The 72089-nt window shown below is 43.6% G+C and overlaps 1 protein-coding gene across 1 annotated transcript; it reads right to left on the bottom strand.

The window, feature by feature from the left end:
• Nucleotides 1-41736: 41736 nt before the first annotated feature.
• Nucleotides 41737-53659, bottom strand: Dleu7 (deleted in lymphocytic leukemia 7). Its single transcript, XM_028884183.2, has 2 exons — nucleotides 52913-53659; nucleotides 41737-42613 (listed from the first exon to the last, which is right to left on the bottom strand). The coding sequence occupies exons 1-2, from the start codon at nucleotides 53333-53335 to the stop codon at nucleotides 42407-42409; spliced, it is 630 nt and encodes a 209-aa protein (XP_028740016.1). The 5' UTR covers nucleotides 53336-53659; the 3' UTR covers nucleotides 41737-42406.
• Between the last annotated feature and the right edge of the window lie 18430 nt (nucleotides 53660-72089).

The following is a 72089-nucleotide window of genomic DNA, read 5'->3' as shown; positions in this document are numbered from 1 at the left end:
GTGTAGACACAGACATTCCACCTTAGTCACTCTAGAGAACCCTATGGCACTATGCTTATGAAGACAAGTACATTCCCTCCGTGTTCTGACTTCCTCTTTCGGGTCTTCCTTGTTGATCTCACTTAGTGCATCCCATCTCCTGAGGAATCCTGACAAGTGTGAGTTTTTAGAAGTATGTGCACTAGTATCTGATGCCTAATCAGATTAGTTTGATATAAGTAGGGTCTTTATTGGAAGGCTTTTCAGAGCTTCTTAAATGTTGATAAGATGCTGATTCTACAATGAACTTTTTGGGCAATTATTCTCTGACCACAACATACCTCCAGCCATGCCTCTTAGAGCTAGTGTGCTCTTTCCAGCACAGTTGAGAAAAAAAAAGCCACATTAAACTGTTAATCTGTTAACTGTCAGCTACTAGTAGCAATTTTCTTCCTGCAAAGCACAAGGTTGTGACAAACCCTGAAGACAGCTGGCAGAGTATGTGGTCTGGATCCTCAAGACTGCAGAGTTCTGTGCATAGCTCTGGTGGAGACTCTAAGCAAATCTGGGCTACGCGGATGGCATGAGCTCACTGTGTTCCTCTGTCTGCCCCACTCATAGGCAGCGCTTTCTGCACACCACCTAGCACTGCTTCAAGCAGATTAACACAGTGGGCTCACAAAATGTACTTCGTCCAGGCCTTTTTTTACTCAAACTCAGACTTTATCAGCATTCCCAAATGTGAAGGGTCACTTTTTTCTACTGGTGACTCACTTGTTGAGAGCAAAAATCTATTTGCAGATTACTGAAAAAGAGCATTTACAAGTCATTTGCAGCACATTATTGTGTGGGAATCCAATTATAGCCAAGGATCCCCTCATAAAACAAGCCTGAATGTTTACTGAATCTCTGTACAAATATGTGCACTGTTTGCCTCTGTGAGATGTAGTCATAGACACACATGGGATGTGGGGGCTGGGAAGGAACGCTATTCCGAAGCTGTGTGGCTGCTGGGATGAAATAAAAATCAGCCCAGAAACGTAGAGTCAGCATTGGTCCTTACCCAGAAGGATTGCCTCAGAGATCAAACCCTAGGCAGAGCAAGAGGAGGAGGCAGTTGGCAATGTCATGAAGATGGAGCCTGTAGCCATGCAGAAAGAACTCTTCGAGGGTGGAGGTTGGTGAGGATGCAACCTTGCCATCTTCTTTATGCTCTGTGGTACCTTCTCTGGATGGAAGATCTCAACCGAGGTTGGAATTGTTGGCTAAATGTCCTATTCTGCCCATCCAAATATTCTCAAGCACTTCCCCATCTTGGTTTCTCCAGGCATAGTGAGATGGAGACCCTAGGCTCCTTTTCTTTCTTTTCCTCTTCCATTCCCCCTGCCTCTTGCTTTTACTCCCTGTTCTAGTTTGCTTTTTATAGCTATGGTAAGACACTCTAAATGAGGTAACTTAGGGGAGAAAAGGGTTTATTTGGCTTTTACTTCCAAGTCACAATCCATCATTAAGGGGAGCTAGAGCAGGACCTGAAGGCAGGAACCAGAGAGAAATTCTGCTTGCTGGTCCACTCTCTGACTTACTCAGACTAATGATCAACTAGCTTCCTTATGCAGTACAGAACCATATGCCCAGGAAACAGTATTGCCCTCAGTGGGCTAAGTCCTCCTAAATCAATTAACAACTAAGACACACACTGAACATGCCCACAGAGCAGCCTGATGAAGATAACCACTCAACTGAGACTCTTTCTGGATGATTCTAGGCTGTGTCAAGTTGATGGTTAATGCTAGCTAGGACATTTCTGGAGATTCCCTCCAAAATAATCATCTAGGCACAAATCATGACACTGAGAAAATTCTAACCTGCCTTTCTAGGATCACACACCTTCCTTTTACTATATGAATCAATGCCAAAGCCCAACCTGGAGGCCTGCACATAGAAGCTTGAATAGCTATTGGATTTGAAAGCCTAGGCCTCAGTTCCATTTCCTAGCAGCAACTTCAGACAAGCAATAGAACCTATTCTTGACCTAAATGGAAGTATTGCTGATCCCCAAACCGTCCCACTCCAGATCCAATCAGCAGGCATGTACATTCACATAGGAAGGGTGGAGGTCACGGTGTCAGGCATAGACAGGTGGGACTTCACTACACTGTGTGGCAGAAGCCAAGCATCTCTTTACAGGTATAACTGTTCAGAGGAGGAAGAACGCACAGTTGCCTTTTGAACAAAAGAAAGAGGGAAGTAGAGCTGATAGATTGGTGGCCGACACTGCCTGCCACGAAGAAGTAGGAAGAGGGTAAAAAAGAAGGAAAAGAGAGTGTTACTCAATTCAAGATGCTTGAAACAGATGTCCCACACTCATCAGCTCCATCACTAATCTCCATAGACCCTCCAAGGATGGTTATTCCCATGCCAAGGAGTCCATGAAGAGATGGCCCATCCAGGACTCAGCTGTGATTGCTCTTGCTACAGTAAGGATCCCAGATGTGCTGTTTTCTGTCTTGTTTGGCTTTGGTCTCTGTGTGTGCATGTTCGTGTATGCAAATGAAGGCATGGGCATGCCATGAAACATCTATGGAGATCAAAGGACAGTCTCCAATGTCAGTCTTCATATTCCACCTTTGTTGAAACTGAGTCTTTGGTGTTCATTGTTTGCTAGCTGGCTGGCTCGTTTCTCTCTACATGTGCCAGTCCAGCTGGCCCAAGAGCATCAGGAATTTTCCTGGCTCCATCTCCTGTGTCACTGTAGGAAATTGGTATTACATTAGTGTTTGGTTTTATGTGAGTTCTGGAGATCTGAACTCAGGTCCTTGTGCTTGTGTGGCAAGTACCTTACTCATGGAGCCAGCCCTAGCATTCCTTGTTTTGAAGAGCATACCAAACCTAGCTATAAAGTGTTCTTGCAAAACTTCAGTCCAGACACCCATTGTGGGTGGATTTCTGTGCCACCTGGATTCCAAGAATGTCCAAATGTGTTGTGGGCTGGGAGATGCTGGTCAAACACTCATCGGAGGTGCCCTGAGGGCCTCAGTGTTTGCTTTGTCATTTGCTTTAGCTTGGGCTAGAAGACGCATTGCCACTGCTATCGCGAATGCCTTTCAGGACATATTAAAGAAGGATTTTCTAGCTGCTTGCCTCAGAATATCAGTCTCTGGAGACCAGAGGCTTTTTTTACAGCTTCTTAGAGACCCATAAAGATGAATGGAAAAATGTAGCTGGCACCTAAGTGAAATCTAAGGCTACAGGAGTTGCATCTGCTATCCGCTGTGACTTCAACAGTTGTTGCTTTTCCTGGAGTGCTTGGTGACTGCTTGCCTTTAGCTTGAGGCTACCTTCAAGGAGAAGGAGTGAGGGAATCTACAGGAAATTAAGTAGTCCCATATTCTTTTATTTTTTTTGCTATATAATTTTTTTATTCAACCACTTTCCCCCTCTCATGCCTCCTCCCACTCCCCTTCACCTTCCCCCCACCAACCCACCTTTCATCCCCTCTCCAACAGGATAAGTTCTCCCATGGAGGGACAGCTAAGCCTGGTACATTCTGTTGAGGCAGGTTCAAGACCCTCCCTGCTGCATCAAAGCTGAGCAAGGCATTCGACCATAGGCAATGGTCTGCAGAAAGCCAGCTCATGCACCAGGGATAGATCCTGATCACACTGCCAGGGTTCCTCAAACAGACCCCAGCTACACAACTGTCTCCCATATGCAAGAGGTAGGTCTAGTCCAATCCCATGCAGGTTCTACAGCTGTTGGTCTAAAGTTGTGAGTTCCTATGAGCTTGATTCAGTTGTCTCTGTAGATTTCCCCATCATGATCTTGACCCCCCACACACACACATACACTTTACTCATATAATCCCTCTTCCTCTCTTCAACTGAACTCCCAGAGCTCAGCCTGGTGCTTGGTTGTGGATTTCTGCATCTGCTTCCAACAGTTACTGGATGAATTCTCTATGATGACAGTTGGAGTATTCACCAATCTTATTACCGGGGTAGGCCAGTTCAGACACCCTCTCCACTACTGCTAGTAGTCTAAGCTCGATCATCCTCATGGTTCCTGGACTTTCCCTAGCTCCAAGTTTCTCCCTTATACCATAATGTCTCAAGATATCTCTTTCATTGCTCTCCCACTCTGTCCCTCCCCAGCTCAAACCATCCCGTTCCCCATCCCCTCCCCTCTATTGCCCCCCCATCTTCAGTTTACTCATTGGGATCTCCTCTGTTTCCCCTTCCCAAGGTAGTCCATGCATCTCTCTTAGGGTCTTCCTTGTTTCCTAGCTTCTCTGGAGCTGTGGGTTGTAGTCTGGCTATCTTTGCTTTACATCTAGTATCCACTTATGAGTGAGTACATACTATGTCTGTTTTTCTGAGTCTGAGTTACCTCACTCAGGATGTATTTTCTAGTTCCATCTATTTGCCTGTAAATTTCTTTTTTTTGTGTGATATATATTTTTTATTTTACAATATCATTCAGTTCTACATATCAGCCATGGGTTCCCCTATTCTCCCCCCTCCTACGCCCTCCCTTATCCCCAGCCCACCCTCCATTCCCACCTCCTCCAGGACAAGTCCTCCCCCGAGGACTGTGATCAACTTGGTAGACTCAGTCCAGGGAGGTCCAGTCCCTTCCTCCAGACTAAGCCAAGTGTCCCTGCATAAGTTCCAGGTTTCAGACAGCCAACTCATGCAATGAGCACAGGACTTGGTCCCACTGCCTAGATGCCTCCAAACTGATCAAGGCAATCAACTGTCTCACCTATTCAGAGGCCTGATCCAGCTGGGAGCCCTCAGCCTTTGGTTCATAGTTCATGTGTTTCCATTCATTTGGCTATTTTTTTTTCAATAATTGAGTAAAACTGAAATTTATTATATGCCACAGTCGTCCTAGGACCTCCATGCTATATATTATAGCCTCTATGGTTCTATGGTTGTGGTCTGATTGTTCTTTATTTTATATCTAGAATCCACCAATGAGTGAGTACATACCATAACTGTCTTTCTGGGTTTGGTTACTCACTCAGGATGATTTTTTCTAGTTCCATCTATTTGCCTGCAAATTTCTTGATCACTGTTTTTTTACAGCTGAGTAATACTCAGCTGTATTGTGTATATGTACCACATTTTCTTTATCCATTCTTTGGTTGAGGAGCATCTAGTTTGTTTCCAGCTTGGCTATTATGAATAATGCTGCTATGAACATAGTTGATCTAGTGTCCTTGTGGTGTGATCAAGCATCCCTTGGGTATATGCCCAAGAATGGTATCATTGGGTCTTGAGGTAGATTGATTCTCAATTTTCTGAGAAACCTCCATATTGATTTCCAAAATGTCTTACAAGTTGGCACTCCCACCAACAGTGGAAGATGTTCCCCTTGCTCCACATCCTCTCCAACATAAGCTGTCATCTATGTTTTTTATCTTAGCCATTTTGACAGGTGTAAGATGGTATCTCAGAGTTGTTTTGATTTGCATTTCCCTGATGGTAGTCCCATATTCTTAACAGACATATCCTTACAGGAGTATGCCTCTTCAGGAGAAGAGCAGTGTTCAAGTGCATTTTACTGCATCTCAACAGAGGCCCAGCCTGACGGTCATTATAGAAAGCATCAATGGCATTGTTTTGAAATTAGGCCTTGTCCTTTACTCACTTTTTTTTTTTTTTTTTTTTTTTTTTTTTTACTAGCAGTAATCTTAGAAAAGCAACATGAACTCTCTGGACATTTTGGACATCTTTCCCTGATCTGCTGTAGGGTGGCCCACCTCCTTCCATGCATCTGCACTGCCAGTGAAGTTATGTTCTATGTTTGAACCTGTCCTGAGGCTCCAGGTCAGCCACTGTTCATTAGATCTGTCAGACACCAGGCTGAAGCCAGAATGCAGACAGAGAGTTAGCACCATAATGGAGGAGAGTCTGGGGACCACAGGCTGCTCTTTGGGCCAGTTTCAGGCAGAGAAGGAATGACCCTTAGTGGCATATGTTAGGCACTCTGGAAGCACCATACTCTTGTGTCACTAAGACACAACTGGCTCTCTGCAGCCATTTTGCAAGGGGTGATGTACAGTGTGCTTGGGCTAAGATTCTTCTTCCTGATGCCTCTGAAAAACCATCACTACCCACCCATTCATGATAGTGCATCCCTGGGAAGAGATCCAGACTCAGCTGGGTTGAGGCAGGTAACAACACTAGGAAGCAGGAGTTAGACCAGACACGGACATTTCAACTTTTCACCAATTTAGAGAATTTCAGCTTAAACTAAAAGAGGTCAGAGCTAAAAATAATAGTGTCTAGGAATAGAAAGAGGGCTCCGGGCTAAAGCACTGGCTGTGTAAACATGAGGATTGGAGTTCAGATTCCCAGAACCACATAAAAGTTCGTAGTCATGTGGCCTGTCTGTAGCCCAGCCCTCGGGAACAGAGATGGAGAATCTTCTGGGCCATTTTTCCAGCTGTACTAGCCACATCAGTGACCTCCAGGTTCAGTGAGAAACCCCACCTCGGTAAATAGTCAAAGAAGATGCCTGATGTCAACCTGGCCTACACACACACACACTGAACATGGGCACCACATACACATATGCTAAAATAAATTAAATTTAAAAAATAGCTTTGTCTATTATATTGTTCTCATTTCCAATGTCACATTTGGGCAGGAGGTCATAGCAAGGGTGAAAGCTCTGCCCTAGGTTTTGCTGTGTTAGAAATAAACACAGTCATTGCTCCTGTAGTCAACATTACCCACTGGAAACTGAAATCTGGAAATCGAGCTACTAGACATTCCTTCCAGCCCCAGCCCCAGCCTTAGAAGGGTCAGTGGCCAGCTGCCTTGTGATTTGAGGGCTACGGTATAAAACAATACACTAAGCACCCCACCCCTCCCTGTTCTGGTGGGCAGGCCTGGGTCAGCTCTTCTGCAGTCTTCCTTCCTTCCTCCCTGGCCTGCAGCAGAGTTTCCTGACTAGGAGTTGAAGTTGCCACCCATGGAATGGAGACAAACACCTCAGCGTGTGGTAGCAAGAAGCACATCTCCAAGAGCAGAGCGCTGAGCAGCACCTCCTGCTTGAGGCAGCCACAGTCGATCAGCCAGATTTTACGCTTTCATGATCTAAAGCAGAGACAGTGGAAGCATCAGAACATCCCGGCAACTGAAACAAACAGAGAAGGGATCCAGCCGTGAGAATTGTAACTACTTGGACAGATCCTATCAGGAAGAACCAGCGCTGCTAGTGAGTAGGGTGGGGAGACTGAGAGCAGGCATTCTCAAGCACGGAGTGGATTTGGCCAACGAAAGCCTTCATAGAGCACCGTTTTACCTGTCCAGCTTTACAAATAAGATTGGCATGGGCTCAAGATCTGGGGAAACAGCTGTTGGATTTAGCATCATCCTAAGCTCCACATCAAAGAGCTTAATTGTTAGAGCACCTGGCGCATCCAGCTACCTGTGGCAAATACACTTGGTCCTCCGTACAAAACAGACAACCATAATACACCAAATAAAGGACACAATGAATTATATGAAGGTATTTCTGGATCCCAGAAATATGAATGGGGGCTTATTTTAAAACTGACATTATGCAACATTAATACGGTTTACCAGTCAGACTAATTTAGAAGCTGCTACATCTCAATAGTTTTGTAAATAATTGTTAAATACATTGGATTCAAATAAAGGAAAATCCAGAAAAATCAAGAACAGAGAAAAGTATTTAATACATAATGTTGAATGGGTAAAGAGATTTATCTAGAACCAGATTCCTTGAGCTCAAATTCCCACTCTAGGACATGGGGGGGTCTCATAACTTTGGACAGGCCCATTAGTTTTCTCTGCCTCAATTGGCTCATTTGTAAAATTAGATGATAATTTACAAGATAAATTTGAGGAAAATGTAAAATCAATTATTTTAATTCATTAGGCAATGAAAGAGCTAGTCAGATGTTCTCACCCAGTCTTAGTTAGGGTTCCTGTTGCTGTGATAAAACATGTCAAAAGCAACCTGTGGAGGAAAGGATTTATTTCCTCTACACTTCCAGGTAACAGTCAATTATCAAAGGAAGTCAGAGCAGAAATTTAAGGCACAGGCCACGAAGGGATGTTGCTTTTTGGCTTGCTCCTCATGGCTTGCTCAACCCCTTTTCTTATACATCCTGGACACCTGTCCAGGATGGTACTATCCACAGTGAGCTGGGTGCTGCCCTGTCAAACAGCAATCAAGAAAATGCCCCTACAGAGCTGCTCATAGGCAGTCCAAGGGAGACATTTCTCAGTTGAGAGTTGCTCTTCCCAGATGACTGTAGCTTATAAGTTCATGAAACTAACCAGCACTGAATCCTCAAAAAAGAGCTTCGAAGTTAGGGAACATGTAGACATTTAAAAAAGAAATTATAGAAAAGATTGTTCTGTGAGATATAATTTTTTATAGTGTCCAACCAACTACAAACTTCTGGCTTATCTATTTTAATGAGGAGAAAATAGCTGTAAAATTTTAAATTTAAAAATGGGCTAAAGTACTCACACTAAGTCATGACTCCTCTAAGTCTGGGAACATTAGTCAACATTAAGCAATGAGGTGATCCAAAGAAATGTCTCAAGGAAGTCCTTGGGTGACCTCTGCTCCTAATGTCACTGCAAGAACAGGGGAGCACTTTTTGCTTTCATTCCAAGTTTTAGATACTTTTCTGCCAGCATCTTAGCTATTGTTAGGATTAAATGGATAATATGTATTGATGCGCTTAAAAGACTGCCTGCTCTTGGCTCAGGAAATGGCATTAAAGTTCTGACTTTTTCCAGGATAGTCAGGCACTTAATTACCCCACATGAGGATTCAGTGCAGATATCAGAAAACTGTTGTCTGTAACCCTAGCACTTGGAAGGGTAACCCTGGAGGGTTGCCACTTTGGCCCACATGCAGATTCTAGCCAGAGATAGACTATATCCTAGATGCCTCTCATCTCCTCTCAATATGTCATCTTGCCTCTCCTCTCCAGCGCTTTCTTTTTGTTCTCCTTTGTGGTGGTTTGAATAAAAGTAGCCCATAGTCCATAGGAGTGGCACTATTAGAGGTGTGGCCATTTTGGAGTAGGTGTGCCTTGTTGGAGGAAACGAGGCTCACAATCTTCCTTCCTGCTGCCTGCCAGTCTGGATGTAAAACTCCCAGCTCCTTTGCAGCACCATGTCTGCCTGCACGCTGCCATGCTCCCTGCCATGGTACAATGAACCAAACTTTTGAAACTGTAAGCCAGCTCAAATTAAATGTTTTCCCTCATAAGAGTTGTCCATGGTCGTGGTGTCTTTTTACAGCAATAGAACACTGACTAAGATAGAGCCTAGACAAGTGTTTAGCAAACCTATGTCTGCTCTCAGAGTGTGAGGTAGAGGCTAGCCACATCCTCAACCTTCCCTGAGAATATGGGCGGAAATGTATGTAGTGATTCAAATGTATGTAGTGATTCAAAGATTCTGAGCTAGCCCATGACATGTTCCCGCCCCTCTCTCTTCCTCTCCTCTCCTCCCTGTGTGCGTGGTGGGGATGGGAGAGAAGTGGGGGCGAGAGAGAACATAAAAATAAATAAACAAAATCAAGGCTGGGGAAAACCTTGACATGAAAAGCAATTCCGTCATGAATAGAAGGAATCTCAGTGTTGGTGTATGTTCTAATAGACTCCATCTGCCGGCTTCCTGCCTCTTTTGCACCAGGACTCGCACTGCACCCACAGCGAACACGCTCTTCTGTTTCCTACAGTCGAAAGTAAAGTGAAACTCTAGCACTTCCCAAAGCTAAGAGATGCAATTATAATAGGGAAAGATGAAAGGGCTGGACCTGGGGGTTTCCGATGTGGAAGTGACGATGATAAATACTACTAGCTGAAGATTCTACTGGGGACTCCTGCAGGCAGTGTGACTTGTTCCAACTTTTTTATTGGGGGCTTGCTGAGAGTAAGGGGGGGGCAAAATCTCCAGGTTCTCCTGGGCACATTCCCCCTAGCGGCAGTCACTCCATCAACTGTGTCCTCTTTTCAACCATCAGCCAAGTACAGGACTCAGGGTAGTACGTGAGCTACTTCATAAGAAAGCAGAGCTACTGGAAGGCCACAGCGAAGTGAAGCTTGGCTTACCTTTCTCAGTAAATAAATGCTTCAGTTGCAGGAAAAAAAAATACATCTGGAGCATTGTCCTGCAGTTGAAAATGCAGAGTCTCATCACGATATGACAGCAGCATCCAACAGCTTGTCTGCTCACATGGATGTTCCCTAGGGGTGTCTGGTGTCCCCAGCATGACGCGTACTACATCAGTGTGCGTAGGCATCCAGGTTCTCAGGTTGGGACTGAGCCACTACAGGGACAAGCATCTAATCTAGTACTTAATCTTAAAAGTGATTAATCATGATGCCTTTGGGCTGGACTGAATAACAGTAAAATATCAACGAAACAAGACAGACCACTAACATGGACTCCTAGAATGTGAGAACCAAAATGGACCTCTGAATGATTTTATCCTAATTCCACACTGCAGCTAACTAAACTAAGCAAATTGCGCACTGTGAGTATTTTTAAATGGTGTTAAAGGACTCATAAAAAAAAAACGGAAACATCTCAGCACAGAATAACCAGTATTCCAAAAGTCTTGGTGTCCCAAAGACGTCTACTTCACATCCCTGTTTTTGTATCTATCACCATTAGTACTGCTTTTGTTTCAAAAAATAAAACAACAAGATCTGAAGGGGGAAGTCGGAGCTGCGTGGGAGAGAAGTTTGTTTTGCTCCTTTCAACCTCCTTAGGTTCTGGCTGTACCACTGTGGACTCTGAGGTGTCCTCTTACACCCACAGGGATCTCATGTGAATGTCAAGGATGTTCCCAGCTTCCCAGGCCCCTGATGCTTTTTCTTGTCATCTTTGAAGACTGGCCATGAGTCTGACTATCATCCATGTTCGGACAGCCCTGAGAAACCCATGGCGCCTCTCTCATACACTAGCAGAGAGGAAGCATGCTGGGAAAAATTCAAAACAACAGGGAGTGTGGACAGCCAAGATGTGGTGGCGAGGGCTGGGGGAGGAGGTGAAGTCTTGCTGGCTGTGAGAGGAAAAGAACTCTGTCCACTACTCAAGACAAACATTTCTACACTACATCAACCAGCTTTAGAGATGAAGCATCCAAGCCAGAGCATCTCCCAATGAAGACCAGCCATGGATGCTATTTCTATTGGTTTCTTACATTCCTAAGGAAACAGCCATAGAGTGCCATTGAACTCATTTGAAATACAGTATCTCCCCTTCAAGGTAGAAAAAAATTGCTTAGAAGGTTGTTCACCAATCTGAGTAAGCATACTTGAGCTATGCTCCCAGGAAAGCAGGAAGGTAGGAAGGGACAGGGCTACCTTGTTCCCACCGAAATGAGGGGACTCTGGACAGTAGAGGACGGAGTTGAGGCCAGAGGAAGACACAGAGGAAGAAGCAGAAAACCCTGGTTCTGGGATTTCAGTGCTCAAGTTTATAAGCCATGGACCCAACACGTGCTCACTCATGCAATCGACATACAAGTGCCACCAGGCTTCAGGCTGCACAGATGGGTATCCCTGGCTTGACTGGGCTCTGCTCTAAGCAATGTGCAAGGCCAGGTGGGTCTAGCACACCCAAGACTACTGCTACTTTCAGCTACACACTTGGCACCTAGAGATGCTCTTTGCCTAGCACAACACGGGTCAAGAGATACATGCTGAATGGATGTCATGTATGCACTCACCTTGTGGTAGGTTTGAACCTTTTAGGAAGTCCTGTAGAAAGGGTCCAGTTTAGCTGTAAATGCTTGACCCTAGTTGCAGTGGAGACTGCTTTACAAGTGAAGAAGCTGACAGAGCGGTTTGCCCAAAGCCATAGTCAAACTGGACCTAAGCTGGGCTTGGAGCCCAGGGCTCTGAGCAATGCTGCTAGGCCCCTTCCACTACGTCAGGTAACCAGATGGCCCTTGACATCTGCTGACAGTGGTATGCTCTTACAGTAAGCTAGTGGCCAACCTGTTACATATTCTTCATTGCAAAACATTAGAAGTGGGGTTTGTGTTCAAAACAGAAAGGCAGCCACTCCACATGCTCCCATACAGCTTCTCGGCATTGGTGTGGGCAGTGTTGAACAGTTCCATTTAACTGAAGCTCAGAACGGTTTATGGACAGTCAGAAGAACAATAAGGCTGATACGTAAATTTGGATCTGCCCTCAGTTGACTCTCTCCAACACAAGCATAGAATTAAAGATCTGCATCTGGAAGCTGACTGACTAGACTAAATACTAAGCATGCTAGTTTATAAGCAATGGTAAAATTACAAATAAACATGAATCTCTATAAAATTTTACATACTAAAACAATATCATTATCAGAGGATGGTTAGTTTGACATATGATTCCACTGAATTAAGAATTAAATATTCACCAAGTGAGGTTGGCTTCAAACACACAGGAGAGGTTGAGGATGCATGGCCCCATGGTATAAAGTCTTTGCTTGTTTGGGAGTTGACATCACTAAGAGAATGCTGGACGTATGCTACCTCATGCACTGTAGAAAGTCTGTCAGTGTTGTCCTAAGGAATATCCCATCTTGGAAAACCAACTTCTGTTCCAGGTTATATGATTCTTAGGTTCTCCTAGGCCCTAATGACCCCACGACAGACACTTGACTGTGAGAGAAGAGGCTCCAGTGACAGGAAGGAGAAAAATTGGCCTGGAACTCAGGTTCACACCACCATGTTTGCTACGGTGGGCCAGTGTCCATTTGCTATCATCTGATAATGCAGCTTACAAGGAGAAGGGAACCATGAACATGGAGCTCACTTGTGTTCTCCCAGCCTGGCTAGCTGTGTTCCTTGGAAGACAGCAGTCAAGATAATGCAGCAGAGGTGGGTCAAGGTTACACTCGTAAAGACTGTTTATGCCATTGTAGGAGCACGACACTGGCCTGGTTTTGTTCAATGTCGCACTGTCCTTCAGACTGTTAAAATATGAAAATAGCCTGCCTTGAGGCTATTTTCACTGCAAAGGTGTTACACATCGGTGTGTTCCTATTAAACTTATCAGTAAACAGTAAGTGCTATTTAAGTATTTTACAAGTGTCTGAAGTGTTAGTTCTCATTGAGATGTTTTTAAAGGTTTCTGCGGAATTTGAGATTCAGCACAAGACTGGAAATGGAAGAAGGGCAGTGTGATCATCATCACACATACATGCTTACTCACTCATTCAGCTATCACTAAATAATGGCTACTCACTCATTTAGCTATTCTTGTAGTTAACATATATATGCGGATTGGCAAGATGGCTCAGCAAGTACGTGCTTGCTACCAACCCCGAAGACAGGTTGGAGGTGATGGAGTATTTGAGTGTGAGCACACCAGATAAGGCTGGTTGTTCAGGAACAAACCATGGGATGTGAGTGGAAGAAGCAGGGCTAGAACCTAGATTCAACAGGGGAGGTAGCTGGCATGAGAAAGGGGCTTCTGAGGACACGATCTCTAAAAGGAGGCTTCTGCTCTAAGAGTGCCAGCCTGAGCCTGGGCAAGGTAGTGTAGCCACTAGGAGAGTCCAACTTCAGGACCACCTCAGCCCAAGGCAGTCTCCAAAGACATTCCGTCCTTGTGTGGAGCCTCTAAAGAAGCGAGGAGCCAGGCGAGATGCTGACCTCTCCACACACATGCTTTCAAAAGAGTCAAAGGGGCTTTTGAACTGGGAATGAGAAATGAATAAATGGCAATATTTGTCATATTTAAAAAATGGGCTTTCTGTGGTTTTTTTTAAGCTTGAGTTAATAGCTATGGCTCTCTCTCGAGACTAGAAAGATAGAAAAAGACAAGAGAATTATTGTTGTTTGTTATTATTATTATTATTATTAATTTTAACTTCAATAAAACAGAGACACAAGGTCACTTCCTTTGGACATGAATGTCTACTTGATGTTACATGTTTTATCCCACTCTTTCAAGATTACCAGTACTGAGCTAGCTTCTGTGCCCTACATCAGCTGGAACCTGAGGGAAGGACAAAGTATGTGGCCTGAGAAATCACAGCCTCACCACTGTGAACTGGCCCTGCCACAATGGATGGTGCTCCACATCTTCACTAAATGTCTACTGAGCCCTCCGTGGGTCAGACTTTGTGCTCAGGGAGGCCATGCTAAAGGGAGTTCATGGTCTAGCCTCTGTACAACAGGGCAAACTTCAAAATGCCCTTATAAACAGGTGACCACATCAAATGGCCTTGTCACTTGCCATTTGGAAGATGACAACATCAGTCTGCCCAGGCATGAACCTCTCACTCAATAGAAGCAGAATGGACAGAGCGAATGAAATGACCTAATCCATGTGGAATAACTCTGCTCTCACAGTTCATTCGAAATAACACTAGTGCGAGCGACCATGTGTTTATAACTCGGGTTACACAGCATCACAAATGTCATGGAAAATTTCACCATTGAAAGATAAACTTGGAGCACTGGGGGCAGCTTTCTCCCAGTCATGCTATCCTTTGGTTGGTGGGGCCACAACTCACAGCTTACGAGCCTGGAGCAGGGCCTCGTGGCAGCCAGGATCAGGCTCTCTGTACCACCTCAACTTCCAGCCACGCTAGGATTTGTGGGTATATCAGTTCTGCTGACGATGCCCCCACCCAGCTGCAGCAGCCTTAGCCAGGCAGCCTTGCTTCTCTAGGGCTCCAAGGTCCCGCCCATGCTGCCCTGCCCCCCTCACCCTCTGAAGAGAGGCACTCACCCTCAAATCCACCCTTCTCCTCCGGCTCTTTCCAGCTGAGCAGGCTGGATTCAGAAAGCTGTATTCTACTCTTCTCCATTTCTGCTACTCCTCTGACTTTCAGTTTTGAAACTCAAAGGTGGAGCAGCTCAGATTTACTCTCAACAGTTTCAGTTTTTTTTTAATTTGCGGGCCTGCTTGGCTACCTTGGCCAATGCCCCAGCCTCTTCCCCAGTTGATTGGCCAAATTAGTGGCTACCTTGCATGGAGTGGTTTTATTAACTGCAGAGATCTGTCTCTGCACTCATAAAGTTCCTACATGAACCTCTAGGTTTCTTTAACGCTAACCATTCCATTCCTTCATTACTAACACACAGATGGGACTGAGACCAGAAACTTGAAGCACTCAGGATCTTATCCACAGCAGACTCTGTTAACCAGATGTGAGCTCACACATCTGCAATCCTAGCTCTTGGGGAGTAAAAAACAGAAGGATCACACCAAGTTCAAGGCCAGCCTGGTCTACCTAATGCCATCCAGGCCAACTAGGGCTAGATATCAAGACCCTACCTAAAAAGAACACTTGATTGATTGACTGAAAATGAACCTGAAATAACTGCTACATCTGTCTTCTTTTGGTACTACTGTAAAGGGGATTAATGTATTTTATATAGACCCCCTGATGTGGGGACAGTAGTTAACAATTTCGCCCTGAGAAGCTATGCAGAAAAGCCTTCTCTCTGCTGGACTTGGAGTCTTTTACTCCATGGTAGCTGCCTGTGTTGTATTATCTTCATTCTCCGAAGGCCGATGGTGTTACCGATGACCTCTCCTGTGTTGCTGAAGCATCCATCTTCCATTGTTGATTGTTCCCACATGGGAGTAAGGATTAGCAAACTGCGCAGAGCTCTGAGGGTAGAAAAGGAATGGTTTGGTTTTGTCTCTGAGGAGAAGACTGCCAAGGGACATTTTGGACTAGGTTTTGAACAATAAATTCAGTTTCACCGAATGGGAAAGATGCCTGTCCTGGGGTTGACACACACTGCAGGAAGCACACAAGGGGAAAGTGTGATAAATAGAAAATAGAACACAGGGGCAGCCTGGGAGGCAAAGCTTGTGGTAGAAAAGGACAGACGGAGCATCTGGGAGCTGCCGGCAGGTGGCCTCCATGTTCAGGAGGAGTTTCCATGAAACAGTGCTTAGCCCGGGTGACTGAGTGGGAAAAAAGAAACGGAAGCCCTTCCAAACACACAGGGAAAGCTTGAAGGTGAATACACAAGGCAGGAAGTCACTCCCCCTCCTGTTTGAATGTCTCCTTCCTTTACCAGGGCTTTGAAAAGAGATCCGTGGTGGCACACGCCTTTAATCCCAGCACTTGTGGAGGCAGAGGCAGGCAGATCTTTGTGAGTTCGAGCCAGCCTGGTCTACAGAGTGAGTTCCAGGACAGGCGCAATGCTTACACAGAGAAACCCTGTCTCAAAAAACCAAAAGAGAGAGAGAGAAGAAGAAGAGAGAGAGAGAGAGAGAGAGAGAGAGAGAGAGATCCTACACTCTGAAGAATATGGAGCCCTTCTCATTAAGCGTAATTTTAAGGTACTAATGGCAACCCACTCCTCTTAAACTGCCCTTTGATGAAGAAAGAGCATTAAGTCTGAAGGACATGCCCATCATAAGAAGGATGTTGAAAACCACAGAGAGGGGCCTTTCCTGCAGGGCAACTGACCTGACCCTCTTCCTCAGCAGTCAAAGCACTTTGGTAATGAACAATAAAGCTACAGAACTGGATAAAAATGCCCAGAGCTTTAAGTATTTGATTTGGACAAACACTCCCACTCTGCATTTTTGTACCTCAAATCCTCTTGAATTCTGGAAAGCAGGCTTGCTTGTGGCCCTCGAGGAGGCAAGGAGAGAGCCATCAATGGTGTTGATACCTCTGTTCCTACCTCCTGAGATTCTCCTAATAACCTGATAGATAATTGTGAAGCATTAGCCTGGGGCTCTTGCAGTTCCACACATGTGTGAGATTGGAAGGGGAAAGGCTCAGAGAATGACCACAAGTAAGCTAAGTGGGAAGGACGGGACTCAATTTGAAATGAATATTTGGGGAGACCATTTCAACTTAATAGAAATAAGAATTCTGATTTAGTCATGGTTTTCTAGAGAAACAGAACTGATAGAATGAAATAGATAGATAGATAGATAGATAGATAGATAGATAGATATACATACATACATACATACATATTACATACAGACAGACAGACAGACATACAGACATAGATACATAGATAATAGATACATAGATGATAGATAAGATAGATACATACATACATACATAGAGACATAGAGACATAGATAATAGATACATAGATAGATGATAGATAGATAGATAGATAGATAGATAGATAGAGATAGATAGATAGATAGGAGAGATAGGTAGGTAAATAGATAGATGACAGATATAGATAAATGGATAGATATGGGGTTTATTAGAGTGGCTATAGGATGGATCTGACTGTTCCAACAATGTCTATCTCTCCAACAGAAAGTCCAAGAATCCAATAGTTGTTCAATCCATGGGCTGGATGTCACAATCCTAAGTAGTAGGCTCTAAGTAAGGGAATGAACTTGCCCACAAGAGTGAGAGCAAACCAGCAAAGAGCAAGAGCTTCCTTCTTCCACGGCCTTATATATAGCTGCCACCAGAAGGTGCGGCCCAGTTAGGGCAGATCTTCCCACTTCAAATGATCCAATCAGAAAATATTTCACAGGTGTACCGAGCAGCTTGGGTTTTGGTTAATTCCAGATGTAGTCAAGTTGACAACCAAAAATAATTATTACAAGTTCACCCCTTGTTAAGCTGACATGTGATAATATCTCCTTATGTCATAGTTAATTTTCAAAATGAAAACAATAGCCAGGTTATAATTACACCTAACACATATAACACTCCCAAATACAATCACAAATGCATTATATATTTAAGCAAGTCATAATTATGCCTAACATGGTATAAGCATGGTGTAACTACCCCATGTACAACTGCAAACACATATATTTAGGGAAGGTAGCAATGTCTCTTGAGGACATTCTTTTAGTATTGTAAGACTTAATACGATAACCATTGATATTTATCTTTAATGATGTTATATTTACATGATAAAGAACTCAAGGAAAAAACACATTCTTAACAAAATATGACAGAAACCTCATGTCCTTTTTCTGCATCTTGTCACATTAGCTGGTATTTATAGACTGCCTTCCTCTACTACCCATTTGGTATTTCCTCCACCCTCAGTAGGCAATCATCAGGTTTGGGGTTCTTTTCATGGAGGAGTGACCCGTATCTTCATTCCTGATGGATCCCTTTGTCATCCTGCCTGGATTGGGTTGTTATAGTTTCCCATTGACTTTTAATCACAGGACATGGTACTTCAGTAGAGGAGAAAGAGATGGAGGATGTGCATGGGCTCAACAACATGAACTTTCTATCCACCAAAGCTAACCTGGTTACAGCTGCTGCTGAGACGACACTGAGGCCCCTATATGGCACCATTCGCTGAGTGACCTGTCAGTGACCTTGACTACACTGGACTTTTGTGGAAAGGACAACGCTTTATCCTTAGTGAGAGTAGATACTTATATGGTTGTGGATTTTCCTTTCCTGCTCATGTTTCTGCCTAGACCATCATCTGTGGATTTACAGAATGTCTTATCCACCATCATAGTATTCCACACAGAATTGCTTCTGCCCAAGGAACTCACTTCACAGCTAGAGAAGTGTGACAGTGGTCTCACGATCATGAAATCCACTGGTCTTATCTTGTCCCCCACCATCTTGAGGGCAGCTAGTTCACAGAACAATGGAATGGCCTTTTGAAGACACAGTTATAGACCAAAGTGGCAAAGCCAGGAGGGCTGGGGTAGGGTGCTCCAGAAGGCAGTCTATGCTTTGAATCAAAATCTAATATGTGGTAGGTTTTCTCCCATAGCCAGGAATAAAGGGTGAAGGGGAATGGTCCCATTTACAGTCACCCTTAGTGACCCACTAGCGGAAAGCTTTCTTCTATTTCTGTGACCGTAAGTTTGCATTCCAGAGTGGGACACGCTCCTGCCCGAGCCACAACAACATTTCATTGAACTGGAAGCTCAGACTTCTTTTGGTCACTTTGGGATTCAATGGCAACAAGTTAAGGAGGGAATAACAGTGTTAGGAGGGTGATTGATCCAGACTGCCAAGGTGAAAATGAATTGCCTCTCCATAATGGAAGCAAGAAATATTATGTCTAGAATGCAGGAGATCCCTTAGGGCATCTCTTAGGGAAGTGGTCCAATGTAGTCAAGGTCACTGACTGGTCACCCCAGGGAATGGTGCCATATGGGGGCCTCAGTGTTGGTCTCAGCAGCAGCTGTAACCAGGTTAGCCTTGGTGGATGGAAGTTCATGTTGTTGAGCCCATGCACATCCTCCATCTCTGCCACCATGCCACTTTGTTCATGGACCCACTGGGCAATGACAGGAATGGCTGAGCAAAGAGGCTGACTGTCCACAGAACGGGTCATCCTGTCTAGTTGATTACTGAATTTCTCCTCTACTGAAGTCACCTTTTGATGAGCATTTACATGGAACACAAGTATCTTCACATCCTTTGCCCATTTGAAGAGATCTCTCTATATACTTCTTCCCCAGACGTCTTTCTCACCAGTTTTCAAAACATGTTCTTTTCAAGTCCCATACCACTGGGCTCCTAAAAGTTTCATTGAGTCCCTTGAGTTTGGTTGTATTTACTCCCATCCTCTGATGTGCACATACATTACCAACAAAGTGGTTGCTATCTTCTGCTCACTTAGTCCAATAACCACAATGCCATCAAAATAGTGCACCAGTGTGATATTTTGTGGAAGAGACAGATGACCAAGATCCCTTCAAACTAAGATCTAACATAGGGCTGAAAAAACTCACATATCCTTGAGGTAAAACTTAAAGGTATACTGCTGGCCTTGCCAACTGAAAGCATATTGCTTCTGGTGGTCCTTATACTATACTAAGGAAAAGACATTTTCTAGATCAATAGCTGCATACCATGTACCAGGAGATGTGTTAATCTGTTCAAGTAAGGATACCACACTTGAGCAGCTGCAATTAGAGTCACAACTTGATTAATTTTCAATAGTCAACTATCTTTTTCCACAATCCTTCTGTCTTCTGCATTGTCCAGATATAAGAGTTAGAAGAGTTGTGAGTGAGACGTGGTGGGAACTACCACACCTGCATTTTTCAAGCTTTTTGTGGTAAAACTAATTTCTGGAGTTCCTCATGGAATGTGATATTATATTTGGTTCACTTTTTCCCCTAGTAACTTTCAATGGCTTCCATTTGGCATTTCGGCCATAATAACCCTCACTCTAAAGGCCAAGGAATCAGTATGGGAATTTTGCCATATGTATCCCACTTATACATTCTGGACTGTGAAAATAATTACAAGAAGAGTTTGAGTTTGCAGACCCAGGACCCCTTGATTGAAGGGACAGCCAGATTCCACTAAGGACCTCAATAAAATACCCAAGAGTTTTACCTTTAAGCTTTCTCCAGCCTTCCCCAGAGGGACCTTTTACAAGGGTAAGTGTACACTGGTGGTACACTGGCACCCAGTGGACCTACCATGAGTTGGACTTCAGTCAAAATTAAATTAATGACCTGACCTCCTTGCCCTACTTTAACTGGAGGACCACAATGCTTCTTGGGATTTCCTGGAGTCAGTGTTGGTTGTGAACCAGTTTTCAACAGACTCTGGAAAGTCTGATTGTTTCCTTTCCCCCAGGTCAGGCCATTATGGACATTGTTTTGCCTATTACTATGCTGCCTATTACAATAACTGTATATACCTTTCTTTTTAAAAGATTGTTTGTTTATTATGTATATAACATTTTGCCTCTATGTATGCCCTGCGTGCCAGAAGAGGGCACCGGACTTCATTACAGATAGCTGTGAGCCACTATGTGGTTGCTGGGAATTGAAATCAGGACCTCTGGAACAGCAGGCAGTGCTCTTAACCTCTGAGCCATCTCTCCAGCCCCCTATACACCTTTCTTAAATAAACAAACAAAAAACAACTGTGTGAGCTTCATATTAAACTAGAATCTCCACTCAATGGGCCTGTACCAATAAACTCAGCCTGATCCAGTTTTATGTTTCTTCCACCATTATCCTGCACCCTTAAAATCCATTCCCACACATATTCCCCAGATGTCTGCTAGAATGAGTAGGCAAACTCATTAAGCTCCTTAGTGGTGTAGGGCACCTCCTCATGGACTACATTTCTATCTTCCTTCTAGGTGCCTGCTTAACCGTAAGTCTGGGTGAAAGTCTAGAGGCAACTACTCGTGGGCCCTGGGGACATCAGTGTTGTCATCCCTGGTAGCTCCTTCAGGGAAATCATTTCTGGTTTAGCAGACAAGGAGGATTAATTTCATCAGGCAAAGGCAGAAAAAGTAACATTTCAGGCAGTCGGTTTGGGGATACATCTTCTGCTGAGGGTGAGGAGTATATCCTCAGGTGAGATAAACCCTTGCGAATCTGAGGGTTCGAAGTTCTTGTCCATGGATATCTCAGCTGGTCTTCAGTGTTCACCTGAATCCTGAAGAAGTAGGCCCTAATGCCCGTGAAGGAATGAACTTATCAGCAGAGTGAGAGCAAACGCAAAGCACAGGAGCTTCCTTCTTCCATGGCCTCAGTATAGCAGAAGGTGTGGCCCAGATTTAGGGCAGGTCTTCTCACTTCAAATGATCCAATCAAATAAATCCTCACATGTGTACCTAGCAGCATGAGTTTGGGTTAATTCCAGATGTATTCAAGTTTGCGACCAAGAATAGCCATCACAGATTCTGACTCTGATACACATCACCTGCAAGAAAACCCCTTTACCCTCCCTTTTGAAAACTCCCATCACTGGACCAGCCAGATGGCTCTGTGGTAAAGGTGCTTGGCGATAATTCTGATGATCTTCATTCAATCCCCTCTCAACTCCTTCAACTCACATGATGGAAAGAAAGCACTTAATCAGGTAGTTGCCCTCTGACTCCCACACTCAGGCACTCAGGCATGCACACACACACACACACACACACACACACACACACACACACACACACACACACACACACCCCACTAAATAAATAGGAAAATAAAATTAAAAACAAGTTTAAAAGCCACCCCCATAGCTAATGAAGAGCCCAGCATGTTCAGCAGAGACGAGTCTGGATAGGGCCCTTTCTGTACCAGCATCTCCCTTCCATCCATCCACCTGTTCCCACTCCCCTTGTTACAGAATTCCAGACGGTCACTCTTCAGCATTATGTCCGCAAGCCTCATCTTTTGTGTAGCCCTTTTCTGTCTTGTAGTTATGGGGAGGAGGTGGAAGGCTGTCTACTGCCCTGCTAATTCAAGTGATTAGTTCAAATGAGATTAGCGACTCAACACTGCCCTCTTCTGGTTGGTACAGAAACATCTCCTCCCTTTTTCTCCCAGCTTCAGCCATATTCTCAATTGAGCAGAATCCTCAGAACAGCATGAGGGTGTTGGTAGGGGGCTATCAATGTACAGGGGATTGAAATTTAGAATAACTATTAAACCCTCTAGCAGTGAATGCATGTGTAGTTTCTGGAAAACTCTAATCTAGCATTACGTTCTGATAACTCCTTGTAACGATTCAGACCCTTGCACCATGCGGCTTTATCATTCTTACAGCAATTTTGGGAGCACAATGTTGAATTTACAGTGATCTTGGAAGTCTAGATCCTTCTGATCCTCCACTGATGTCACTAGTGGCTATTCAGTTTCCAGCTGATTTGCAGTTACTTTTTAAATCTTGAATTCCAACTGGCCATTGCGACTTCATTTTCAACTAGTAAACTAGTAATCCCACCTACAGACTAAGCTTGTGGCAGTGTCTTGGTTGTCAGCCAGCCAAACTCGTAAGGACCAGCCTGACCAGTGCCCCTGGGTACCTGTGTGAGTACTGTCAGGACTTGGAACCAGTCAGGTTCCTGAAGAGGTTCAAGGCAAGGTCAACAAAGAAGCTTGTACACACACGCGCGCACATACGCACACGCACGCACATACATGCACACTGTAATCTCAGCACTCAGGATGCTGAGACAGGAGGATGGCAAGCTGGAGGATGGCCAGCTTCTGCTGCATGGTAAAAGTCTGAACAAAAAACAAACAAGCAAAACACAAGAACAATTAGTACAGAGTATTGTTGGAAAGCACTTGCCATTTGGGTCCCACTAAACAGAGAACATCAGAGAGGCTGATCAGGACATTAAACAGAAGTTTAAAAGCTATAGAAAAACTCAGATCCGAACCACCTCTCAGATGGCAAGCCCTTGACTGAGTGTAGTTTTTGTGTCTGGGAAAAGACATCATATATGTCCATAGCTGAGCCCTGGATATTTAACACAGAAGACAAAACAGGGATTTGCCATGGTTTCTAAAAATGAAATGAAATAGTCTCAGTATGTGTGTTTGTTTCTCCAATGCCCTTTAAAACCTGTTTCAACATTTTAACTTTTGAACAGGTAATACATATTTGGGTACTAATTGTCAAAAGCATTGAAGGGTTTACCCCACTGCAAGTCAGTAGCTACTTATTACAAATGGTTCTTTCCAGGTGTATTTGACATATCTGTATATGTAGATTATATATGTGTACATACACATTTTGTATTTTTATTCACCGATTTCTTGCCCATTTCCCCCTCTATAACAATATAATTTTATATGTCTTACTTGGGTTTCTATTGCTGTGAAGAGGACACTATGACCAAGGCAACTCTTCTAAGGAAAACATTTAATTGAGTGACAGCTTACAGCTTCAGAGGTTTAGTCCATTATCATCATGGTGGGACATGGCGGCACACAGGCAGACATGGTGCTGGGGCTGAGAGTCCTACATCTTGATAGGCAGGCAACAGGAAGTGAACTGAGGCATTGGGTGTGCCTTGAGCATATATGAGATCTCAAAACCCACACTCAAAACCACAGCAACACACTTCCTCCGACAAGACCACACCTACTCCACACCTCCGAATAGTGCCACTCCCTTTGGGTGCCAGTTTCTTTCAAACCAGCACAATGTATATAACCTTTCATCTTGTGACGTCAAATATTTACCCATTCATTTTTGTTTCATAGTGGCATTTCATTGTAAGTGCTCTGTAATCTATTTGACCTGCACTCTGTTGATAACATTAAGTAGTGTTTATTTATATGACTAAATAATAACTCAATAATTCATTGGTAACATAAGCTATTTTTGCTAGGTAAGAGAGATGTTCACTGGTCACCTGGATAGACATTGCCACACACTGCAGTACATCGCAGCCACCAGCAGATGAGATGCTCACTCTTAACCCCTGGCTCAGCTTATTATAAAATGGATTGATCTTTGTCAGTTTTGAAATGAGAGTGTTTTCTACTAGATTAACTTGAAGCTCTCTCTTTTAGTGAATTAATATTGGGCTCGTCCCCCAACACACCTTTTTAATAGATTGTTAAATTTTTTTTAAAGATTTATAAAAACTCTATATTTGAATATTTATACTAATATATGGCTGGTACAAGTTATGGTTTACAGTAAATATAAAACACATACTAGATTTCTTATACAAATAATGGAAATATTTCAGTTGTAATACTGTATATCGCTTATTGAAAGGAAATTTGATTTGTCTAGCTAAACACAATATATTACTAAAACGAATTTCACCTTTTTACCACTTAACCTGGCTACAGTACTAGGGAACGTGGAGAGCAGCAACTGTCCTGCATTTGCATCTCTGTTGGGTAGGATAGATTCAACCAGCAGGAGTTTTAATTCTCTGTCAGGGTTGTTAAAATGTTTTATATTTACAATGTTGTATAATATTCCTGAGTTCTTATCCTGCTATTTGGATTTGCTTCCCAGAAATACCAACTGTTGGCATCTCCTTTGTTCTGCGTATCTTGTTCATCTACATGCAACGTCACATGACCCCTTTTAACTTCCTGTGTGTTCTTTCCACTCAGGTTTTCCCAATCCTGCTTCCTGTTCAATCATCCACACTCCTGGCAAAGCCAAGACTCCTATGTAGGGTTTCCATTTTGGCTTTGTGCCTCTGGCTATTTTCTCATGTCACCCTGGCTCTGCGGTCACAGGGTTGTTTCCTATGAAGTGGCATCCAGGCTGCTTCACCCTTTTTTTTTTTTTTTTATAAATGCGTTGGCTCAAAATTTTAATCTGCCTCCTGAGACATTTTTCTCACAACCATTTCTGGACCACCTCTTTCTTCTTGAAGGCTCTCTCCTTTAATATCTTTGTGTGGAGCCTACACAGGGTTCCTTTTAGCTTGGTCACTGTGGGGTAAAGCTTTGCTGAACAGCTAATTTTATAGTAAGAGAATTACATCATTCCCTTCCCTTTTGTCACGGGTACCCCGGCCTCTCTTTCTTTAATGTGACGTGAACCAGTTGTTTTTAAAAAGACTTCTATGGTAGAGAAGCTCCAGTCATGTTCCACCTGGCAGACATTTTCCTCATGAAGGGGGACGGTGGGTGTTCTGCCTTTATTTTCTATAGTTTCTATAGAAACTCTGGGCCATTCATAGGGCAAAGGAGCTTGCCGCTCTCTGGCACACTACAGCCAACTTCATCTTACCTCATTTTCCTAGAAACCTTTCCCGTGATGTTCAGGAAGGTTCTCCTCCAGCTGGCATGCTATTCCTTCCATAGAACAGGGACTAACGAAGTACAGCCACCAACTCCCTGCCTATTTATAGAAATGGTTTTATGGACTACCTCCTGCCATTTTTTTATGATGTGTGGCTGTTTTAGCACTACAGTGGAAGTTAGATAGTCGTGGTGTAGACTAACTGTCTCAGGAAGCAAAATACTTACCAGCTAGCTATTTAAGAAAAAAATCACTAGTGCCATTGTAAAATACTGGGTTTACATTTTAGTACCTGGCTTGGAATGGTGCTGAAGATAGAGGCATGAGCTGTGTGTGATGTTTCAGAGGGAAGTTTGAGAGTCCCTCCAAAAAGCTATCAGGTGGCTGGTAAGACTGCTCTGTGCTTAAGAGCACAGGATGCTCTACCACAGGAGCCGGGTTTAATTTCTAGTATCCACATGGCAGCTCACAATCATCTGTAAAACTCCAGCCTCAGGAGATCCAGCACCCTCTTCTGACTTCATTAATCAAGAAAATGCTCCATAGACTTGCAGTCTGTTGGAGGCTTTTGCCCAGTTGAGGTTCCTCCTCCTAGATAACTCTAGCTTATTCAAATTAACAAAAAAAACAAATAAGGACACTAAGTATTATTTACTCATATATTGGGCTATTTTAAAGTAAATTAATTTTTTATCTTTTATGTAGTCGTACATTTATCAAAACTATAGTACTCAAATATCCTTACAAAGTGCAATTATATTTTTTTTTTTGGTTTTTTTTTGAGACAGGGTTTCTCTGTGTAGCTTTGCGCCTTTCCTGGAACTCACTTGGTAGCCCAGGCTGGCCTCGAACTCACAGAGATCCTCCTGGCTCTGCCTCCCGAGTGCTGGGATTAAAGGCGTGCGCCACCACCGCCCGGCTAAAGAGCTTTTTTTTTTTTTTTTTTTTTTTTTTTTTTTTTTTTTTTTTTTTTTGGTTTTTCGAGACAGGGTTTCTCTGTGTAGCTTTGCGCCTTTCCTGGAGCTCGCTCACTTGGTAGCCCAGGCTGGCCTCGAACTCACAGAGATCCACCTGGCTCTGCCTCCCGAGTGCTGGGATTAAAGGCGTGCGCCACCACGCTGGGCTGGCAATTATATTTTTTACCTAAAGAGATGTAATTTTTTTAAGTGGAGGGAAATCGCCATCCTAAGTACGGTATTTGGTGCCCTATCAGTCTGGTTTTTGCCTTTTCTTGTTCTACTTTGGGGAAAAGGTAGATTGGGAAAACCTGAAGTCAGAGAAACAGAGAGGTGCAGGGAGAAACAGCGGAACGGACTGTCAAGAACTTTGAAAGGCTACCCTGAGGGGAAGAGAAAGGGGCAAATGTGCATTGGCGGGGTCTTCCCACCTCGGGCTCAAGGACAGCCCAAGGCGTCACATGCCTTGTCTCATTCTGCAGTTTTTGTTCTCCACCGCGGTGAGTGCCGAGCCAGCCCGGTCTGAGGTTGCTGAAGTTTATCTTGAGAAAGACATTTTTCAAAAGAAGAAATGGGGGGGGGGTATAAGATGCAGGGAAAGCTGGATGAGCCAATCTGTAGGGCCACACCTAGCATGCCAGCCTATGATGCCAGCACTTGGGAGACTGGTCAGGAGGATTATAAATCTGAGTCCAGCTGAGGCTATGTAGTGAGACCCTGTCCAATAAACAACAACTACAACAAAAACAGAAAGTGTGAAAATGAAGACAGAAAAGTCACAAAGAAAAGCCGATACACTCTACTGGTTACATCTCAAATTAGAAGGTGTTTTAGAGGCACATGTCTTTAATTGCCTCAGTTAGAAGACTGAGGAAATAGAATTGCTATGAGTTCAAGGTGCCTTGAACCACATAGCAATACCATCACACACACACACACACACACACACACACACACACACACACACAATTACAAGTAAAATTGTTATGTTGAGGACATTTCTTAAAAATGGGACCAATTCCCAGATTCTCAGTCAACTCTGCAAGTCTGGAAACGTGTCTACTTACTTGACTAATCGGAGCATGAAAATGATGGTAGTGGTTTGATGGACAGATGATAAAGCTCAGCCAGGCTTCCTCGCCAGCTCCCTGTCCCTGGGAGGTATTAATCACTGAAGCCCTTGCCTTGTAACAGATACTTTGAAAGGAAAAACCTAAAACATTCATTTCCCAGCTGGAGGAAGCAGGAGAGCTTCACTCAATCTATTCCAGAAAATATGGGCACCTGGGAACTGAACATTTCTTTCCGTCGGAGCCCCAAGATAATCTCATTAGGAGTGCTGTGTGCATTGGGGGTGATAAACTGGGCTTGTTGTCTAACCTATGGTATAATTTTCATTCTAAAATTCTTCCACACTGGACATAATGACCCCACCATTTGGTCTACCAATTGGCTGATTAAATGAAGTAAGAAGAGAATCCTAGCTGGTCTCGGAGGGGTGAGGGTTCAGCTGCCTGAGGGACTAAGATTTCCTGAGAGTTTCTTCTGGAGTTCAGTTGGGCCAGCCTGTGTTTGGTCTTCTGTCTACCCAGGAGAGGCCACTCAGGCCAAGGGAGAAGCAGTTCTCCAGGAAGCCTGTAACCCAAGATGGAGACACTTAGCCAAAATCAAGTCTTTTTTATTTTTTTTCTTTGTGGTGGAACTAACGCTCAGTGATCACTCCTGAGGCAGTCTGTCCTGAAAGGTCCCCGAGAAGCCAGCAGAGAGCTCTCCTCAGAGTCTCTGAAGCCCAAGTATACTGGGACGGAAAGTCCAAGTTCAGTGTAGAAAATTCATCCAAATAAAGTTTGTTCAAAAAGAAAAAAAGTACAGTCTTTTTTTAAGGAAAAAAAATGTGAACAACCTGGAGAACTGCTTGTGACACACGATATTTTATTAGATGATGCTCTCAGCCAGCAGCTGCAGGACAGACTGGTGACCCCAGCAGCTCAAGGTGACAGGGGCAGCAGCTGATATCCCCCATGCCAGTTCTGTATTGTGAGTCTCAGGAGGGCCTACACGCTGCTCACATGGACTCTGCGGCTAGAGATCCTCCAACTCATTCTCACACCTTCTAAAAGCTACCCTCAGAAACAAAGACCTCACTCACTCCCTGGAGAATGTCCCCGGTACCAGCTTTGCCCTAGATGCCCCCCTCCACCCTCTACAGACTCAGTGTCATCTGGCAATGTGCACTAATGTCACGTTTCATACAAAGCTAACATTGGTTCTAATATCAACCCAGAGTTCTGAGCTCTTAAAGAACAGCCGAAAAGTACGGTGTTTCTTACAATCAAATATTGCCTTCACCTTCTGAAAGAAGGGAACATTTTGACAACAGAGAAAAGTCAAGGAGAGTAAGCACATGTCTGTTAGAAAGAAAGAGGCCAGAGCCTTCTTTTCAGTGTAGTTAGCTCTGCAGGACAACTTGTTCTGTTTCCCCAGGCCTTCTCCTTGTCTCTAGAAGGCAGAAGACTACGCCAGGATGGGGCCCCATCCACCCACTGCCGTAGGGGAAAATCCACAGGGCACTTGTTGCAGCAGGAGCTGGCGAAGGGGGAGGCATTGCATTGTTCGCTGTACATGGAATCCATCACCACCCACAGCTCAGGAGTGTGTGCTTCTAAGGGACCTTAGGTAGTCTTCAACTGTTGTGAATTTTTTCATTTATTTAAAAGTTCTGCAAAATTTATATTAAATATCCACCCCCAAGACTCTCAAAGTTTTACAGCCCCATGGAATGTCAAAGAACTTAATGATGTTTGTTTTTCAGTGACCCCAAAAGTTCATAAATAGTGTGACTGAGAAAGGATTCTGAACATCCTAAAATAACTAGGGTCAGTGAAAGTTTCAAGATGACTAGGCTATGTGCAGGAAGGTATATATGTACATATTAGTGCATGTGTGTACCTACATGCATGTGTGTAGGAGGTACATATGTGTGTATGTGTATAACTGGTGTGTATGTATATTAGTGCATGTGTGTACGTACCTACATGCATGTGTGTATGTGGTACATATGTGTGTATATAACTGTGTGTGTATGTGTGCATGCTTGTGTGTGTATGTAGAGTGTGAGCTGGAAGCACCACCATGATGAGCCCCACTTTTGTTAGGTCTCCCAAACTTCCTTTAGTTTCTCTGGCCCTTGTAGAGGAGCTCTGTACTTCGGGGCCTTCATGGAGACATCCAACAGGAAAGGTAAACAGATTCAGAGAACTTAGACAGAAATTGGATGCTAAAGACTCAGCCTTCAAAGTACCAGAGATGAGATGAAGACAGGCATGGACATAGATGGGAGTTCCATCTATCTGGAACAAGCCCTGGGGCCCAAGGACCACGTACCGCCCTGAACAGAGCCCCATATACACTCTCCTGTAGGCAGAATTCCCATTTGCTTAACAGAAATGCTTACAGTTGCCTGGGATCTCCTGTTCCAAGGAACTATGAGGGTTGGAATTTCTGATGGAACTCTTCTCACCTGCAACACGTTCCTAGCATGGACACCTGTGTTTGGCTAGGGCTGACACTCCCTCCTCAGCATCACCAGCCTTGGAGTCAGGGCCATGTGGTCTGGGGAGGCTGAGCCGAGCAAGTAGAGATACATACAGGGGGGCAGCTGGATAGGGGATTGGAGAACTGCAGTCTGCCCCAGCTTTTGTTTCAAATCTAAGAGGAAGGTGACTACTACAGCACCCACTTCTGACCCTTCTTCACCAACAGCCCTCTTTAAATAGAAGTGCTACTTGACAATCACTTAAACGATGCAGAAAAGGACATGGGAGAATTGTCACTGGAGCCCAGATTCAGGGCCACCAGAGGCTTTGCCCATTCCACCTGCTCTGAGAAAGTCCTTGTGAGACCTCAGAACAGGATGGATTTGATAGACACCCTTCCAACTCCCACATCTTCTTAGTCTGGTCAGTGTCATAGAAACCCCACTGGAACATGTGTGGTGAGCATCCCAGTGAGTTTCACTGTCGTTAGAGAGGGCAGCAGAGGCAAGAATGACTACAACCCATCCACAGCTCACCCTCACGAGCACACAGAGACCCTTACAAATACACCTGACCCAGCACATACTGATGCCATGGGCACTTTGGCACAACAGCCTTAACTCTGTGGAATTAAACGTCTTTCAGCCAATCATAACAGAGCTTGGAGGTAGGGCTTGTTGCTGTGGGTTAGTAGTTAGGTATAGGTGTATACATCACCATCCAGTTCATAGAGCAAAGACAAACATTTAGAGAATAGCTGCAAGGCTGGAGAGATGGCACAGTTTCCTCAGCTCTGACTGCTCTTGCAGAGGACCTGGGTTCAGTTCCCAGAACCCACACAATGGCTCACAACTGTCTAGAACTCCAGTTCCCGGGCATCCAACAACCTCTTCTAGTCTCTACAAGCAGCAGGCACACACACGGTGCACGTATATACATGCAGGCAAACATCCAAACACAAATTAAAGACAATCAAACATTAAAAACAAAGTGGTAGATAAAAATTGTCACTTGAAATTAATGAGGATTATAGAATGACAGGGAAAACAGACAACTTAAAATTAAAACTTTTTCTTAAAGTTATATTTAAGCTGTTCCTTATGAAAAATAGAAAAAAACACCTGCCCTAAAAAGATTAAAAAAAAAAAACAAAACAAAAAAACCAAATAATGTCTTCCCCTTTCCTCTGAGCCCTCTGGAGTAGACCCCAGAACTCTTTGGCATGATAACCTGAGAACTGTGACATGTGAGATACACTTGCATGATGTAGCTGATGCTGGACACCCATGGAAGAAACCTGAGTTTCAATATTCTCTCTTGGATAACTTAAAAGTCCTTGAGGGTTGGGGAAATAACTCACTTGGCAAAGTTCTTGCCTTGATTATTGGAGGAGTGAGTTTGATCCCTAGAACCTACCTTTAAAAACTGGATGCCATGCTGCACTTATAATCCCAGTATGGGGGAGGCAGGACAGGCAGATCCCTGGTGTTCTCTGGCCAGTAGGCCTAGCCTAATTGGTGATCTCCAGGCCAATGAGAGACAATGTCTCAAAACTAACAAGGTAGATGACTCTGGAGGAATAACACTTGAGGTTGACCTAGGGCCTGCACATGTATGCACACTCTTATATATGCGTACATGCACACACACACACACACACACACACACACACACACACACTCCTTACACTTTGTTGGCATTTTAATTTTTTACTGTTTTTGACTTTTATATATGTACACAAATGAAATATGATCATATTTACCCATTTTCTCCTCCAGCTCTTCCCATATTCTCCCAACACAGCCTCTTACAAATTTCATGTCTTTTTCCTGCTGCCTGTATGTGCATGGGTAGGGGGCTGGTCACTGGAGCAATAGAAACATGTTAGTAGTCATGTCCATGAGAAAGAACAATTCTCTCTTCCTCAGCATTGCCAATAGCTCCTCAGTAAGGGGCAGAACCTGGAGGTCATCTACCCCATCCATGATGGGATTTGGGCTAGCTTGATCTTGGGCAGGTAACCACAGCTGCTGTTAGCTCATAATTGTTATAGCCATGACATGCCCCAACGACAGCACTTCATAGCTCTCCTCATCTCCTATTCTCAGCACTTGAACATCTCCTTCTTGACCACTACCTACTGCAAAAAGAAGCTTTTATGACCAAGGTTGAGAGCAGCCCATGTCTGACAGCACCAGGAGCTGGGTGGGTGGTGGAAGTTTGGGTCAAATGTTCAAAGACTGGGGACCTATTACCTGTAGACTCCAGGAGCTAGGCAGGCTGGGTGATCTCTTTCTAAAAAAGAAAAGGGGATATAATATAGATATATAGGAGGATATGGAGATGATAAGATAAAAGGGTAGATTAATGAACCTACTTTTAAAGAACAACTTGTTTAAAATGTTTTACATTGGTATAGATTTTAGTTTATGTTTAAAATGTTTTACATTGGTAAAAAATTTAGTTTATTAATACAAACTTAAAGTTAATTTTGTTATACTGTATATATATATTTCTATTCTTGTTTGAGGTATTATGTTTAACTCATTTAAAATTGTAATGGATGATTAAAAATAGATTAATAATCAGTCATCTATGATAATCATATTTGTAGCCATGTTAGTTAAGTCTTCTAGGTATACATAGATATATTTCAGATAGATAGGTAATCTTCAAACACTTCATAGACCTAGAGAATATGGCATTTAAATAACTTAAAATTCTGTTGACGTGAGACACAATTGCTCCTGGCTGCACCAATTGATCCCGAGAGAATGTTGGGCTTCTAAGACATTTCTGTCTCTCTCTCTCTTTCTTTCTTTCTTTTTTGTTTGTTTGTTTGTTTGTTTTTCAAGACAGGGTTTCTTTGTACAGCCTTGGCTGTCCTGTAACTCTCTGTAGACCAGGCTGGTCTCGAACTCACAGAGATCTGCCTGCCGCTGCCTCCTGAGTGCTGAGGCTAAAGATGTGCAGCACCACCTCCCAGCTAATATTCTTAAGATGTTACAAAAAAAAGTAAAATTCAAAATATAGAGCAATGCATATTTAACTGTAATTAAACAGAAGTGTGAGGACGGTTATATAAACAAGGTTTATCTCATTCTTACCCCTTCTTTGCTTCAATCAAAATTTCGAGAAAATGGATAGAAGGTGCTCACATTCTCCCTGGATATGATGTTCATCCAGTGTAAGTAGAAATAGCATTCCTGCCCTGGATACAGAGTGTTCAGTTCTGAAAGTCATAGCAAGTAAGTATCTACCAAATAACATGAAACCTGAGACTGGGCAGCAGGGCAAGAAAATAGGTGGGAAAGTGAAGGAAAAGAACCAGAGACCAACATCTGTTAAAATTACTTATGCATAAAAGAATATTTAGATGTAAAAATCATAATGCAATTCAGTCTTATGAATGCCTTTGGCTACAATTCTGCACAAGACGCTCCAAGAGACAGAGAGGGGCTGAGAGAAGACTGAGGATTAAGAGATGAGAGAAAACTAGCTTGGAGGCTTGCCTGTGATTGCTTTTCCAAGAACCCTTGTGGCACCAGGGTTTCCAGGCCATTAGAAAGTGGGAGCATGATGCTTTTCATTAGAGCGAGTCTAAAACCAACCAGGCTGGTGTAATGATCCTAGCAGGGGAGATGATGGTACCCCAAACACACACATTTCCCAAATCACTTTACCATGTTCTTCATGTTTGGGTTACAACCTCAGTCTCCTCTGTATACTTCCACCCCTCTCCACCCTCCCTCCATGCTCAGGGCTCTTCTACCCCTGTCCCTCATCCCTTGCTCCGTGTTTTCCAAGCTTGTGCTGTGCTCTGCACTCTCAAGTTACATTCTGAGCTACGTCCACACAACAGGAGGGAAAGAGACTTTGCAGAGTCTCCTTTGTACCAACTGAAGCCAAAACTGTTCTCTGCAACTTGTTTCTGGGCTCACTGGGAATTTGTTCTTCTGCCAGATACCCTTACGCTCCACAGACATTTCCTAATCCATCTTTACAAAAATGAAGGTGAAACCATGATCATTCTAGTTCTCATCAAGGCCAGGTTGGAAGAATTAGTGAGACTTCTGTGCCAGGAAAGGTTTCTTCTAGCCTTGGAAGTGTCTCCTGACTTAGGACTGTAAGCACAAAGCAGACATGAGCTTTTCTATAGGAAGTGACATTGGGATTAGTAATGCCAGGACTGTGGTGAGTCTTTAGGCATGACATGGAACACTGTGCTCCCCAATGAAGAGCCCCCAGGTGATACTCAACTTCTTGGTTGAGTTCTACTGAATCACATGTCTTGAAACTCATGGATCCTCGGGATTTATCATTATTTTAGATAGATTTACTGCATGGGGATCTGGCACTTAGAGAGGGAAGAAATGTGGAAAGGGGGCCAATTGTTGAGAGGGATTTTAAGATGTGAAAGATTTGATGCTTGCAGTCCAATATTCTGTCTAACGCAAGAATCTCAATGGTTGCCTATCCACTGAAGGCCATCATTTAAGTTGAGGAAGCCAATCCACTTTGGGGAGAAACTGTGTGTCTTAGAGTTTCTACTGCTGTGATAAAACATCAAAGCAACTTGAAGAGAAAGGTTTATTTTATCTTACAGTTCCACAGCATGAGAAAAACCAGGGAAGGAACTCAGTCTGGGCAGGAACCTGGAGGCAGGAGCTGATGCAGAGGCCATGGAGGGGTGATGCATACTGGCTTGCACCCTATAGCTTACTCAGCCTGATTTCTTATAGAACCCAGGACCTCCTGCCAGGGGGTGGCACAACCCAGTGTGCCTGCCACTTCAATCTCTACCTTTAGAAGCACAGTCTCTCCTTCTTTCCTACCTATATTGTCTTCTTCTTTTTTGCTTATAAAAACATGGAGTTGCATTCAGTGTCCCACTTAAATAATCCCAGTCTCATCACAATAACCTTAAGTTAATATTCATAGGTTCCCTTGTTAGGATACAAATATATCTTTTAGAGACACCCCCCCCCTATTTAGCTGTGGCAACATAATCAATACATATACAAACCATTAGAGGAGCAATGCAAAGAAATAAAGAATAGAAGAGAGGGAGGGAGGAGAGAGGGAGGGGTAGCAGTAAGAATTGATCAGAGAGTGACGTGTGTGTGTGTGTGTGTGTGTGTGTGTGTGTGTACTTGGATGTTTATGTACCTGCACATGCATGCATGTTGCTAGGGACTGAAATTAGGGCCTCACACATGCTGGCAAGCATGATACCACTGAGCTGTAATCTTACAAAGGATACTATTTTTATTAAAGAAGCATGCAGATGTGTGCAAGGGGAAAGTTGGTGAGTGTGTGGGAAGGGAAAAAACCAGGGCATGAGCAACTAACTAACAGCCTCCTGTAGGATCTGGGCAAGTCCTCCTGGAGGCAGTAGGGAGCTCAGGGTGTATGGGTACAGAGAAAGGGTTGGTAGTTCCACAGTAAGACAGTAAGCATACCCATTCAACGGTTTTCATTATCTCTGTGTGCTCAGAAGCCAAGCCACATGCTAAGAATGAGGACATCAGAGGAAGGTAGCTTGAGAAAGTGTACAACTGCCTCCCGATGGAAACAGTTGAAGACAGCAATGACCTGTCTCTTGAATTTCCTCCAACAGTATACACTATAGAAGTGCAGTGATGCAAGCTGCTTATGCAGGCTTGTGTTTTCTAGTAACCATACTGAAAGTTTTCTTTTAAAGGTACACTTAATCATATAACATATGTGTGCAGTGTTTGTGCATGGCGTCTTTATGTAGTATGGGGGGGGTGCACAAGAATGCAGGTGCATGGGATGCAGCGGGCAAAGGAGGACACGGGGTGTTTTCCTTGATCATTTCTACCATCTTTTCTGAGATAGGATCTCTCGATGGACCTGATGCTCGCTGTTTTGGCTGGGCTGGCTGCCAGTGAGCTCCCAAGACCAGCCTGGCACTGCTCCCCAGTGAAGTGGCTGCAGGCATTCATAGCTATACCTGGCTTTTATACAGGTATTTGGAGATTTAAACACCAGCCCTCTTGCTTTCAGAGCGAGTGTTCTTATACCTAGCTCCTCTAATAACCCATTTTATTCAACCCAACATGTTCAAACCATTATCATTTTAACATGAAATTAGTCATAAGATACTGAGGTAGGTTCAGTCCCCTCTGCTAGCAGCAAAAGCACTGAGGGCTCCTGGGAAAAGAACAAAGGGACCTGCCAGCATGTGCAGCCAATGTACATGTACAGATGTGTGCAGGTAAATGATCGTAAATACTGACAAGAGAGATGACTCCAAAGCTCAGTGTTAGGTGGGGAGGTGTAGAAAGACAGCAAGGACCAAAGGACTCTCAGAACGTGCTGCTAGGCAACAGACACAGAAATGCAGGATTCCTGCCCTCAGAAGGTTGACCTCAGGGACAGATGTGCCCACTAGCCAGACTGTTAAAGACAATGTGTGAGAAGCGCCAGAACTGCAGCATGAACTGTGCTCCAAACAAATTAAGGCAGGAGGAAGTCATTTCCAGAAGGGTGACCCAAAGGGAATAGAAGGTCAGTGGATCAATGGGATTTTAATCCATCTCTGGGAACCATGGTACAAAGTGAAGGGGAAAATCACAAGCTCAGATAGAAAAAGCAAAAATATTAAATATGTATTAGAATAAGAGTAAAAAAACAACCTTGTTCATCAAGAAAATGATTCGCCGGGCGTTGGTGGCGCACGCCTTTAATCCCAGCACTCGGGAGGCAGAGCCAGGCGGATCTCTGTGAGTTCGAGGCCAGCCTGGGCTACCAAGTGAGCTCCAGGAAAGGCGCAAAGCTACACAGAGAAACCCTGTCTCGAAAAACCACAAAAAAAAAAAAAAAGAAAAGAAAATGATTCATTGAAATGGAGTAGGCTGCCTGCAGATGATGATGTGCCTGTCTTTAAAGGGGAGTTCTGGGCCAGGCAGTGGTGGCACATGCCTTCAATACCAGTACTCAGGAGGCAGAGCCAGATGGATCTCTGTGAGTTCAAGGTCAGCCTGGTCTACAGAGTGAGCTCCAGGACAGGCACCAAAACTACACAGAGAAACTCTGTCTCAAAAAAAGAAGAAGGAGGAGGAGGGGGGAGAGGAGGGGGGGGAGGAGGAGGAGGAGGAGGAGTTCTGGAGTAGGGGTTGGCTTAGTAGGTAGAGCACTTACCCAGCACACACAAAGTCCTGGTACTGACTTCTGCCCTAGTTGGGGTTCTATTGCTGTGAAGAGACACCATGACCATAGCAACTCTTATAAAGGAAAACATTTAATTGTAGTTGGCTTACTGTTTCAGAGGTTTAGTTCATTATCCTCATGGCAGGGAGTATGGCAGCATGCAGGTAGACATAATAGTTGAAAGTTCTACATCTGGATCCGAAGGCAGCAGGAAGAGAGAGAGAGAGAACTGGGCTTGGCTTGGGCTTCTGAAATGCAAAAGTCCATCCCCAGTGACAACTTCCAACAAAGCCACACCTACTCCAACCGGACCACACCTCCTAATCCCTCTCAAAGTAGCACCACTCCTGAATGATCAAACATTCAAATATATGAGCCTATGGGGGCCATTCCTAGTCAAACAACCACAGAAAAATTAACACTAATATCCCTCAAGTTATTCTACAAAATAGAAACTGAAGGAATGTTATCTAATTCATTTTATGAGACCACAATAACACTAATATCTAAACAATGTAACAACACAAAGAAATTACAACCCAATCTCCTTTATGAATATTGACGCAAAAATTCTCAACAAAATACTTACAAATTGAATCCATGAACACATAAAAAAGATTTTCTGCCATGATCTAGTAGGCTTCATTCCTAAGATACAGGGATATTTCAACATGCATAAATCAAAAAAAAAATGTAATTACCATGTAAACAGACTGAAGGACCAAAATCAAATGATCATTTATTTAGGTGAGGAAAGATCTTTGACAAAATTCAACATTCCTTCATGATAAAAGTTCTGGAAAGACTAGGAATACAAGGGACATATCTAGATATAATAAAGGCAAGTCACAGCAAGCCTACAGCCAACATCATCTTAAATGGAAAGAAAAATGAAAGCATTTCTACTAAAATCAGGAACAAGAAAAGGCTGTCCACTCTCTCCATACCTAATCAATACAAGTACTTGAAGGCTTAGCTAGAGCAGTCAGACAACTGAAGGAGATCAAGGGGATACAAACAGGAAAAGAAGAAGTCAAAGTATCTTTACTTGCAGATGATATGATTTTATACATGAATGACCCTACAAACTCCATCAGGTAATTTCTTCTGGTGGGAAACACTTTCAGGAAAGTAGCAAGATTCAAAATTAATACACAAAACTCAGTGTTCTTCCTATATACAAATGACAAACGGTGACAGAGAAATCAGGAAAGCAATACGTTTCAGCATAGCATCAAAAATATCTGGGGTTAACTCAAACCAAGAAAGTTAAAGACTTGTAAAATTAAAAATCTTAAAACACTGAGGAAAGAAATTGAGGCAAATACCAGAAGATGGAAAGATCTCCCATGCTTGTGGATCAGTAAGATTAACAGAGGGAAAATGGCCATCTTCCCAAAAGCAATCTACATATTAAACTCAATCCCATCAAAATTCCCCCATAATTCACAGATATTAAAAGAACAATTTTCAAATTCAGTTGGAAACACACACACACACACACACACACACACACAACCTTTAGGATGGCTAAAACAATCCTGAATAATAAAAACTGCTGGAGGTATCACCATCCCCAATTTCAGGTTGCACTACAGAGTTATTGTAATAAAAACTGCATGGTATTGGCATGAAAATAGACATATTCAAAGGACGCAAATGGAGGACCCAAACATAAATCCACACACCTATGAACAGCTGATTTTTAACAAAGAAGTCAAAAATACACACTGGAAAAAAGACAGCATCTTCAATAAATGGTGCTGGTCAAACTGGACAGCTGCATATAGAGAAATGCAAACAGATTCATCTTAATTACCCTGTGTAAAACTCAATTCCAATTGGACCAAGGACCTCAACATATGATCAGATGCCCTGAATCTGACAGAATATAATGTGGGAAATAGTCTTGGACTCATTGTCACAGGAGACTTTCCAAACAAGACACAAATGGTACAGGCTTTAAGGTCTACAATAATTAATAATAATAATAATGATAATAATAAAAGGGACCTCATAAACCTGAAAAGCTTTCATATGGCAAAGAGTACCATCATTTGGTCAAAGCGTCAGGCACAGAATGGACAAAGAACTCAACCAACTACACAGCTGACAGAGGTTTAACATATAAAATATATAAAGAACTAAAAAACTGGACATAAACAAAACAAATAAGCCAATTAAATAAAATCAGGCACAGAACTAAGCAGCGAGTTCTCAAAAGACGAAAAACAAATGGCTGAGAAACAAATGCCCAGCATCCTTAGTCATCTTGGAGACACAAATCAAAGCTTCCCTAGCGCTCATCCTATACCAGTGGAAAGGGCCAAGGGCAGTAGAACAAATGACAGCCCATGCTTTAGGGGGTGGGAAAGGAGGAATTCACCCACTGCTGGTGAAAATGCAGTCTTGTACAGCCACGATGGAAATTGGTGTGGTGGCTCCTCAGGAAGATGTGAGTAGATCTACCCCAAGATCCAGCTATATCACTTGTCTTAGTTAGGGTCACGATGGCTGTGATTAAACACCATGGCCAAAGCAACTTGGGGAGAAACAGTTTATTTGACTTACACTTCCATGTCACTGTTCATCGTCAAAGGAAATCAGTACAGGAACTCAAACAGAGCAGGAACCCAGAAGCAGGAGCTGATGCAGAGGCCATGGAAGGGTACTGCTTACTGGCTTGCTCTCATGACTTTCTCAGCCTGCTTTCTTACAGAACCCAGGACCATCACCCCAAAGGTATCACCACCCAATGGACCCTCCTCATCAATCACTAATTAAGAAAATGCCCTACAGCTGGATCCCCAAAGCAACTTGGGGAAGAAAGGGTTTGTTTGGCTTTCCTCTCCAAGTTGCTTAGAGAACACTTCTACCTGAGCTGTGGTCCTGGGCGCTGTAAGAAAGCAGGCTGAGTAAGCCATGAGAGCAAGCCAGTAAGCAGCACCCTCCATGGCCTCTGCATTTCCTCCTGCCTCCAGGATCCTGCCCAGCTTGAGTTCCTGACCTGACTTCCCTGGATAATGTGTAGTGATTTGGAAGTGTAAGTCAAATAAACCTTTTCCTCCTCAAGTTGCTTTGGTCAGGAGGTTTCATCACAGTGATAGAAACCCTAACTAGGATGCCCATCAATCACTAATTAAGAAAATATCCTACAGGTTTGTCTACAGCCCAATATTATGGAGGCATTTTCTTAACTGAGGTTCCCTCCTCTCAGATGTCTATAGCTTGTGTCAATCTGACATAAAACTAGCCAGCACACACTCCTGGGCATATATGGAAAACACTAGTGTTCATGGTACTGAAAGGTACTCTGCATACTACCAAAGGAGAAAGGTAAACACCAACCCAGCTGAAAATCCTGCAGTCTATAATGGTGACCTAACTGCTGATGTGCTGGTACAATTGTGGTACAAAAAAAAAAAAATGTGATAGTAACCAACCACTATCTGATTTGATTTAAGACCCTCCCCATGGATGAAACCCATGCTTGTTACTGTTTGGGTGGCTAAGAGCCTGAGACTAGACAGGCCAGGAACCTAAAAGAAAACCAAATTCTATTCTTCTCTGAATGAACGTAGCAATAAAATGAGTCCTAACAACATTCTGCTATATCTGTAGATCAGTGTCTAGTTCAGCCATCATCAGAGTAGCCTCCTCCTACAGTAGAAGGGAACTAATACAGAGACCCACACTGGACAATGTGCAGTGAGTGAGAGACTTTGGAACACTTGGTCCTAAATGGCATATCTTCATCAAACCTCTCCACTCAGGGCTTGGGAAAATATGCGGAAGAGGAGGGGGAAAGACTTTAAGAACTAGAGGGAATGGATGACTTGAAGGAAACAGTGTCTTTCAGACACAACAGGACTGACCACATAGGAGCTCCCAGAGACTGTGGCAGCATGAGTAGTTTCTACACAAGTCTACACAGTCAGATGGGGTCCCCACACCGAGAGAGGAAAGTGGACAGAAGATCACAGCTCTAACCAAGAAGCTATCTTCAACTGACAATCTCTTACAAAGGAAAAATTGACTTTCCCATTGAGTCTCACTGATATAAGCCATATTTAATGGCAGGCCCTGTGTCCAGCAGTAGACGGCCACACAAAACAAACTCAATGGTATTTTTGGAGATTTTTTGCCTCATATTACTTTGTTTGCGCTTTTTTTTTTATTTATCTAATTGGTCTTTTGTGTGTATATTACAGTTTATGATTTCCTGTTTTATCTGGAAGGAGATGAAGGGGGGGAAACAGTGGTATATTGCATGAAAAAATATTTTCAATAAAAGAGGCTCTGCTTCTTACTAACACTTATTTTAGACAGATACACCTCACCACTCAGACCCAGTTATTAATTCTTTCAAAGGCAAGCCACTCATATACACTTCCTCCCTCTAACCTGGTGCTGCTTCCACAACAGACTTTTACGGCACAGCAAGGCCCTTTTAAGCTCAGGTATAGATGTCACTGAACAATAGAAAGCATGTGTAGATAATTGTTACCAAAAATGATAATGGAACCACCCTCTCTTTGCAGATCCAAATGTTGGATTGTGCGAGGAGAAGTGCTTGAGTGTCCACTCCCTCCTTCCCCTCGCAGCACTTTGCCATCTCAGTTGGCACATTTAGAAACAGTAAGGGAAGCCAGATGGTTCCACATTGAGAGTTTAATAGTATGTACGTGTATTTACATACCGTAGAAGCTTGGTGCCCCGCAGTTCATCCTTTTAAATGATGTGCACAGATCAGTACATAATGATACAAGGTCTAGAAGCAGCTCTTCCTGGTAAATTACAAATGACAGGGCTGGGCTCACAGTGACTGGCTGGCACCTATGAGTAAAGAGCACTGTCACTGCGTATAATGAAGTGCCCAACAACCAGAATGTGTCAGTTCCCAAATGTCCCATTCACTCAAAATAATGTGAAGAGCCAGGGTCCTTCTACTATCCAAGTCTGTATTAAGCCTGAGAGCCCACAATAATACAAATATAGATTCAAATATCATTCAGTCAAAACCAATGCTTAATATGGTTAATAAATATATACATATATACAATCCAATTAGCTCCACAAAGAGAAATATATTTCAGTCATAAAATCAGCAGTAAGTTAACATACTTAAAAAATGTACACTACAAGTTTAGAAATATGTGCACTCGCATGCTATAATGCTGAAGGCTCCAGGCGCTCTTGGGCAGACGTAGACGTGAACTATCAAGTCCTTTTGGGAATATGAACACCCATCACGGCTAGTTGTTTAGGAAGGCGAAGGATCCGGTTCTCTCAGCAGAGCCAGCTGCAGTCTGGCTGTCTCTCATGCTCATACATCTGGGAGATTCTGTAAGATCTGTCTCAAGGAAGCACAGGCCACCACGTGGGCATCCGATGGGAGATTAGCAAGTGACTGGATCAACTTCTTGACTATGGTCTTCAGGCACTGGTGGGCGGCATTCAAGTCTCTGTCGAACTGCTGTCCTTCAATCTGCAGAGCCAGGTGACTGCAGATGTTTCTAAACTCAACACTGTCCTGCAATGAACAGCAAACAGGCGGGAAGTCAGAGCGATGATGGGACATTGGTTGTGCTTCCCTTGCCTGATGTCCAGATTTTTCTCCAAGAACCACTCTCTCCATCCTTAGCTATAGGAGGATGGCTGGACCAAAGCTGACCCAATCCCACCTCCGGGCCCATGAGATCAGAACTGATCAGGAATGACAAAATGACCACACCCAGTCAAGTGACCTGACCAGAGATAGACAGAGTGACCACACCCAGTCAAGTGACTGGTCAGGTACAGGTGATTACAAATGCCACTGGTCCCACGGCTACTGGACTGGAAGAGAGAAGCTCTCTTTGACCAGGATTACTTGCAAACATTTTGTAACCTGTAGGACAAAGTACTAATGAGGATGTCTCCAAAGCAAAAAGGTAGATGGAGGAGATTAAAAGTGACTGACTCTAATAATCTTTTTTGACTATATGGATCCAGCAGGGAACTCCAGGATTTCTCATCTAGCTGAGTTAACGAACAGCCATTTTTACTGAAGTTAGCTGAAGCCAAATTTCTGTTACTTATTCCTAAGAGAGCCATGACAAATACATAAATAGCCTGTGTTCTTACGGTTTGGTATTTACCATGCTCAGGATTCCACAATAGAATTTACTATGCAATGGACGTGGCCTCCAGAAATGGCCAGCCTGGGCTACACAGTGAGATCCCAGTCTCAAAAAACTTAAATACCCTAAACTGGTAGATCATGCAACAAAATAAACCATGCAGCATATACTATACAAATTGGAAAATATTAGTTTGAACCAATGGAAATAATCAAACAGAGTTGTTTTGAAACACGTGTGGAATATTTGTGGAATCTGATGCCAGCATATCATCACAGAGCATATCTTAACACATCTGGAAGTCTGTGTCATACAAAAAGCACAGCACACGCAGGGAGAAATCAGTGAGGCAGCTTATCTTCCCAAACACACATGGGTTAAAAAAAGCACTTCTAAATAATTCATAGGTCTACCAAAAAAAAAAGGAACTTTGAAAATACTTTATATAGAACATGCACAGAAACATTGCATCAAAACTGTGGAAAGTAGAAAGATATGCAGACTTAAATACCTACATGCATAAGTAAAAAAATTACAGAAAGTTCCTAAGCAAATAATTAAACTCAATAGCTTGGGAGGGAAGCATAAAATGCCACCACACCCCACTTCCCACCAATGCAAAGAAGGGCTAAGAGTTAATGGGAAGGTTGGGGAGTGGGAGGTTTGAAGGAAAATGGCCCCATAGGCTCTTATATTTGAATGCTTGGTCTCTAGTTGGTAGAATGGTTTGGGAAGGATAAGGATGCATGGCTTTGTTGGAGGTGTGTCACTGGGGTGGGCTTTGAGGTTTCAAAAGGTCACACCATTCCCAGTTAGCTCTCCTTCTCTCTGCCTCATCATTATTGTCTCAACATGTCAGCTCTCAGCTACTGCTCCGGCACAGTGCCTGCCTGCCTGCTGCCATGCTCCCTACCATGATGGTCATGATGTGCACCTGTTCATACCTAACCCAAATTAAAATGCCTGGAAAAATAAACCCAGCTGGAGCAGTGGTGGAGCACGCCTTTAATCCCAGCACTCGGGAGGTAGAGGCAGGCAGATCTCTGTGTGTGAATTCAAGGCCAGCCTGGTCTGCAGAGGGAGTTCCAGGACAGCCAGAGCTGTTATGTAGAGAAACCTTATCTCAAAATAAAAATAAAAAAAATATGAAAATAATAAAGTAAAATAAACCCATGGATCTGAAACCTGAAGTTGATTTCACATTTACTTATGTAAAGACTCAAATAGGGCATCTTTGGGTGAAATCATAGAGGTTTCCAGCTGGTTCCCAATGGCCTGGGCCCACTGCAGAGGTCTGGTGAACTCTGCAAGGTCTCTTTTGATTAGCCTAGTATAGTCTTTTCTTTTAACCCTTTCTAACATACAGGTACAGTCAACGAAAACTAATGATTGGTAATTGACTTTCCATGGGACTCCTACTCTGGGGAGGGGGAAGTAGAGGGAGGAAATAAAACAGGCAATATCTTCTCTTTTTTTCTAGAAGGGCTGAATGCCAACTCTGAGTACACCCAATCATTGCCCTCAATCAACTTAACGCTGCTCCTGCTGGGGAAGACTGGAATCCCAAGACAGGAGGTTAAGGCTCATTAAATGCTCTGTGGCTTTCAGTAGAAACACACAAGATCAATACTGGCCACGATCTCCCTCTGAGTGCCTTCCATTCGATGACAAACCATATTCTCCTGTGACTGTTATAGAGGAAGTCCCAGACGCTCCCCCAAATGAGGCAATATCCTACAGCACTTTGAGCACTTTGCCAGAGTTAAAACCACATACACGAGCCACTGAAAACAGTTAGGGGAGCCCCGAAAGCATTCTGTAATTCAGACTCTGCCTATGAAATGTGTCCATGGCTACAGCGGCCCAAACTGAAGGCACCACTGACCTTTTCAAGTGCATTGAGATTCCCCTCCCATGTCTTAATTAATCTCGTGGGGTACCAATCTAGCCCTGTTTAACTCAGCAAATAAAGTAGCAAATTTATTTTAAATGTGCATCAAGCTATGTGACTTGACGACACTGGATAAAGTCAAGGAGACACGTTTCCCTGTCTCTAAAGAGCTGATAATGCAGTGGGGAGAATGGGCACATGATCACCTATCCAAACATGCAATGAAAATTGATAAGCTCTGCAGTGAGAGGAGGAAGACCTGAGTGTGTGTTTTGGCATGGACATGGCCTGTGGAGAACTCCCAAGGCCTTGGACTCATGGGACAATTGGCAAAGCCATTATCCACAAGGACCAAGCTCAAGATGGGTAGCAAAGCTCTCCTCGGGGTCCGTATATATGAGTGTTTATGGACCGTTGGTCAGTGTGCGCAGAGTATCAACTGCAACTTCTTCCTCCAGATAGGTATAGTCTGAGACTGCTTGCCTACAGAGATGGGACTGGCTAACTCCTCCCGCTGTGCTGTACCTAGTAAATGTGCTGAGCTTCCAGGTTGAGGCAGAAGAAGGCAACCAGTAGCTTCAACTCTTCATGTATCTGTGTAATTTTTGTTTATTCTCTCACTGCTCCTAACCATGGTTCCTAGACCCAAGCCACATGGGACATGGCAGAAGTCCATGGGGAAATTGCAGGGATTGAATTCTATTGAAGAACAGACTTTTACACACTTAGAATCAATGCCCAGTCCAGGGTCCCTACAAAGCTGGGTGAGTCCTTTCTACTGTGTGCCCCATGCCTTCCTGTCAAAAATTCATTCAAATACACTAGAGGAACCCAAGCTCACACAATGAAACTACTTTAAGAAGATTACAGTTTCATTGATTTATCATTATTGTAAGTGTATTATGATGTGTATATGTGTGTTTGTGCACACAGTGGTATACATATGCCAGAGTGCATGTGGAGGTTGCAGGCAGAGCAGCTTTTGGCAGTCCATTCACTCCTTCCATCACAGGAACAGCCTTCTCCAAAGATTCCAAAGATCACATACTAATTCCCAGCACTGTGAATATGTCACTCAGCATGGCCATCAGGCTGTCCTGAGTGTCAGGACGGGCCTCCCTCTGAGCAGACAGAGCCCATTCTCTCAGGAACAAAGCAATTGCCATCAACACTCTGGTTCTGCCCTTTGATAGGTCACCTTCAGATACTGCATTTTATCTATGGAAAATGCATTTTCTCATCTGTAAGATATAATTAATGATCGCTAGCATAGAGAACTGTCTATACTGTGCACAGTCACCCCTGCTAATCAGTGGCCTGCCCAGGGGCATTCTCTCTTCCTCAGCTCTGAGCTCTTATTCAGTATGAAGGAATTCTCTTAGGAACACCACTGCCCTAGGGCCTTCTTGCATCGTATATTGTGTTTATTAATAATGCATATGTCTGGAATGTTTGAACAGTATTTTTTAAAACCCGAAAAGAAATGTGACTTCAAGTTTTTGCTCCGGTAATGCTCATAAAAAGGAGAAGTTAAGCCCCTTTCAGGATCTTACTGAAAATAAACACTCCCCTCAGAACTGAAGGCTTAAAGACAGGAGGCATCTGTCAGCAGGAGCCAGGTTCTGGGCTTGCTTTCTGAAAGCAGCATTGATGGGCAATAAATCCATAAGTGCAATATGATGTCACAGGCTCTTAAATGCAGATAATTCTTAAACAACCTATAAGTGGATATGAGTACATGTTCATGTGTGTGTGCAAATGTGTACGAGGAAAGAGATCGATGTCAATCACTATCTGTATGTGTGTGTTATGAGTGTTGTGTGTACAGTGTTTATTTGTTAGTGTGCATGTGTACATGTGAATCTGCATTCACGAATACATAGAGGCCAGAGGTTGATACCAGATGTCTTTCTTCAGTTCTTCTCCACCTTTATTTTGAGGGACAGGATCTCTCAGTAAACCTGGACCCATCAGTTTGGCTAGACTGGCAGGCCAATGGACTTCAGGCATCTCCTGTCTCTACTCAGCCAAGCACTAGGCTTACAGGCACATGCCATACTGCCTGGCTTCTCCTTGGGTTCTGGAGATCTGAACTCAGGTCTACTCCATGCCTGTGCAGCACTTTCCTGACTAGGCCATCTCCCTACCCCTCTACTTTTAAAAATATATATTTATATTTTATGTGTGTGGATGTTTTGTTTGCATGTATGTTTGTGTACATGCATGCAGGCCAAAAGAGGTTGAAACTGGAATGATAGAGGGTTGCGAGCTGCCCTGTTGGTGCTGGGAATCAAACTCAAGTCCTCTGGAAGAACAGCCAGTGCTCTTAACCTCAGAGCCATCGCTCTAGCCCCACCCCTTTCTCTTTTGAGACAAAGTCTCTTACTGATCCTGGAGCTCATTGATTCAGCTAGACTAGCTAGCTGGCTGGCAAACTTCAGGGATGCTCCTGTTTCTGCCTCCCAGGATGGAACTGCAAACACACACTACCATTTTTTACATGGGATGAAGGTAAGAGCCTGTATGTACAGGGTAAGCACTTTACCACTGACCCATCGCTGCAAGCCCCTAAGGTGATGTTTTTACCTAACATGTTACCTCCAAAGTCACGTAAGAGATCTGCACAACTTTGGTTGGCAACCTACTGATGTCAGAATGAAGTTCATTCTCTTCAAGATGGTCACAGCCCAAGGTAGAGTTCCAATGACCTCATAAGCCCCTTTCTTCCTACATCCCTTCCTAACAATATCTACAGAGAGCAGGAAGGACAGGAAGTGAGGCAGACAGGAAGGCAAAGACAATGGTGAGCGGGCTGTGCCTCAGAGATAGAGATATACACGGAGGCAGAGGCAGAAGCAAGAAAAAAAATAGTACTATTGATCTTCAGAGACACACACTGAAGATAAAGAAATCATATACCCTGGAGGAGACGTGCCTCCTGGCACCCGTCTGGGAGGACTGGGCCTGTTCCCACCCCAGTACCATTGCCTTTTATCCCATCTATGCCATGTTGAACTTAAGAAGAAAAGAAACCTCTCCTGAGTTTCTTGGGGCAACACCTTGTCCTTGAACATCTGCCTAGCCAGCACACCAGCTCCTCTTCTGCCACCTAGGGCAGTGCTAAAAACAAACATGGCCGCAGACCCATCAGGATTCTCCACAGCACACATGTCAGTGGAATGAGAATGGTGTTTCCTACCAGAGAGGAAGACTGGGAACAACTGGGAACTTCCCCAACCTCACCTACTCATCAGAGTCTGGCTCGCAACTCCAAGGTCACAAGGCCATGCTCTCATAAATCTGTCACTGTGCATCAATGAAATACGCAGTGCGGAACCTAGGTGTGTACCAATCACCATAAAGAGTCCATCATCTACAGGAAATTCAGCACTTTGACTGGTGGTGGGTCATGATGAAGCCTCCTCATGCTCTAGCTTTGGGTATGGCACCATTTACAGCAGGACAGTCCAGTGAAAAGCACTTTTGTGAAGAGTCCAGACGACTCAGGTGTGCTCATGGAGGTCAAACCCCATGTAAGTTCCTGCCCAGTAGCCAAGCAGAGCTGTTTTAGAACCTTCTGGCCTCTTTCCCCAAAGTTTCATTTCAGAAAGCTTTCATGTCACTTCCACTATAAACTATTATAAAACTGTAAATAAACTAGCCGGTGGACCACAAAAGCACAATTTTGTCTCAGGTAACAAGCAGTCTCCTAGCTGTGGCTACTGACGACCATGAACTTTTATTTCTTCAGCAGTATCGCAGTGTGGTTTACTCTTGCAATGGCCCTTTGCTCCTTGCCCAGGATATTAATCAGCCCTCTGCCCAGGTTCCAAGTTCTGTATTAGCCTTTGAGCCAACGCTGTTACCACACTGACAGAGCTTGTGTTCAAGAGGCCCTTCTGTAGGTGTCTAATGCTAAGTCATAAGGCCTCTGTCATTCACCTCACCACACACAGGCATTGTCCCAGGCCACCACAGGGGTAAACATAGTGTGACAAGATTAGAAGGGAGAGTGTTCACATGACTTATAACTGTACATGGTTATTAACTGTTCTAGTTTACTGTTATTGTAGTTAATCTCTTATCTAATTTATAGATTAAATGTACCTATAGGAAAATACAGAGTGTATTCCGTAGGGCTGAGTACTTTTCTCTATAGAAAACATGAGTAGGGACAAGTAGGATTCTCTTCAATGGGACAAGGAAGAATCCACGGGAGGGAAACATTGATTTGTCTGAGACAGACGATAAGAAGGGCGGGTGGAAGAACTGCAGAGATGGCTCAGTCAGCGCAGTGCTTTCTGGGTAAGCATGAGAACCAGAGTTCAGATCCTCAGCACCCACGTTAAAACCAAACAAAACACCAGGTGAGTAGTAACACCCTTCAGATCCCAGGGCCGAGGAAGCAGGGACAAGGAGATCCCTGGGACTCACTAGTCAGCCTATCTGGCCAAACTAGTGAGCTTCAGGTTTAGTGAGAGGCCCTATCTCAAAAAAAAGGTGGAGAGAAACTGAGGAAGATACCTGACATTGATCTGTGGGTCTCCACCTGTACATGTATGTACACAGCATGAACACACATACACCACATACACACATACCACATACACACACAACATACACCAAACCACCACCCCCCACACACACACACACACAAATGAAATAGTTCCGAGGGAAAGGAAGATATTTTGGTCCATTGGCATCAATTTTCCCAGAGGAGGAGTAAGATCTAGATAAAGACCTGGAAAGGGGTAGAGTGTTCGTAGGACCTTATGTCACCCAGAAATGTCTAAAGGATTTCTGAAAATGGGTGGCCACTGTACTGAACAAAACACCACAACCTTAGTGCCAGTGGCATTAGGGTTCTGGTTCCGGCAGCCTCAGAACATCACCACTGACCTGACTCACACTGAAACTCCCCACCTGTGACTGCTCTCTCTAATGTTTTCTATGGCTGTAGAATGCCATGCAGGCCTTTCCCCTGCCTGGCCCTAGGTGTCCAGAATCACTTTTGCCCTTCTTCCAAATTGAACTCCTCGCAGCTGCAGCCACATCAATGCTTGTGGTTTGAATCACACAGCCCCTTTGCCCCATGTGGAAAGCAAACAGTCATTTTTAAAAAAGAGAAGAAGAAAGAAGTTGCTTCCCCAAGAAACCTTCATAGATTACCTTTGACAAAACAGATCGTTCAGCCTCTCTAGCTGCCAGTCTGTGTCCTGCATGTCTGACATCACACTGTTGTTGTTGGGTTTTTTGTTTGTTTGTTTGTTTTTTACCCTTTAAGGGCCCACTACCCATCTCCCGAATAAATACACGGAAAGTGATGCTTACTTATGAAGGCCTGGCCTTAGCTTGGCTTGTTTCTAGCCATTAACTTATCCTGTTTCTCTTTAACTATCTCTGGGTTTTTTTTTTTGTTTTTTTTGTTTTTTTTTTTTTTTACCTTTCTTTATTCTATATCTCTTTCTTTCCTTCTTACTCCCTGGCTGGCTGCATGGCTGGATGGCTGGCCCCTGGCATCATCCTCTCATCCTTTCCTCGTTCCTCCTCTCTCTTCCCTAGATTTTTCCTATTTATTCTTCCTGCCCTCCAGCCCCATCTGTTTCTCTCTCCTGCCTTGCTATTGACCATTCAGCTTTATTAGATCAATCAAGTGTTTTAGACAGGCAAAGTAACACAGCTTTGCAGAGTCAAACAAATGCAACATAAAAGAATGCAACACATCTTTGCATCATTAAGCAAATATTCCACAGCATAAACAAATGTAACACATCTTAAACTAATATTCCACAACACACTGCTCTGCTGCTCTGGCTTGAATATGAAAAACAACCACAGGCTCCTGTTTTGAGTATTCTCCAGTGAATAACTCTACTTGGGTTAGGGCTGTACAGCTTTTAGAGAGTGGGGCCTATGTGGTAGAGGTAGGCTTTTGAAGACTAAAGACCATCCCTAGCCCTCACCCACCCATCCCCTTCCCTGCTTACAAGTCCCCATGATGTCTAAGCACCAAGAAGCTGTTCCACCATTCCTTCCCCCAGAGGATGCACCAAAATATCTTTGCAACTGTAAACCAAAAATAAATCTGTCACTGGGCAAATAACTCAGTGGGTGAGTTATTGCCTGGCATGCTCGGGGTCTTGGGTTCACTTCCCAGTACCATCAAAGAGGAAAAGAGGTGAAGGCTAGGCCAAAATAAACCTCTACTCCTTTAAGTTATTTCCATCAGGCTTTTGGTCATAGTGACCCCAAAGCAACTATTACACACATGCATTTCTAATGTGTTTTAATATTGCACAGCACTTAAAATTTCATCAGTTCTGAGATACACATTCTTTTATAACTTAAACTCAATGAAATTAGTATGTAATTCACAGCCAATGATAGGTCATACATTGGCAGAATTTAATTTTTTTCTTGTGGGGGGGGAGGAAAAGAGAGAGACACCCCTGCATCCGACAGTGCTTGGTGATGTTTGATTTGAATTTCTACAGCCTGTGATGCAACTTAATATAGTGCATGTTTTCCAAACTTTGGCGTGTAGAATAAGAACAGCATCAGCTCTTAAGGAATGCACCAAGCTCTCCTCAACACCGCATCTCCTCGGGACTCCCAAGTGGTTAGACAAGATGATGCTCCCGGCCACAACTTGAGAGTCGGCAGGTCGCAAAAAAATTGTGACCTTAAGACAATGTCAAGTTTGCTTTCTATTGCTGTGATAAACACAGTGACCAAAAGTGACCTGAGAAGGGAAGGGTCTGTTTCAGCTTACAGTGTACAGCCCTTCATGAAGGAGTCAGGGCAGGAACTTGAGGCAGGAACTGAAGCAGAGTCCATGGAGGAACCATGGTTATTAGCTTGTTCAGCTAGCGTTCTTTTTTTTTTTTTTTTTTTTTTTTTTTTGGTTTTTCGAGACAGAGTTTCTCTGTGTAGCTTTGCGGCTTTGCCAGCTGCCCAGGGGTGGCGCTGTCCAGTGGGTTGTTGGCTCTCCCCTCCGCTCCCCTCTCACATCAATCACTAGTTCAGAAAATGCCCCCACAGACTTGCCTACCATCAATCTGATGGAGGCATTTTCTCAATTGAATTTCCCTCTTCTCTGATGCCCCTAGCTTGTGTCAAGTCAATAAAATCTAAGCCACACAATTAGGTTAGTTAACAGTAAGGCCAGGACCGAACCCCAAAACCCTAGACCCCAGCTTACCTCAGCTCTCTTCCCAGTTCAAGCCCCCATACACGTCAAGCTGACTCAGCAGGAGTCCCTGTTACTGTTAGCAAGCCTGTCAACATCTGGGACCACCTGCCCTCAGCCCACTTCATGAGGATTTGGGTTCTCTGTCGGGTCTCTGCACTCTGTGAGGAACTGGATTTATGAAAAACTATTGTGATTCACGAATGTGAAGGAACTTTAAATAAACGTGGATGATGCCGTCATAACATATGCAGCTGGGCTTGGAGGAGGAGGTAGGGGCAGCTGACTTCTACAGGTAGAAAAATTATTTGTGTGACAGGTAGGTCTTGACAAGGCTTCTCCTCCTCCTCCTGCACCCTAACCCTTTTACACACACACACACACACACACACACACACACACACACACACACACACACACACACTCGTCCTGGTCCAGGTCTAGTTAGTCAGGCGCACCCCGGGTGGTTGGTTCTCAAGCTCTCTGTCCCACATGCCAGTCCTCTGTGCTTATCTCCTTTTGCCCTCTTCCCCCGCCCACAGCAGATTGACCACACCCTGCTTGGACCCCTGTGGCCCCATTCACTCCATCCAGCCACTGCAGGCCAAGGGGCAGGCATGACAGACTCACCTTCAGGTGGATGGGGAAGGGCCGCTCTTGCTGGAGAGGCCAAAGCAGAGTCTGCTCCACGCTGACCAGCTCCGAGGTCGAGTCCACCACGCGGGCCAGAGCACTGCGCATCGCCATCCGCGCCAAGGTGCAGGGCCCGCGGTCCCGGGGGAAGGGCAGCAGCTCCGCGCCCCCCTCCGCGCCTCGCAGCCCGCCTGCTTCGGGGGAGCTCCGCGCTCCGGCGCCCCCGCGCCCCAGCCCCCGCCGGGTCCGCATCTGGCCTGAGCGACGAGCTTGGGCGACGGGCACGTGGTCCTGACCGCGCGGGCTTCCGGGGGCGCTAGGACCGTCGCCCCATCCCCACTCCTGCTGTAGCAGCTGCAGGGTCTGCAGAGCCACCATTTGGTGGCTGATGGAAGCCACTAAGGGCGCAGGGCTGGCCATGGCCGGCTGGCAGCTGTGTGAAGACGAGCAGGTGGAGCGCAGGAGAGGGAGCCTAGCGGCGTTTGGGGTCGCAGGGTCACATTTTTCTTACTCCTAGCTCTCCTCCGGCCTCCACGTCCCTCAGCGTGTGTGGCCCGCCCCGCCCCCGGCCCGCAGGTGGTGACCCGAGCTTGCCCCGGCATTCAGTTCCAGGCAGACTGGGCTCAAAATGACCCAAAGCTGCCTGAAGCCTGCTGGGTGAGCGCTTGAACATCAGCCAGATGCTGAGCTCTGCTTCTTCCGCCTCTCAGGGCTTTGGTGGGGAAAGCGCTGCTTTGTGCGGATGTATCTATCCCCAGATACCCCGCCCCTTTCTTCCCAGAAGGATGCCAGCCTAGGACCGCTTAAGGCAGGGGAGGCCCCGGCAGTGGGGTACCACCTAGAGCCAAAGTTCCCTGAGCTCCTGCCAAACTCACAAAGGAGACTGTTGGATTCCCCTTCCTTCCCTGGGGGCATTTTCAGAAACTCACAGAACTAGTCTTCAGGCCTTGCAGACTCCCGGACAAAATATGTGGACAATGTATTTTAAAGTTCAGCCCTTATTGCTCAGTTACCGCAGGTACTGACATCCCAGTTGCAGAAATGGCGTGGAGGAAGAGTTGGCACCACAAATGAAGAGTTGACGGTTTTTTGCGGAAGGACTCAGGCAGCAAGGTCAAAGGTCAATCCTCTTCCGCATGAACCTCAGGACAGCTGTATAAATGCCCATTTTTAATTACACCAAACATGGCTGTCTCCTTTAAGTGATGTGAAAGGACTGGCAATTTTAATTTTTTTAGATTGGCAGTCATCAGTGGTTTTTGTTTTGTTTCGTGGAGGGGGGGGATTGTTTTGGTTTGGTTGTTGTTTTTAAAGGCATTTGGAGGGGATAGTGAGGAGAACTATCCCAGAAAGCATCTTTTATTTTCTTTCCTGCTCTCTTCTTGTAAGGAGAATCCAGTGATCCAGCAAAGGCAAGGGCACGGAGGGGTGAAGAATCGAGGGTGAACTAGAGGCCCAGGCGGACGGCGGGTGTGTCCTGTCCCGTCATTTCTGGACGGCTCCTGCATGGAAAAGCCATGGCCTTGGTGCTGTCGGCACAGCAGAATGAGCAGTAAGAGATACGGGACCCTTCAAGATTCATTGACTCCGGGGGAGTTGAAGGGAATCCTCCCACCCTCCAGCAAAGGTACTTGGAATTCTCAGTGTTTCCTTCCCCTTGAAAACCAATCTGAATAAATAAAGAGGTTTTGTTTTATTTTTAAGCAAAAGCAAGCATGTTCACATTAATTGTATCTAGTTGAAAATGCTAGTCTGTGCCAGCCACAGAGGAAATTTGGAGAGAAGTAATTTAATATTGATTAGTTTATCTTGCCATAAAGTTACTTAAGTTCATATGCAGAAATACAGAAATTCTTCCAAATAGTGTATGTATGTATTTTTTTTTTTTAATCTTTAGATGTTGAAGCACATTCCGCAAAGATGAAACAGGAATAGCACAAACCACACTTTGTTTCCACAGAGTGTGTTAGGTCTCTGGGAGTTCATGAACTAACCATCTGCTCGGTTGACTGCAAAACTCTCCTGACAGACGCCGTTCCAGTCAACAGGACAGGGGGTACTAGACAGAGCAGAACCTCGGCCCTCTTCTACACACCACACTGATTCGCAGAGCCATGAGACAACTGAACTTCCAGAAGTCCATGAGATGAGGGCCAGAAAACCACAGGGCGTGATGGCCTGGTGCCTCTTCCAGCAAAGCTCTTCCTCTATCCAACTGTGAGTCACATTTGTGTTTGGTGTGATCTCAAAATGGTTTATGGCCCAAAGCTGAAGATCAAAGACCTTAAGGGAAAGGCTTCATGGGTATTTACACGAATTAATAGTATTAGCAGATCTGTCCTTGGTCTGAAGCATCTGCAAGAGTTGACTCTGCTGAGCCATCAGACCACGTGCACACCCACACCCATTGTGTATCTAGTCTGAAACATTGAAAGAAGTGTTCATTCAAAAGCACAACAAAACATTGCACATTCAGTATTTTTGTTTAAGTGTTTATTTGAGTATTTTATGGAACCTATGTTCTCATTGCTCAATGGATACTCTTCATCTTTCATGTTCAGCCCGTAGGCTCGATAAAAATAAACTGATCCAAGTTGTAGAAGAAAGAGATTTGGGTCATCCAGGCTGCAGCCAATCCCACACCACCTTCCCATGGTGAGTAGTCAGGAACCATTTAGAATGCTTTCGGTTGAATGCACTGTAAAAGATAAAACAATGGAACTTCACAGTATAGGCCAGGAGGCCACATAAGCAGCAAAGAACACTTCTTCTTTCCATAAGAAAGTATAACACAAAAGGATTTAATCAACAAGAATTTATTGTCCCACATAATAAGAAATCTGAAGGTGGCTCTCACACTGCTCAGTACTGGAGTTCTGGGGTGTCATCAAAGCCCTAGGCTCTTTCTATCTTTTTGAGAGATGATCCTCAGGATATCGACTTTGTCTTTTGTGCTTGGTTCTTGGGTTACTTTAGCCACTAAACAGTGACAATGGCTGCTGGCCTTGCCTCTGGACAACAACCTCTAAGCCAAGAGGTTATTTGTTCTTCAGTAACCTTTCTCAAGTGCAGGGAGATGCTTCATAAAAAGCTGCAGGTGTCTTTCTCTACAACTTGGCCAAAATTATAGAACATATTTGTGTCAAGGCAATTATAGTTGAGAGAAAAGGGGCCAAGATAAGAATGAACCAAAATTCAGTCCTGAAGCATATGCATGTAAGGTGGATGGAGAATACCCAATAGGAATCAGGGTTCTGTTACCAAGCAACAGCAGTGATAACCAAACACCAGGAAGCTTTAGCAGTGGCCCTGGGGGAAAGGACACATCTGATCTTCAGGGTCTCTCCTATTTCCAGATACACAGGAAGCAAAGCATCACGAGGCTAACCCTTCCACTACAAATGACTGACTATGATGTCCCTTGTACAAGAGAAACTGAGGAGGTATGTGTTGAGGAGCCTATGTAGCTATCCTGTGAGTCTGAGGGGAGAGCTTGCCTATGAATAACTCAATACCAAAGAAAAAAGCCAAAACATCTGGAGAGAAAATCAGGAGTCCTTATAGTAGCACCATTTGCAGCCGGCACAGAGATGCTCATGAAGACAGCCCCACCCCTGAGCTATTTGGTTACAGAAGACAAGAAAGTATCTTTTTTGTTTGACCCATTTTGGGTTTAATTTATTAGAACAGAAGGAATCGTAATGTAAACAAACAGCATAATATATCACCGAAAAAGTAGCAGGTCAATTTCACTGACCTTGTGACCCAGCACTTGGTTAACTAAACGCTACTGAGTACATTTGATCAACCAGCTCCACAATACTTTTGCCATCCCCTGACCTTTGCAGGTTAAAGCTCTTGGAGCAACTCCCATCTTCCCCATAGCCCATGAAAAACTTTCAGTTGATCACTGAGATCATTGAGACTCTTGTGGATGAGAGATGAGAATAAAAAGGGGCTAAAAAGCTCAATGAGTGAGCAACAATGCCCCAGCTGCCAATGGATAAGGAGGACTATTACTACATAGACAGAAGTCCAGCACTTCTTTTACCTCAAAGGTTCACAGACTCCTTTCCCACATGAGCCAAAGATGCCAGTGCTCATGCAGGATGTTAGAGAAGCTGGGCTCAGAAAGAATAGAAGGGAACAGGTGCTTAGAGTCGCCCTCAAAGGACTCATCAGAGCCCAGATACGTTTGAGCCCTGCTTATATTCTTTGGCACTTTTCTCCAAGAGGGATCCAAGAGAACTCCATAAATGGAGCCAGCCATTAACCTTCAATGCACCCCGGGGAAGTTCACAGAGTGGAGCAAAACAAAGCATGTCCGACGAGGCCAAAGTTTTCTTGCTGAATACAAACCACAGAGGAGGACTACATCGGAGAAGTAGATGCTGAAAAGACACACCAAGATATGAAAGGGTATGGTGAAGGAGGAACAGTCAGACAAGGGAAAGGTGCAGGCAGAAGACAAGCAAGAAAGATCGAGTTCCCTTTGTAAATACGTCACTGTAGTGTTGAAGACTCCAAGTCATAAAAGTACACAAGAAGTTCTAACTTCAGCCTAAACATTTTCAGTAAAGAAAAAGAGAGAGGGGTGCAATCCTGTCGTGAAACTGCTAAATTGCCAAGAACAATCTTTCCACAGGGCAATGTGCCTTTAGAACATCACGTATACACATTCTCAGATCCTATTAGGTTGATGACTTGGTGGATCCGAGTAAAGAAAAAGGCAAGAGTGGATGCAGAGAGCATCATGACTTGATATAAAGTGTCCCCCAAAAGACTCATGTGTCAAAGGCTTGGTCCCCAGCTGGTGAAGCCAATCATTGAGCAGGCTTTATATTGAGAGGGTTCTGACCTAATCAGGGATTCATTGGCCAGTTCGTAATGAAGTATTTGAAGGTGGAGGATACTGTTGAAGATGAAGGTGAAGTCATTGAGGGCATATTCTGGGGGTAATAGTGAGTCCCTGACCTGTCTCTGCCTTAACCCCCCACTCTCTCCTTCCTATCCATGCTGAGGCAAGCAGCTTCCCTCTACCATTTGTACTGTGATGTTTGACCTCATCACAGATCCCAGATATGGCTGTGTACTTTATCATAACAAACCAGAGAGGGAAAAGAAAGTTTGGAAATGATGAGTACCACCTGGGCCTCCTGATAAAATCAGACAAGAGTTGCCATGCTTTGCCTTTTCAACACAAAATGCAGTTCTTTCCAGATGTAGAAATTATTTCACTTGGTTCATTTTGTTTACTTAATCAAGTTCTAAATTTATGGAGGAAAGGTATTTCTATGTAGCCCAGGATGGCCTTGAAATCACTATCCTTTTGCCTCAGCCTCTGAGTGCTTGAATTGCAGGTATGCACTATCACACTCACTGCATTTTAATAGTTTATCCTACAAAGAATTTTTGATGTTGGAAGAAAAAAGAAGAAAGTTTTAGGAATACATGTCAACTTTTTAAATTGTTACAATTTTGCAAGTGAGGGAGTTTTTTAGAATAAGAGTTTGCATTCTACCTTAGGTTACTTCAACAGAGCAGACTGGCCAAAGTCACTCCCCAGATAATATCTTTTTCCTTAGGGGAAAAATAAAGGACTACTGTAGAATCCTAAATTATTTTTACTATCTCTATAGATAAGGTTAATGTGTTGAAATGGGAAAATTTAAAGACAAAAAAATATGTAGCTAGAGTTTTCCTGCCTTGCCCACAGTCAGGACAAATCTCTATCACCCGCCAGTCCCACAGCCACTCAGACCCGTCCAAGTAAACACAGAGACTTACATTGCTTACAAACTGTATGGCCATGGCAGGCTTCTTGCTAACTGTTCTTATAGCTTAAATTATTCCATTTCCATAAATCTATACCTTGCCACATGGCTCATGGCTTACCGGCATCTTCACATGCTGCTTGTCATGGTGGCGGCTGGCAGTGTCTCCTTCAGCCTTCCTGTTATTTCTTTTCTCCTCTCTGTTAGTCCCGCCTATACTTCCTGCCTAGCCAATCAGTGTTTTATTTATTGACCAATCAGAGCAATTTGACATACAGACCATCCCACAGCAAAAATAAGGAGAGTCTGTCATAGTGGCACATGCTGCAACCCCAGAAACCTAAAGGTAGAAGCAATGTTGAGAGAGTGTGGCCAGCCTAGGCTATAGATTTATAACCTACCTCAAAAAGAAATGAGGGCGGGGTGACTTTGTCAACTGGATTCTAGGGTCTTTAACCTTCATGCAAAGAAAATGTCACCACCTTGTCAGCTTAGGATCACCATGTATTTCATATTCTAGTAACTTCCATTTGAGTGCAATAGAAAGAACTAGGCTGGGCAAGTAATGGCTCATCCCTTTAATCCCAGCACTCAGGAGCCAGAGGCAGGTGGGTATCTGAGTTTGAGACCAACCTGGTTTATACAGCAAGTTCCATACCAGTCAGGGCTACATAGGGAGACCCTATTTAATTAAAAGAGGAGGAAGAGGAGAAATGAAAGAAAACCACTTGACTTATGTTGATATATATACATATATATATGATGTGTATGTGCATATATACATACATACATCATACCTACTCTTGGTCCCTGATGGATTTTCTTCAAACTTCATGGTTGAACAGACACTGGGGTTGGTTATTGATTCTATGTACTCCTCCTCTGTGTCTCCAAGGCTCCCATTCCTATTATCATAATAAATAAGAAGGGATGGGTTGGGGCACACAGCTCTTTAGCTTGGCTTGTGCTATGCTCCACAGACAGAAATCCATGGAGTCAAAAGCTCATACTAGAAGATCCCGTAGACTTTCCCAACTCAAGCCCTACCTGAAGGGGATGAGAGCAGGGCTGGACTGGACAGCTGGCAAAGCCTTCCCACCTCCCCTCTCTGCATCCGGGAAAACAAGGGATGTCACCAAATTAAATTATTTGTTTAGTCATTTTAATCTTATTTGTTACAAAGTACTATTGAGAATGGTCTGAGAAGTTGAAACAGGGTAAAAGATACTAAAAAAAGGTATTTGTTAAATATCTCTGAAGTTACCCTTTTCTCCCACTTGACAGAAACAAAAAAGCCCACATTCTTAAACTTACATTGCTACACAGCATAAAGAACATGACTTTTTTTTTTTTTAATCTGTTTCCATACTGTTCAACCACTTGGAAATGGAGTCTTAGAAATGCTAATTTGACCACAAAGTTTAAACCATCCATAGAAGGAAATGATCAAATACATTTAGGAAGAGCAGGAAGAATGGTTCTAACATAACCAAGGGTGCTGGAACCTTGGTGTCTGTGGACGTCCCGGAGACTAGAAAGGCATTCTTTGGCTACATCTACAACGGTGTTTCCAGGGATGTCTAACTAAAGGAGTGAGACCCCTCTTAAATATGGGCTGGGGACCCAGGCAGAATAAAAGATGGGGAGAAGGAGTGCAGATGCTCCTTGGCTACCTCCACACTCCCAAACCCTGGTTGCCATGGTGAGCTGCCCTGCTGCACAACTCTCTCCCCTGAAATCACCTTCCATCCTTTTGTAGTTTTCCTCTGGCCTTTTGTCACAGCAAGGAAAAATTTACACACATAGTACACACTCCGATACTTAAGTATATGATTTACACTTGGAATGATTTTTACATGTATGAACTGGTATAAAATGAGCAAATAGTTTGATAGAGGTGCGAATGCGTATGATGTTATTTCGACTAATGAAGAATAACCATGATGTAATTATTATTACCTTATTCAGTTTTATTCCTCACAGTTTGGGAGGAAAGGTTCCCAAGGCTAAAGTGTCAAATGATGTCTGGTGAGGGCTATTTTTTCTGTTTCTTACTGCTCCATCTTCCAGGAGGATGAATGCCATCCCTTCATGTGGTAGAAGTGGGGAGAGGAGAAAAGGACAAACTCTCCATTAAACTTTAAAAATATTTTTTAGATTTATTTCTTTTACTTTGTATGTCTGAGTGATTTCCCTGCATGTATGTGTGTGTGTGTGTCACATGTGTGACAGGTACCTTCAGAGATCAGAAGAGGATATTGGATCCCTTGGTGCTAGAGATATAGATGGTTATGACACACCAAGTAGGTTCTAGGAATCTTGATCCTGAATCTTCTGCAAGAGTACCAAGTTAAGAGTACCAAGTACTCTTGACCACAGAACCAGCCCATTAATTTTTTTAGACACACACCTCTCATGGGCCATCTTGACTCACTGCCCCAAGGCCACACCTCTCAATACTCCATGGTTCAATTTCAATATGAATTTTTGGAGAGAGCAAAACCATTCAAAACTCAGCAGCTATCACTGTGGTTAAAAATAAAACCAGAAGTACCCTCACTTCCCTTGTGAGAATAAATAACAGATGGATTCGAGCTCAATGTAAACTGTCAAGACTGTGTCAGGAGAAAAGAGGAGAGAGTGTGTGTGTAGGCATCGAGAAGGGAAGCATTTCTGGTGATGATAGGATGCTACACTGAGGAAACTGGACGGGTTTTATCATGCACAATATCGAAACACTCGGTGATGAATGACAAGTAACATTAAAAAGATGTTGAAGGAGAGGGATGGTATGTCACATGTGTGAGAGTGTGCGGGGAGTCCAGAAAAACGTAATGAGGCCTGGAGAGATGGGTCAGCAGTTAGGAGCACCTAGTGCTCCTACAGAGTGACCCCAGTTCGGCTCCCAGCACCCAGGTCCAGCAGCTCAGAAATCCCTGAACTCAGGGATCCAATGCCCTCTTCGTGGCCACTCTCACACATGTGACATACCATCCCTCTCCCTCAAACCTCCGCTACACACACACACACACACACACACACACACACACACACACACAAAACCCACAAATGAAAAATAGAAATAAATCTTCACAAAAGTGGCAGCTTGGGGGAAAAAGGAATGCCTATCAAAACCACAGACATAAAAGCAACCACAATTTTTTAATGATGAGGATTTTGATTGCATATAGCAAAAAAAGAAAAAAAATTCAAATGTTCAGCAAAAAAAAAAAAAAAAAAATGAAAAGATACTTACCCTCACTGGTAATGAGGAAAACAACACACATGCAGTCTGTATGTCATATGATTCTCTCACTACCCAATCCTCAGTGGTTAATGTGACGTTAGTGTGACAGCAATGTTGGGCAATGGCTGTTGTCCCATGCTGTGGGGAAGATACAGTGAGGATTAATTTTGTCTGCAGAAATTTTGACACATGAACACAAATGCACTTATACAGTATGGGATCTTTCTAAAAGGGGATGAGAGTGGAACATAAACCATTGCATCCCCTGTCTGTAAAGAAGTGGGTGGTAGCATAAATCATGGGACACCCAGGAATGTGTACAGCCAATGGCTGCTGTTGTGGAAGGAGTCGTTGGAACACAGCTGGCCTGAGTACTGATGTTGACTCGGCTTTCTCCAGGCCTGGCTGTCTAAGAAGCAGCGAAGCAGGGCAAAGTCTTCCCTCATGAAGTTCAGTTCTAGTGTCAATGACTGACCAGAAAGAGGAGTGGAACCCAGACAGACGTCGGTAACAGTAAGTGCTGGAAGAAAAGTAAAGCTTGGAGAGCCTTTTGTATACTTCCTATTCTGTTGTAAGACAAAGTCAACTGGGCAGAGACTTGACTATGTATCATTTACCATGTGAAACAGAAATTCTGGGCAAGGGAGGAGTAGCAGTTGGTCAATAAGGACAGGAAGTTCCTTCCAGTGTCTGTTCTGCCTTCCTCTCAGCACATGGCTTTACTCTGTTGGTTACATCAGGGCTAGTGCACCTCCACGTAGCCAGTCAACATGGCATGCATGAAGGCAGACAGAGCAGACTTCTTTATACACACATGCCTTACGGCTATACTTGGGGGAAAAAAGGTGTGGGGGGTCATCTGCCATCAAGGTAACTCAACCTCCTGAGTGTCCCTTCATGATACCTGAGACTCATCACACACATGATTTCAATGCCACAAATGACAAGATTTTAATCATGAGGGAGATTTTATTTGTAAGCTTTGCAGCAGCTCTGAAGAGGAAGGTTTTCTCAATGCAGGTATTGCAGCTCTAAAGGGAAAGATATCCTGGCAGTCGGGAGCCAAGGAACACCACAAAGTCAGACCACACATCAAACCTCACATGGGTTTATTGGGAGGGAAAAAAAAAACCCAGGAGAGTGGTTGCCTCTGCTTGGGAGAGAAGCAGCAGAGAACTTAGCAGGAGGCAGACTTATATAGAGTTTCTTGGGGGCAGAGTTTTCCAGGGTGGAGATTTCTAGGGTGAGGATTCATGGGATTTCAAGTCCTGAGCTCGGGGCAAGCCCAGGAATTGGTGGGCTTTTGAGCTCAGGGATTGGTTGGTTTTCAAACCCTGGAAGTGAGCTTAGCCTTTTAACTCAACAGTCCTTCAAAATAGAAGAAACAAGACAAAGATTGTGTGTGTGTGTGTACGTGTGTGTGTGTGTGTGTACATGTGTGCGTGCGTGCGTGCGTGTGTGTGTGTGTGTGTGTGTGTGTGTGTGTGTGTGTGTGTGATATAGCAGTTTCTTCTGAGACTGAAGCATTCCAGTTTACAGGAAAGTTCCTTAAGCCAGTAGGTAAACAACTCAAAATAGGTTCAGGAGGTCCATGAAATTGACCAGAGCCACTAGGCCCTTCCCTCCCAAAATAAGTAATACAGACTACTGAGAGTCACTCCCAGACAAGACAAGCCACAAAGGAGACTCTGAAACCAGATCAGCTGCCTGGAAGAAGCAAACACCAGCCCAGATGGCTGGAAAAGGCTTAGACCAGCAGTTCCCAACCTGGGGGTCTCGACCCCTTGGGAGTCAAATGACCCTTTCACAGGGGTCATCTAAGGCCATCAGAAAACACAGATATTAACATTATGATTCACAACAGTATCAAAATTACAGTTATGAAAAAGCAACAAAAATAATTTTATGCTTGGGGTTCATCACAACGTGAGGAACTGTATTAAAGGGTCACCACATTAGGAAGGTTGAGAACCACTGGCTTAGACCAACTGAATCACTTAGAAAGGACACTCTCCAACCTGTTGAGCTGCCTACAGGCTGTGCAGTGTGCTCCAGGTTCCCAGCCTTTGTGAGCTGTCACCCATACTAGGGTGGGCTTTGGTGATGCAGCTGTCTTTGAGTCATGTTTAATTCTGTGAGCAACCCCTCACCCATATTCCTGTAAGTGACCCCAGTAAAAGTCATGGTTCACCAAGTTTGACTTCGGTGGTATCTGTATTATGGCCTGTGATAGGGTCCCAGTCTGTGATGAGTAAATATGTGTATTGTGTTTCTCCAGGAATTTTTTTTTTTTTGCCAAACAACAGTGTGTGTATGTGTGTGCACTTGTGTGTGTATGTGTGTTTACATGTGCAAGCAGTTCTGCATGCACATCTGCATGCAGAGAATGGTGCATGTGCATATGGAGGCCATATGTCGACACTGGATGTCTTTCTCCATCACTGTCCACCTTGTTTCTGAGACAGGGCTTCTCACTAAACATGGAGCTCACTGGCTTGTTCTGATTGGCTGGCCACTAAGCTTCAGGACTAAGTTTTCCACCTCCTCAGAACTGAGGTCAGCAGCACGGCCACCCTGAGTCTTTTTGTGTGGGTACTGAGGATCCAACCCTGGTTCTCATCCATGCGTAGCAAGCTTTTTACTGACTAAGCAGTCTCTCCAACTCCTACACAAAGATATTTTTAGTAAGTAAAAACAGGTTTTGTGGGGTTTTTTTGTTGTTGTTGTTTTTGATTTTTTTTTTTTTTTTTTTGCAAGTGGCCCTGTACTATAGTAAAAGCAACTACAAGGAAGGTGAATTTATACCAAAGGAATTAATACGACAAAGCAATTAAAATGCATCAGAAGTGCAAGTATGTCAGTAAATAAAAATTACATACATAGTTCAATTTCCTTAAGATATCATTGTGTAGCAGTTCTCTGAGATAAAACATTCCAGCCAGCAAAGAGGCTCCTTAAACGCAGGAAGTAAACAACTCAAAAGCGTCAGGAAGTCTCTGAAACTGACAAGACTCATTAGCAGCCCCCTCCCTAAAAGTATATGTGCTATAAGTACTCCTGAGAGACATTCTCTTTTGAGCTATGGGGCGGAGGACATGGGGGGGGGCGGGGGGGGGTGGAGAAGCTGCGTGGGAGAAGCAGAGAGCAGCAGAGGCAGCAGTGAGGGCTTAGACCAACTGAGCTGCATAGAAGAGACCCTCTCTAGCCTGTCAAATCACCAGCAAGGTATGCACTGAGCTCCTGATTTCCTGCATTCACAAGTTATTATCCATGCCTAATCTGTCTTTGTGTCATCTGTGCCTGTAATTAACTCCAATAAAACTCAATGGTTCACAAAGTTGGACTTTTATTATATCTTTCCTACTTTAATCTGTCATTAATGTCCCATCTGGGGTGACCAGAAATAGTGTTACATAACAGGCATGAAGCTATTTAAAATAAAAATGACAGTGTGTGAATGAGCTAAAGCATATAAACATGTCATCTGTCTGACAAAAAACAACCCAAAGATAAATGGTAAATACAGTGCTGGAAGAGTCAAGTATTTTACCTGAAATGAGTAAATACTCAGCTGAGCAAACTGAGCTGTGCAAATGTTGCAGTGTACCTGTGTAGACGATCTGAAAGCTATAAAGCCAGGTGAGCAAAATGGGAAGGCTAAGAATTGGTAACCGGAATATATATACACACACAAGAGTAGGCAATGGAAAATTGTCTTAGTTAGGGTTTCTATTGTTGTGAAGAGATACCTTGATCACGGCAGGTCTTATAAAGAAAAATGTTTAATTGGGACTGGCTTACTGTTTTAGAGGTTTAATCCATTATCGTCATGGCAGGAAACACAGCAGTGTGTGGGCAGGCATGGTGCTGGAGAAGGAGCTGAGAGTTCTACATCTTGATCCACAGGCAGCAGGAAAGAAACTGATCCACTAGACCTAGTTTGAGTTTCTGAGGCCTCAAAGCCTGCCCGAAGCAACACACCTCCTCCAACAAGATGACACCTATTCCAACAAGGCCACACCTCCTATAATACCACTCACTATGAGCCTACGGTGCCATTTTCATTCATACAAAGAGTAAGCGACAGAAAACGCAGGAAGCAGCAAGCACACTTCCCAAGTATCTACACCTACAATTGAATCGGATACTGTAAACTACAACCGCAGCAATCATCTCCACAACTTAAATGAAAAGGGGTGAGCTCTGTGGAAGATACAACCTGACAAAGCTTCCTGAGAACCGATGGATAACCTAATTAGAGAAACATGGTATTGCAGTTCATCTGTATCCACCAGAGCAAATGGACCTAGTGGAGCAAATAACTGAGGAAGGTCCAGCATCAAAGCACGCTTTCCAGCGCAGTCTACCAGGCAGACCAAAGCCTGCCGAAGACGCCACAGGAAAGCAATGGACCCATGTCCCCATAGACCTACAGCTTAAAGTAAAACTTAGTAAATTGCAACAAAAAAAGTGAGCCCTACATGGGGATTGTCTTAGTTAGGGTTTCTATTGCTGTGAAGAGATACCAGGACCACGGCAACTCCTATAAAGAAAACATTTATTTGGAGCTGGCTTACAGGTCAGAAGTTTAGTCCATTATCATCATAGCAGGGAAAGCATGGTGGCATGAGGGAAACACAGTGTTGGAGGGGCTGAGAGTTCCACATCTGGATCCACAGGCAGCAGCAAGAGACAGTGAGCCCCTAAGTCTGGCTTGAGCTTCTGAAACCTCAAAGCCAACCCTCAGTGACCCACTTCCTCTAACAAGGCCACACCTCCTAATAGTGCCATTCCCTTTTGGCCTATGGGGACCATTTTCATTCACACCACCGCAGGAATGCAAGCTGGATTTAGTATTTGAAATTCTTTTCATTGAAAAACAGCCAATTAGTAATCTAAAAAAGAAAACCATTTATCATCGCAGCTACAGATAAAGAAAAGACATTTGATGAAAATCCACCTCTATTCTCAATGGAGAGAGAGAGAGAGAGAGAGAGAGAGAGAGAGAGAGAGAGAGAGAGAGAGAGAGAGAAGCAGGACAGAAAGGAGCCTCCTCAGTGTATCTGTGAAGGTGCCTCAATGAAAAGGTACAGTGACCCCACAGTAATGACACAGGTTGTCCCCTAAGCTCAGGTATGAGACAGTGATGTCCACTAACACTATTTCTGCTCAGCATTGTTCTAAGACATTTTAGCCAGTGTTGAAAGTTAAGAAAAATAAACAGAAGATGTCTAAATTTGAAAGGAAGAAGGCAAACAATCTTTGGGCATTTAAAGCAGGATTGTCCGTGTGGGAAATCCACCTAGAACCCAGCAGAAGCTCACTTATCAGTGTGGCATGTTTGCGAGGAGGAGATGCAGAGAGTCAACCACACTACACTAACAACCAACAATATCCGAAACAGAACGTTTACAAATCTCCATTTATAATACATCAAAAAGTGAGAAATGATTAGAGCTAGCAAAACATGTGCAAAACCCACACCCTGAAAACTAGAAAATATTGCTGAAAGTAAGGAAGAGCCGAGTGAGTGGAGAGATAACTTTATTGTTCGAGAGAAACACGTTTGTTGGGATTTGCGGTTCTTCCTGGATGAAGACATGGGTTCAACAGTCACATTCCGAGGAGCAGTAGGCTTCTTCTACAAAACTGCAAGCCAACAATAAGACTTTATGTGGAAATATAAGAAACTTTGTACATTTGTACATATTAATAATTTTATGGAAGAATAATACTGCTCTCTACCCCAGTAAGAGAGACATGGGAGAAGCTGGACAGACAGATAATGAAACACAAATTTCAGAAGCCATCTCATGCATAATGCCCGAGCCTAAATGGGAAAAGGAAATCTTTGCCAAACCAGTGTTGTAAACATTGCAAAAATATTTAGTAATAGCTAGAATAATTCTAAAGTATAAGAATAAAGCTACAGTGTCTGATTTATATATATTACACACATACACAAACACACACAGACAATTTCTGAAAAATGAGCCAAATCAACTTAAAGTGGAAAGTAATTTTTTTTCTTTTTTTTTTTGTTAAAGATTTATTTATTTATTATGTATACAGCATGTATGACCAGAAGAGGGCACCAGACCTTATTACAGATAGTTGTGAGTCACCATGTGGTTGCTGGGAATTGAACTCAGGACCTCTGGAAGAGCAGTCAGTGAGTGCTCTTAACCTCTGAGCCATCTCTCCAGCCCCCAAGAAATTTTTAATAAATGATATTGGAGGTGTTGCAGCTCTTTCAGAAAATATAATAAGTGGTGCTAGAAAAAACAGATCTCCCTCTTGAAGATGAACTTCCATACTCATAGAAACCTACAAAGAAATGAGGAGAAATATCTCCTGTACGTTGTTACACAAGCAAGAATCAGAAATGAGCAAGCCATTTGGAGGCATGTGTGGAAGTTTCTTGTACAATTAAACATGCACGTCCCCTCTGACTGAGCAGTTACATTCCTAGGTACTTACCAAGAGAAATGTAAACATGTGTGATCAAAAGATTTGCAAAAACAAAAAATTCATTCTCAGGATTTTTATTCACAATGGCCAGAAACTAGGAAAAAAAAAAAAAAGTCAGTCGAGTAGAAAAGTGGATAAACAAACTATGATACGTTCATGGAATAGGATACCTCTCCAGAAAAGAAAAAGTTTAAAACTAGAAATAATTGCAAACATAAACTTGAACCTTGCAGACATCAGTCTGATTGCCACAAATGAAACATCTCATTTTAGGTTTCTAAACTGGCTCCGTGACAGTGGCTGTTTCTATAACACCTGCAAGCACGCTGGAGGGCTTTCATAATCGTCATCAAGGTTAGTCATAAGCTAATAATTCTGGGTTAATTATAGACCACATTAATCATAGGAGCTCTTAAAGTCAGAGGCTACAGGGGAAATCTCAGGGACTCAAGGCTTAGGAAGAACTCAGACTATCCTGAGGTGGGAGCGATCCAACTGGAAAACGTACAATAGAAAGGTTCTGTCAACAGCCAGGCTGGGAAGAAAACCCTGATTCCACTGACGCTTCAGCTACCCTAGCATGTAGCTAGAGTTTTCCTGCCTTGCTCACAGTCAAGACAAATCTTTCTCACCCGCCAGTCCCACAGCCGCTCAGACCCAACCAAGTAAACACAGAGACTTATATTGCTTACAAACTGTATGGCTGTGGCAGGCTTCTTGCTAACTGTTCTTATATCTTAAATTAATACATTTCCATAAATCTATACCTTGCCACGTGGCTGGTGGCTTACCGGCATCTTCACATGCTGCTGGTCATGGCGGCAACAGGCAGTGTCTCTGCCTCAGCCTTCTGCTTCCCAGTATTCTCCTCTCTCCTTGTCCCACCTACTTCCTGCCTGGCCACTGGCCAATCAGTGTTTTATTTATTGACCAATCAGAGCAACAGATTTGACATACAGACCATCCCACAGCACTAGCACCTTGATTTTAGCCTTGTAAGATCCTGAGAACGAATTTAGCTGTGTTCTCCCAGGCTTCTAACTTACAGAAACAAAAGCATAACCAATAGTTATGAGGCTTTGAGCCTCTAAGTTTGTAGCAACTGGCTTTGCAGAAATAACTAACACAATAAATAACTAAAATCCATTTATTGATTTACTTGAGAATAAGAGAAATACCAAGATTAGCTAAGTCAGAAAGTAGTTACATCTCAAAGGAAGAGAACTAACTCAACGAGGCACAGGGGGCATTTCTGAGCTAATAGAAGGTTGTTTCTAGTGGTGACAATTGGCTTATAAAACTGCCAAAAGATGCATTTCTGGTAAAGAGGACATACACTCTCAAACAAGAGAGCATCAGCCTGTGTCCACAAGAGCGAAAAGCTTACAACCGAAGTTCCGAATTGCTAGTAAGAATATAAAATGGTATAACCAGTTTGACAAAGAATCATTTTGTTTCTACAACAGATAAATATTCTTTCCGTAATGTCACATTTCTACTCATAGAGGTTTATGTAGAGAAGCAAACACTTATCTCCACAAAAAGACACATGCAGCTCTGTTCACAGCTGCCTCGTTCATAATAGCCTCAAGCCAAAACACTTTCCAATCCATCAACAGGAAATGCATAAGCAAATTGCAGAATATCCCCACAGTGAAATTTCATTCAGTAGCAAAGGGAATGACACCACCCAGTAACATAAACAAATTTAAAATAATTTATGCTTAGTAAATAGTCTCTGCTCAAAAAATGCACATTATTACTTCTCTTTAGATGAAGTCATCAAATAGTAAAAGCTCTCTGGTGACAGAAGTCAGAGCTTGGGGACCTTCGGGTTCCGAGGAAGGATAGTTAATTAGAGGAAGACATAAAGGAACTTTCTAGGCTGGTGAAAATATTCTATATTTTGGTTTTGGTAGCAATGATTCATGAATATGAATAAATAATTAGCAGAACTTCAGACTGCATTTCTGGATTCTGTATGTTATATTAACTGGCTATCATATCTCGATCTAAAGAATGAAAACAGGTCCTCTAAGAAAGCAGGAGGTTTACTTATGTAATCACCATTTTCAATAGTTGCTGCAGTTAATTACTGTGTATTCAACCCTAGCTATGGTCTTGCACTAAAGGACCACATGATCTGATACTCTCTGGATAGTTATTTTAACAAATATGCTCCCAACTAATCTTATTAGACCTCCCCCACTGTGTGTGTGTGAGTGTGTCTCTCTGTGTGTGCAGGCATGTGGGAGCCAGAGATCAAGACTGAATGCTTTTCTCAGTCTCTCTTCACCTTAGTTTTGGGGACATGGTTTCTCAGGGATCTCAGCAATCCATGCGCCTAGCCTGGCTGGCCAGCAAGCCCCAGAGATCTTCCTTTCTCTATCTCTCCAGTGATTAAAATGACTACTGCACCCAGCTGTGGGTTTTTTGTTTGTTTTACGTGAGTGCTGGGACGTGAACTTGGGTCCTCGTGCTTAGGTGGTGGGCACCTTACTGGCTAAGCCATGCCGCAGTCCTAGTCCCTTCCTTAATGAGAGATTTCATCATTCCAAACAGGTCTTGACTGTGAAAATAGTGGAATGCTCCCTCTTACAAATATTCTATTAACCCGAAACATTTGCATTTCCAGCAACCATAGCAGGAAATAATAGCTTATTTTTATAGAATATGGTAGTGTGTCAAAGAAATAGTTCGAGTTAGAATTCTTTGTCCATTCAAATTCCATGGGTTACTTTTTCCATTTTATTTTATTTTATTTTATTTTATTTTATTTTATTTTATTTTATTTTATTACTTTATGTTTTTGAGACAGAGTCTCCTTCTGCAGTTCAGGTTGACCTGGAACTCAGTATAGACTAGGCAGGTCTATACTGGCCTCAAACTCATGGGCTTCCTCCTGTCTCTGTCTTCTGGGTGCCAAAATAAGAGCATGACCATCACACTCCATTCATTCATTTCTGTGGAACATGTACTCACTACCTCTACCTTCGTTACATCAAAGATTTGCTCTATATTGTAGTGACTCTGAAGATCTGATAGTTTATATTGAGCAAAGGGATTATTATAGGGGCATACAGCTTATTATACAAGCCCATGTTGCCTCCCCAAAGCATTTTGTTTCAAAATTTAAAGCAGTTTATAGTTCATAAAGGGAGAAATACCTATGACCTGCAAGAATGTAACAGAGCTTAAGTCATTCTAATAATAAAAGTCAATTAAGAATTAAATACTGGTTTTGCCTCTAAAATCTATTTTTAAACTGACATTATTCTTTTTTGGCTAGTGACCAGAACAAACTGGGGGGGGGGGGGGGTTGTTGTTGTTTTAATTTTTTCTTCAGTGACAGGGTCCTAGGGGGAGATGATGACCAGGGGATGAGAAGATAAAGAAGATAAAAGAGAGGAAAGTTTAGGGTCAGTGGGTCTCACACGGTTGATGGCTCATGCAAGCACATTGATTAAGAAGTGCAGCATCTTATGCACAGTTCTTAGTGGGGACATGGGATGAGGTCAGCAGGTAGCTAATCAAGCAGTGTTGCACCAGGGGAACACGGAGTCTCTCAAGCATGTAGAAGACCAAGCACACAGTGGCCTTGGGGCTGACAACTCCAGGCTCTTCACAGGAAGGAGGTGGGGGGTGGGGAACCGAGTTCCCAGGAACCAAAACCTTAACTCTT

The sequence above is a fragment of the Peromyscus leucopus genome, chromosome 9 (assembly GCF_004664715.2).
Source record: "Peromyscus leucopus breed LL Stock chromosome 9, UCI_PerLeu_2.1, whole genome shotgun sequence".
Taxonomy (NCBI): Eukaryota; Metazoa; Chordata; class Mammalia; order Rodentia; family Cricetidae; genus Peromyscus; species Peromyscus leucopus.
This window is presented reverse-complemented; position numbering and strand designations above follow the sequence as displayed.

Coding starts and splice junctions, on each gene's coding strand:
- Dleu7 (XM_028884183.2), bottom strand. CDS start 53,335: ATGGCCAGCCCTGCGCCCTTAGTGGCTTCCATCAGCCACCAAATGGTG. Junction 42,614..52,912: donor CCTTCCCCATCCACCTGAAG/GTGAGTCTGTCA, acceptor TGTTCATTGCAG/GACAGTGTTGAGTTTAGAAA.